Here is a 69868-nt window from a genome sequence, read left to right as displayed (position 1 = left end):
TTCCCTTGACCTGCTAGAGTTCCTCGCCAAGCGTCCGGTCAATCCCTTTGACCTACTTGGACTTTCCTCAACACCAGATGTCCGATCATCCTTGATCTATCTGAATTTTCCTTGCCGCTTCACTTACGGGACTTTCCACGGCTTCACTCACGAGATTTCCACCGCCTAACATCCCGTTAGGACTTTCTCATTCCTTCACTCACCAGAACTTTCCAACCGCCTAACATCCCAGTTAGGATTCCACTGCTCGGCTTCACTCACGGGACTTTCCAACCGCCTAACATCCCGATTAGGACTTTCCATTACTGGCTTCACTCACGGGACTTTCCACACGCCTAACATCCAGTTAGGACTTTCCCCGTCATCTCACGGACTTTCTGTTGCCTAACATCCCGTTAGGACTTTCCCTCGTGCCAAGCTCCTGCTTGGACTTCTCCGTCCAAGTCTCCATACTTGGACTTTTCCCAAGTCTCCATACTTGGACTTTTCCCGTGCCAAGTCTCCATACTTGGACTTTTCGCGTGCCAAGCTCCCTGCTTGGACTTTTCCAGTGCCAAGTCTCCACACTTGGACTTTTCCGTTGCCAAGTCTTCATACTTGGACTCTTTCCCGAATCAGGTCAACCAGGTCAACCTTGACCTAAGGTTGCACCTACAATCTCCCAAACACCTATTCTTGTCAAACATCAAGAATAGAACTCTCTCACGAGTGTCAAACATCAACATGCAACTCAACTAGGTCAACCCTGACCTAAGGTTGCACCGACAATCTTCCCAAGTCAAACATCAAAATACAACTCGAGTCAAGTCACCTCGAGTCGGGTCAACCAGGTCAACCTTGACCTAAGGTTGCACCAACACATTTGAGGTTGTTTCTTTTTATACTGACTGCATAAAAGAACAAAATTTCTATTATTATGGATGTGCGTACTCTTAATCCCAATATTATAACAAGCACATATAATTAGTATTTATTTCTTTAATTTATCAATGGGTGAGATTTAGTTTGTTAAATCAATAGACCCGATAAGTTGGAAAATGATATTATTTATATGGTGTGTTGTTGATTATAGAAGGAAACCATGCCCTAGTAATCTAGGTTGATGATGCCCCATTGAGGAGCTCATAAGGATTGTCATGTAAACCCTGCAGGTGGACTTAGTCCGACATGACAATGAAATTGAGTGGTACTACTTTTGGAGCTAGATATTAATTAAATGAGTTGTTAGTAACACATTTAATTAGTGGACATTCGATATCTTAAACACAGGGAGACTAACACACTCATGATAAAAATGATCCCATAATATAATTTGGGATTGATGTGGTAGTTCAATAATAACTCTTTAGTGGTATGAGTTATTATTGATGAATTTGAGTTGGGTGTTCAGGGCGAATACAGGAAGCTCAAACTCATCGGGAGACCAAAACTAATTTCTCCTCTCGGTCCCTGTTGTAGCCTCTATAAAGCCTTGTATCCATCCCAAAGCTCATCTTCTAGTCCACGACCAAGCACATCTTGGTGTCCAAGATGTGGCCGACCAAGTCCTTCATGGAGCCCAAGTGGGGCCGACCAAAGTAAAAGGAAAAGGAAGTTTTTGATTAAAAACAAAATTTTATTAAAATATTTCCTTATTTGTAGTTATCTACAATGGTTAAAAGAGATATTTTATTTTGTTAAAATCTTTCTTTTTTTTTAGTTATCTACAATGGTTAAAAGAAATTTTTTAATTTTGTTTAGAACTTTTCCTTTTATAGCCATCGACTAAGGGAATTTAAAAGAGAGATTTTAATCTTTCCTTTTATAGCCATCCATATGGTTTTAAAAGAGAGTTTTAAATTTTAAAATCTTTCCTTAAAAGAGAGATTTTATTTTTTGATAAAATTTTCCTTTTTGGTAACTATGATTTTAAAGAGAAGTTTTAATTTTAATCTTTCCTTTTTTGTAGATGTCTACATGATTTAAAAGAGAGAGATTAATTTTAAAACTTTCCTTTATTACCATGTACAATAGGAAATTTAGAAAAGAGAGATTTTAATTGTTGTTAAAATTCTTTTTTATAAAGAGAGGTCACAAATAAGGAAGTTTTAATTATGTTTAAAACTTTCCTTTTTTTGCCATGAGCAAGGGTTATAAAAGAAGAGGTGATGCCTTATGGTGTAACACATATTATTATTCTCCTCTTCTCCTTGCTTGTGGCTGGCCCTCTCCTCTCTTCCCTTAAGGCCGGCGGCATCTATATTCCCTTCTTCCTCCTTTTCTTCCTTCTAAGGCCGAAGCTTGAAGAAGAAGAAGGAGAAGACAAGAAGTACCTAGGTGGTCGATTGCTTGGAGGGGAAGAAGAAGAGAAGGAGTTTCTTATTTTGGCATCCCTTGGTGACTCGAGAGTCTTAGAGGATAAGAAGTGGTTCGGGTGAATTCCATCTTGGTAGATCGTTGCCCACACAACGTTCAAGAGGAGGAGAGGAATACAACAGAAGATCAAGAGGTATTTAGCTACAAAGAAATATATAACTAATTAATGATTTCCGCTTCGAATTAATTAGTTAGTTTTCTTTGCATGGATTCTGAAACATCAACATAAGAGGCTAGTGATTTTATGTTTCGATTTCGTGCTATTGATTTTGTGTTTCGATCTTGTGTTTCTATTGTGGTCTTTGTAGTTAAACCTAGGGTTACTGTAAGAAGTTAATGTAGGACCGTTGGGCTGGCTATAAGGATTGGTAAATAACCTGTCAATTAAAAACAGACAACCCTTCCTCGAACGATTAAGCTAACACTTGTAAAATGAATTAAGCAGATAAATAGAAACATAAAAGAAAAGACGAGGCACCAGATGTTTACTTGGTTACAACCGATGTGGTTGTTAATCCAAGGAAGATTAAGCTCAAAAACTCCTTCAGGCGGAGAAGCCTCTTACAACGTTTAGGCACAGAAAATAAAAGCTTAACAACTAAAGCATACAAGTGTTTGGAAATAGAATGATCGTGATAGTTGAAAAGCTTCTGGACCAAGGCTATATTTATAGCCTTGGTCGGGGCGCCTGGAAGGGTTCCAGGTGCCCTGGGGGGGATAAAATTTATCCCCCAACGGTTGGATCGAGTCAAAGCTCGATCCTGTGAAAAAGTCACTTCCGGGCGCTCGGAAGGGTCCCGGGCACCCCGGACAGCTCCGGGCGCCCCGGAGCCAAAAGTCAACCCAATTGACTTTTGGTCCGTGCTCTCTTCTCCGGTTCAGCTCGCCTTTGGTCCGGGTCTTTCTGCTCCGGCTCCGCTTGCTTGGGTGATCTCTGACATCCGGAATAGGGCTCACCCGAACCCATCTTCCGGTCTTCTCGAGCGTGCTTCCCTCCGGCTTCTCGTCCCTCGGAATTACCGCGTGTCCCTTCTCGTCCACCAGCGTACTCATCCGCAGACTTCGTCCCTCGGTCGCACCCCGTGCCGACCTTCGCGCTAGCTGCGTCTCTTGCTCCCCGAGTAATCTTCCGCTCCGGCTTTCGTACCTCGGAACCACCGCGCACACTTCCTTCTCGTCCGCCGGTGTACTCTTCCGCAGCACCTCATCCCTCGGACGCACAGCGTGCCGTCCTTCTCGCTAGCTGCGTCTTCCGCTCGAGTACCTGTGTTCCTAAGCTCCTGCACACTTAGACACAAGGTTAAATACACACAGGACCTAACTTAACTTGTTGATCACACCAAAATAACCTTGGGGTTCCAACAATCTCCCCCTTTTTGGTGTGATCAACACAAGTTAAGTTAGGGAAAAAAATAGACATAAAACATAAACTAACTTATATTGCAATTAAGTACAATAAGATAGAAAAAATTAAATTCCAACAGAAAATTTTAATTTTCAATTTTCTCTACCTCCCCCTAGACTTATACTTCTTCTTCTCCCCCTTTGATCACAATAAAAATGGGGTTTAAAATTCTAAGGGTTTAAAGACATAGAAAATTTTGAAAAGTTATCTGTTAAAATATTTCTAAGTCAACAATAGCTTTTTGAAAAGTTTCTAAGTTAAAAAAAAAAACTTTCTAAGCCCAAAAGACTTTTATGCAAGAAAATTTAAACATTTTAAAAAAATTTCTATGCATTTATTTATTTATTTATTTAGTTCTTAATTCTATTTATCAGAAAGTTTTAAATTTCCATTTTAACTTATCATAATTTCTTAAATCAATCTTTTTTAGATTTAATGTCACAAAGATTATACATGCAGAAATTTGTATCATGTTAATTTCTATTTGAATTTCAATTTCACAGAAATATTTAGATGGCATAGATTTTAACTTGATAAAATTTTTCGACAATATAAACAATTCTTTCGGCAATGTGCAAAATTCGTTTGAAGGAATATTTTGTAATTTGCAAGAATTTTTTAACAATAAGAGTTTGCAGGAATCTATTAATAATAGATTTCTTAATCTGAAAATTTTGTTTGATGAATCAATTTCTAATTCACAAAACTTTTTCAGTAAAGTAATTTGTAATTCGAAATTTTTAGATCCGGGAAAAGTTTTCGATAATATTTCTAAGTTGCATAATTCTTTCGTAAAAATATTTTGTAATTTGCAACAATTATTCGACCGAAGATTTTCTAATCCGAAAAGTTCTTTCGATAATTCAAATTTTAGTTCGCAAAAATCTTCAGGTAATTTGATTAATTGAATCAGTTGTTCAGAGGGTAGAGGCCATACCTTACTTACCTCGTCGGCCGTTGGTTCTCCCCCTGTTGACTTAATTTCTTCCAAAGATTCTTCCCCTTTATCGATCTCGGGATGTACTTCGGTTGTTGGGACTGTCTTGGTAATTTCTTCCGTCTCGGATTCTTCTGATGACGGCTCGATGTCTATTGAGGAGACGACTACAACCGGTTCTTCGTAGAGCATTAAGAACTTTTCCCAAAGTTCTTTCGCGCTTTTGTACTCTCCGACTCTGTCGAAATCTTTAGTTGGTATTGCACTTAGAATGTGAAACTCTGCCCGAGCATTCGCCATGGACTCTTCACGTTGCTTCTCGTTCCAGAGGCGTATGCCGATTTTCTCTCCGTTCGTGTCTTTCGGTGCTTCATAACCTGTTTTCATTATTAGAGAAATACCAATATCAGAGTTAAGAAATACCTTCATTTGTTGCTTCCATGAAGAAAGCTCCCCCTCGAATGTTGGTGGGTAGTCGCTAGCTCCGGCCATTGTTTTGTTGCTTCAGACGGCGTACTCGGCTCTGATACCACTTGTAGGACCGTTGGGCCGGCTATAAGGATTGGTAAATAACCTGTCAATTAAAAACAGACAACCCTTCCTCGAACGATTAAGCTAACACTTGTAAAATGAATTAAGCAGATAAATAGAAGCATAAAAGAAAAGACGAGGCACCAGATGTTTATTTGGTTACAACCGATGTGGTTGTTAATCCAAGGAAGATTAAGCTCAAAAACTCCTTCAGGCGGAGAAGCCTCTTACAACGTTTAGGCACAGAAAACAGAAGCTTAATAACTAAAGCATACAAGTGTTTGGAAATAGAATGATCGTGATAGTTGAAAAGCTTCTGGACCAAGGCTATATTTATAGCCTTGGTCGGGGTGCCTGGAAGGGTTTCGGGCGCCCTGGGGGGGTTAAAATTTATCCCCTAACGGTTGGATCGAGTCAAAGCTCGATCCTGTGAAAAAGTCACTTCCGGGCGCCCGGAAGGGTTCTGGGCGCCCCGGACAGCTCCGGGCGCCCCGGACAGTTCCGTGCGCCCCAGAGCCAAAAGTCAACCCAATTGACTTTTGGTCCGTGCTCTCTTCTCCGGTTCAGCTCGCCTCTGGTCCGGGTCTTTCTGCTCCGGCTCCGCTTGCTCGGGTGATCTCTGACATCCGAAATAGGGCTCACCCGAACCCATCTTCCGGTCTTCTCGAGCGTGCTTCCCTCCGGCTTCTCGTCCCTCGGAATTGCCGCGTGTCTCTTCTCGTCCACCAGTGTACTCATCCGCAGACTTCGTCCCTTGGTCGCACCCCGTGCCGACCTTCGCGCTAGCTGCGTCTCTTGCTCCCCGAGCAATCTTTCGCTCCGGCTTTCGTACCTCGGAACCACCGCGCGCACTTCCTTCTCGTCCGCCGGTGTACTCTTCCGCAGCACCTCGTCCCTCGGACGCACAGCGTGCCGTCCTTCTTGCTAGCTGCGTCTTCCGCTCGAGTACCTGTGTTCCTAAGCTCCTGCACACTTAGACACAAGGTTAAATACACACAGGACCTAACTTAACTTGTTGATCACACCAAAACTGTTGGGATCGTTCGTACTCGGCTAGAGAGGGGGGTGTGAATAGCCGACCCCAATCTTTCGCGTTTCTTCCTACGATTAGGTTAGTGCAGCGGAAATACAACGTAGAAAGAAAACAGGAGAAGAAAGAAAAACCATATAACGAGGTTCGGAGATGAACTCCTACTCCTCGGCGTGTCCATAAGGTGGACGAAGCCTACCAATCCGTCGGTGGATGAGTCCCCGGAAACCCGGCTAATAGATACTCCTTGTGGGTGGAGAAACCTCGCCACAATAACTCGCAACAGCAAGATAGAATACAAGGAATACAAGAAGTAAATACAATGAATGTAATAATACAAGCTTGCCTTCTTGTCGTCGAAGTCACGAAGCAACAACTTCACGGACAAATGCCAACAAGCAACTCGGTAGAAGAAGCTCACGCGAAGTGAGCTCAACAAAGCTCGATCAAAGCTGAAACAGCAGAACAGAAGTTCTAAGGAGGAAAAGAGAAGAGTTACGCACAGAAGATGCCTCGTCTCCTTATACTGCGAAGAAGTGAAGAAACTGGCGTTGCGTCTGGCGGCTAGAACCTGATCGATGCGTGGACCGATCGAGCCATCTGATCGATGCGGACCGATCGGGAAAAGCTCGCTTCGTTCCGTCCTGATCGGTCCATGGACCGATCGAAACTCTCGATCGGTCCACGGCCGATCGAATTCTCGATCGGTCCGTGAGCCGATCAGCCTCTCTTCTCGCTGGTTTGCCAGCGATCGATCTCCGGACCGATCGGATAACCATCGATAGCATCGATCGGTCACCGATCGGTCACCGGACCGATCGGGAATCATCATTGGATCATGCAGCCCGATCCAAACTTCGACCCTAAACCTAAGGCTTCCACACCAACATCCGGTCAACCTTGACTGTTGGTACATCATGCCTAGCATCCGGTCACTCCCTTGACTGCTAGCACTCCCCGCTAAGTGTCCGGTCAATCCCTTTGACCCACTTAGACTTTCCACACCGGATGTCCGATCATCCGATCCATCCGGATTTTCCTCTTCGTGCCAAGTATCAATCACTCCCTTGACCTATTTGGACTTTCCAACACCAGAACGATCATCCCCGATCCATCTGGATTTTCCCTTGCAGGGTTCACTCACGGGACTTTCACCTAGCTTCACTCACTAGGGTTTCACCGCCTAACATCCCGATTAGGACTTTCTCCTGCTTCACTCACCAGACTTTCCAATGCCTAACATCCAGTTAGGACTTTCCCCCGGCTTCACTCACGGGACTTTCCACCGCCTAACATCCAGTTAGGACTTTCCCTCGTGCCAAGCTCCTTGCTGGACTTCTCGTGCCAAGTCTCCATACTTGGACTTTTCGATGCAAGTCTCCATACTTGGACTTTTCCCGTGCCAAGTCTCCATACTTGGACTTTTCCCGTGCCAAGCTCCCTGCTTGGACTTTTCCAGTGCCAAGTTCCCTGCTTGGACTTTTCCGTTGCCAAGTCTCCGTACTTGGACTTTTCCAGTGCCAAGTCTCCATACTTGGACTTTTCGCGTGCCATCCCGAATCAGGTCAACCAGGTCAACCTTGACCTAAGGTTGCACCTACAATCTCCCAAACACCTATTCTTGTCAAACATCAAGAATACAACTCTCTTTTCGTCAAACATCGTCAAACATCAAAACACAACTCGAGTCAGGTCAACTCGAGTCAGGTCAACCAAGTCAACCTTGACCTAAGGTTGCACCAACAAAAATAACCTTGGGGTTCCAACAGTTAAATATCCAATTTCTTTGAAAGACTTTGTCTAGGAAGTGGTAGATGATCCCATAACCAAGAAGGCCTAGTACCTCGCCATGTTTAACCTGAAAGTCAATCTTTGAAATAAATATTTAATCAACTTCTGTAATATGGTTTAACTTAGAAAGATCACATCGGTTAAACTTGGAGTAAAAATGTTAAGTATCATTTCCAATCCAAGTTTAACTTCTAAAGAGCAACTTGGATTAATAATGTTAAGCATCGTTTGCAATCTAAGTTTAACTTCAGTAGAGTACATGGGTAGCTAGGTTAAGTTCTGTGCTTGTACAAATTTTTGTACAGGGGAAACAGAACGGTGTTCCGAGTAGCAACCAACACTAATCTCTTGCACACTTAGACACAAGGTTAAAACACCACAGGACCTAACTTAACTTGTTGATCACATCAAAACAACCTTGGGGTTCCAACAATCTCCCCCTTTTTGATATGAGCAACCTAAGTTAAGATAGGGTAAATAGACATAAAAGTAAAACAAATAATATTGCAATAAAATGAAAAAAAAAAAAATTGTAATCTACCTCCCCCTAGACTTAACTTTTTTTCCTCCCCCTTTGATCATATAAAAAAAATGGGGTACCAAGAGAAAATCTAAGGGTAATAATTTTGAAAACTTTGAAATTTTTAAAAATTATCGATATCATCAGGAATTTGTAATAACTTTAGGAAAAAAATGAGAACTTTTCTAAGTTAACAATTCTACGGTTAAAAGGAATTTTAAGTAATTTTAGAAAAAAATGTTTGAAAATACTTTTTAAAGTATTATTTAATTTCAATTTTAATACTTTATCAGTAAGTTAATTAAATATTTTATTTCAATATTTTAGCTTCCAGGTAGTGGTGAGGCACTAGGCCTTCTTGGTTATTGGAGCAACAATCACTTTCTTAGACAAAACCTCATAAAGAAATTTAACGTTTAATTTTCTGACTGAAAGTGCTATGTCTAATTTAGGTTAAACAAGACTTTGGAACCCAATATAGGTTCCAACCAAATGGATTAACTAAGAATCTCTTAGGGACATACTGTTTTGAAATATTCCTGATTTGTCCCTTGTGATATCTAAAATACCAATTTAGATTGTTGTATTTTCTAAAATTTGTATTATGTGAACATGCATGATTTTTTAAGTTATCTACTTGTATTTTTAAATCATTATTTACTAATTTTAATTTGTCTAATTCTTCTAATGGGCAAGATTTAGCTAGAATTACTTTTAAAATTTTAATCTCTTTTTCTAACTTACAGCAATCCTTAGTTAATAATTTAACAAACTTAAATAATTTATCGGGAGGAAGATCATCATACATGACTTACCTTGTCGATCTCGTTATCCGTGTCTCCTCTAGAACTGCTGCTTTCTTCCGACGTAGCTCTCCTTTTATCGATGCTCTCGATGCTCATTTCAGACGAGCTTCTTCCCTTTGTCCTTGTTTCTTAGCTTGGGGGCAGTTGTCCTTAACGTGCCATTCTTCGTTGTAGTGGTAGCTTCGGATTGCCCTTTTCTTTCTACCCTATGGATGATTAATTTTTCTAGATTTACATAATTTCTTAAAGCGCCTTACCATCATTACCAGTTCCTCATCGTTGAGAGAAGACTCTGACTCAGTTTCGTCTCTCGATGCTTTGAGGGCGACGTTGTGCTTCGTCTCCTTCATACCTGCACATCTCAATTCATGCACTTCAAATGTGGAAAATAATTCTTCTAAGGAAATAGTTTCTAAGTCCTTAGATATATAAAAAACATCTACTAGTGATGCCCATTTAATATTTCTAGGAAATGAATTGAGTGTGTACCATAGCGAATCTCGGTTACTTACATTTTCTCTGAGATTCGAGAGTCCGGTGATGAACTCCTTAATTCTCGAGTGTAGATGCGCAACTGTTTCATCTTCTTCAAGTCTCAGGCTGGTGAGCTGGTTGTGAAGTAAATCCCGTCTTGCGAGCTTGGCTTCGGATGTCCCTTCGTGCAGCTCAAGGAACTTTTCCCACAGTTCCTTTGCTGAGTCGTAGTTGCCGATCCGATTGACTTCTTGTGGCGGAAGAACGCTTAGCAGATGGAATTCTGCTTTGCCGTTTGCCACATAGTCGACCTACTCCTTTTTCGTCCACTGGTATTTTTCTTTGCCCTCCGGTACTATAAAACTGAATTCCATTATTAAAAGTAAATCAAAGTCAGTTTTGAAAAATACCTGCATTCGCTTTTTTCAGCTGGCGAACTCCCCCTCGAACTTCGGTGGGTATATGCTCGGTCCGACCATTTGTTTGGTGCTTTGATTGGCGATTAGTCCTCCTGAAGCGTCCTAGCTATGATACCACTTGTTGTACCGTGTTGGCCGGCTAGAAGGGGGGTTGAATAGCAAAAAAAAAAACACAAACACAAAGTACCCTCTTCGGACTTTTTAAAATAACACTTGTATACAATTAAAGAAATAAAGCAATTAACCAAAAGAAGAGGCTCACAAACTTGACTTGATTACAACCAGGGAGGTTGTTAATCCAAGGAATGAATCACACACTAAAAAGATTTCCTTCACGCGGAGAAGCCTCTTACAGTAGTGAAAGCACAAAAAGAGAAGCTAAACTAGAAATTAAAGCTCACAAGTGTTGTATTGCTAATTCTTGTTGTGATGAAAAGCTTCTGGACCAAGACTGTATTTATAACCTTGATCGAGGCGCCTGGAGGGTTCCAGGCGCCTGAGAGGGGGATAAAATTTTATCTCCTTCGTAACGGATCACGGTCAAACATGATTCGGTTAAAATCAGGTTCCGGGCGCCCGAAATCGCTCCGGGCGTCCGGAATGGGTCTGGGCGCCCGGACCACTAAAGTCAACTTAGTTGACTTTTGGTCCGAGCCCTCTACTCCGGTGCTGCTCGCATCGGTCCGGGTCTTCCGCTCCGGCTCTGCTCACTTGGGTGATTTCAGCCAATCGAAATAAGGCTCACTCGAACCCAATTTCAACCTTCTCGAGCAACCTTCTGCTCCCGCTTCTCGTCCCTTAGAAATGCCACGTGCTTCCTTCTCGTTCACCTGCGTACTCATCCGCAGCACCTCATCCTTCAGACGCACCGAGCCCGTCGACTCTCTCCCGTGTCGTCCTTCTCGCTAGCTGTGTCTTTTGCTCGACTCCTTGTGCTCCTAAGCTTCTGCACACTTAGACACAAGGTTAAAACACCACAGGATCTAACTTAACTTGTTGATCACATCAAAATAACCTTGGGGTTCCAACAGTGTTAACCCCTCCTTAACTTTGACTGCCACTTTAGTCGACTCTCTTGACTTCGGGATGCCCCACCTTATTTGTTGCATCATACTATATAGGTGTTTAAGAGTTAATTCCCAATGGGGTGTGAAAATACCTTACGGTGCCTAATTTTCCCCATGCAAAGGGCCGCTTCACTAAGGTAAAGGGCAAATGCCTCCTGTGATTTACCTCATTCTAGAGTGTGTGGTGTCATCTTGGAGGGGCTTCTAAGAAATTGCTTCACCTTTTTACTGCAATCAATCTATATAGCTTGCACCTATACATGCAATTGTGGAGTTTTTCATAGTTTTTCGGTAGAATGAAAAATTTAGGACATTGATTATTGGGTGAGGAGCCACTTGTGCTTCTGGATTTTTCTTGATGACTGGTAGAAAACTTAAGGGTCATAAGGGGCTCTATGAAATCCTAACAACATCGTGGCATGCTCAATTATCTCTTAGCCTCACTATGTTAGGTTCTTTAACTATTGTTCTAGCTCACCATACGTATTCCATGTCTCCCTATCCATACTTAGCTATTGACTATAGTACACAACTTTCGTTGTTCACCCATCATATGTGGATTAGTGGGTTTCTTATAGTTGGTGTTGCTGCACGTGCATCAATTTTTATGGTAAGAGATTATGATTCAATTGCTTGATAATACTTAAAAATCCATTGGACAAGCAGGTTCACATATCTTACAACCTCCACAATCATCGGTTCTTGATGTGGAAGTAATTTGCTTAAATTTACATCCGTCCCACGTTATCATTTCCAACACATTCGTAGGACAAGCTCGTACACATTAAGTACATCCTATATATGTATCAAAAATTTTATTGAATGTGACATTGAATTTATAACAACCAGAGTTTGAATACTAATGGATAGAGCCTCAATAATTTAGCCTAGCTATGCCAGGAAAAAGAATAGAATAAGCATTTGACTCTTTCATACATACTCCACTTGACTAGGGGATATAACTTAGTTGGTAGAGCTTCACTCTTACAATTGGGTCGTTGCAATTACGGGTTAGATGTCTAATTGTCCAAATGACAATGATAATATCTTGTATCTGAATCAGTGGCTCACTTTTTCTAAAGGAGATTTTTTTTGGATTCGATAATTATTCTTGAATTAAATATAAAAATAGAAAAAGGTAAGTGCAAGCATATTGATAATATGTTATTAGATTACTTGATTTGTTGATATTCTATGTAAATTCTTGATATTTTAAACATATAATTAATGAATACTATTTTTTGATTCATATTGGTGAGTTAAAAAAGCGATAGAGATGTAATAATTTCTTTATTGAAGTTCAGTTTCTACTAAAAGATAATATGAATGTTATACCATGCTCCAATATTAAAACACTCAAAAGATTACCCAAAATATCAGGTGTATAGATAGGCCAATAACTATATTGGCAAATAATAGGTTTATAAATTTATGCCTAAGTACTCTTACTACTTCTTGGATAGTAATTATTACCTTATTAGGTGCAGTCATTAGTACTCTCATTAATAATCCAGCTCGTTAAACAAAAAGAGATTGAATAGTTATTCTTCTCCCTTGTTTATAATGTTAAGAGGATAAACGAAACATTCTTTTTTATTAATCGAGATATTCTTGTTCGAATTAATCTTTTTAATCAATTAGTTACAAATAACATAATTAACATGCAAACCCCTTTCAATAATCATATGATTCAAGTCCTTATTTCCCTTTATGTGCAAGTAATTATTCCAAAGTTTAGTAATCGTCCGTGATTTACCTCCTCCGTGTTGGTCCTGAGACGAATTGACGGAGACGCTGAGGATAAACATATTCATCTTTTACCACCATGATTCAAATCCTGACGAAGTACCAAATTGACTACATAGCAGTATTTTTATGACAATAGTGTAGAGATCAATTATCGATGGATGTATATTTTTGGAGAAAAACTCCTCCAATTTTCTAATAATTTAGTGATTGATTATAAACTGACTTCATAATTTACCTACAAAATAAATATAAAAAATATATGAGATAAATATAATAATCTTTTATTACCATACACATATAATTAAGCATATCTCTTGAAACATGCCATAATAATAATAAAAACAAACAAACAACAACAACAAATGTACATTATATTTATGGCCCTACAAATCTTATCAAATCATATTGAAGATCTAGAAAAGATCTTAACCAAGTAGTTGTGAAAATGCATTAATGCAAATATAAACAACTTTAATTTTTTTAAAAAATCGAAAAACACGTATAATACACAATTTATTAGGAGTTAAAAATGAATTCTACCTGCCAACCCAATTTGACTCCATCCTAAAAATATCAAACTAAAATTGGAGATTTTTTTTTATTCGGATTGAGTTCGAATTAAGAGTTTTTAAATTAGGTTAAAATTGGATTGGATTTAGATTGACCGGGTTGGACTTGAATTTAAAATTTAAGATTCCTTTGATTAAATTAAATTTTATTTTTGAAATTATGATGCTTTAGATAAATAATAACATAAGATTAATATGGTAATAATAAAATATTAAAATAATAATAATAATAATAAAATTTTTAATCGGATGAGTCATGCTATTTGGATTGGTCGGACTATTCCCGTTCTGGTGTATAATTTTCAAATTGGAGTTGGATTCGGATTAAAATTTATTTATAATACTTTGATCCAATCCGAACCCGTCCACTCTATAAGTCATGTTTTATCATATTCATTAGCCCATGAGTTGTTACCATGGTCTGGAGTTTGAATTTCGGTAAAATCGAGATAAATACCTCCCTTATTTGTTAGTCATTATTCCAAAGACTAATAACCGGCTGTGATTTACTTTCTCCATGTTCACCTTGAGACGGATTGACGGGAACACTGAGGACGAACATATTTATCTTTTATACCACCATGTTTTTTCATATTCTTATTTTTTTCATGTTTACTTTATAGTTTGTTCTCATCTCGCCATCTCCTTCCTCTCTATTAATAATTCCTTCTGCCCTCTCATGACACTCCACAGTTCACACCCCCAAACATGGAGGCCCTCAGGCACTGCTGCTCCGCCGAGGAGACCTTGTCCTACCGATGGCTCATCACACACAACTCCTCCCTTGCCATTGCCGACGCCCACGCCGCCTGCTCCTTCATAGAAATGGACCCCGCCGTCGGCGCCTCCACGCGCTGGACCATCGACGTCAACGGCTTCCACTTCGCCACCTCCGCAGGAACAGAGCCTTCCTTCCCCTGCCCATCACCGCCGCCGCAAAATTCCAAGCTGACAAGTCTAGAGTCGAGCAATGATTCAAAGGCCAAGTCGACGGTGCTCGTCCAGGGCGCCGACTCCCTGAAGAGGATCCTGTGGAGGTACTACCTCTACCTCCTCGTGCCCCTCCGCAACAAGGCCAAAGGACTGACCTTGGTGATCCCCAAGAAGCCATCGCGTAAGCGACGCAGGAGCAGGTGCAGGAGCAGCGCAACCAGCAGCCGCAGCAGCAGCAGCTCCAGAACAGGAATCGAGTGGTGCCGGAGCAACGCTGACGTTTCTGTCTCCGACGCAATTCTTCACTGCAAGAAATCATACGGCAGCCTCTGAATCATGCACTGCATTATTCATATGAAACTCTATCTGTCATAAAATCCACTATCTGTTTTTTTTTATCTTCTTCCTTTCATGTAATTACCTGAAGTATGTCAGTCTGCAAAGCCACTTCCACAATCAGATATCTTCCATTTCAAATATCAAGTTTTGAGCTTTTTCGATTACAATGATCGAATCAAATCACTAATCCGGCATCAGAACTCATCACTCGATCAAAAACGGAGTAGAATCTCAATAACAATGATCGAATCAAATCACTAATCTGGCATCAGAACTCATCATTTGATAGCACAGGAAGGGAATTTATTTTTCCCATTTCAATCAAGCATTGGTTGCAATCAGAAGCTTCACTGCAGATCGCTGTAGATGAATCAGTATATTCTCTTAAGAAATGACATAAACGTAATGAGCAGGTGTCTTTAATTCTTAGCTTAATCAATTAAGATCCAATCAATGGATGTTCTAGCTCACCTGCTCTATCACCAAAGAATGGTCACGAGGGACCGGCACATCACCGTTCCTCATCACCAAGCACAAGTCTCGTTGACGAGGGGCAGAGACAAGCCATTGTTGGCCAAGCACTGTGTCCCCAGAAGAAGATGAGGAAAGGAGCTTCAAAAGGGGGACCAATGTGGTCTGGGCACATGAGAATGAAGGTGCAAGCAGGGAACAAGGAGAAAGACCTGCTTCATCATCTTCCCATGCGAGGCAACTGGGGTTGGGACCAGGCGTGGGATGGGGTGTCAATGTCAGCCAAGGAGGAAACAGGGGAGCTACTCAAGAAATTGTGAAGACAGATGAGATCAGTTTCAGGCATTGGCACCTCGCTCAATGAATCTAATAGCACATGTGGCCTTTGTGAGACATGTTCCAGTTGTTGGAAAGGCTTAATCACCAAAATATGCAACTTTTATTTCAGAAAATGCTAAGTAGTTAACTGTTATCCATCGTATTTTATACAGCTAGTACGTTCGACGGCGACTAGTGCAACTGAGCGCGACCAAGCCCGCTATGCATGCAAGAGATATTCTTGTTTAAAAGAATGGTCTATCCATCTTCCAGAATCTCTCTATGGACATGCATGCAAGAGGTGCTGCAGTACTTGTAATTATACCTGTGGAAAGGAATTTTGCCTTCCAAGGAAGCATTGCAGCATGAGCACATAAGGTCACTGGATCCACTACTAGGCTCCGGGAGGCTTGCCGATGCTACTTTGCTACTTGATAGACCGATATTAAGAGCTGCTATTCTCCTCTCTGCTGCAGCTGCTCTCTTTTCTCGTTCTTCGGCCAGGGCTCTTCTCTGTTCCTCCTGATCACAGGCAGACGAAACAACTCGATAACGCAATTGATTTAGTAGTTCATTATTGTAGAGAAAAAATAAATCATGGTCTGACCTCTTTAGATAAAAGAGGTTCTTTGATTTTCGGCTGCTGCTTATGGCCGGTAGGTGGTGCTTCTTGGGCTTTAGAGACAGTTGCTGAAGAAGTTTCAGATAGTGCAGCTTGAGCCTGCAGTTACAAATCATGTAGTGAACATTAACGAGTTTTTCTCATCCTCATGAGAGAAATCAAACAATTATTTGTCTTCAGAATTCACATCACTGAGATTTTTTCTCTCACAATCAATGAATTATTCGACGCCTCCAATAAACAAAGACAAGGTAAAACAAAAACAGGCCAAGACGGTTTATACTTTTCTTTTAGCCTTCACAACTATTACTATAAGGAACCTAACCTTTGCCTTTTCTTTTGCTTTCCGCAACTTCTTCAACTCTTTAGCCTTTGCCTTCCGCTTGGCATCCTTCTCTGCCTGTTTAACCATCCAATAGAAGTTAGTAAATCAGTAGGCCCAAGACACAAATATTACTGCTGATAATTTAGGGCAAGCAGAATGACAATAAAATAATCCCATTGGTTTTAAGTTTCCACTCAGCATCTAAGAAAACATATGCATCTGCATCAATACAAAGGGTACAATAAACATTGCAGGCTGTAGGACGGTTAATATTTTCAACATATATCAAAACAATGGGAAAGTAGAAACGAAAACAAGCTACTCTGAATGAACGTATTTTATAAAAAGAACATAAAAAATTGCATCATCAAAGAAAAGCAAGATGGATTACATATATCAAAACAATGGGAAAGTAGAAACGAAAACAAGCTACTCTGAATGAACATATTTTATAAAAAGAACATAAAAAATTGAATCATTAAAGAAAAGCAAGATGGATTACCTGCTTGGCTGTTTGCGCCTCTTCCAGCTCCTTTGTCAGTGGACTAGGAACATTGGCAGCATGCCAATCCCACTTATCAGGATATAGAGCCATAAATCTTCTAAAAGTGTTACGGACTTCCTTCTCGGATGCTAACATGTAAGGAGTCCGACCCCTACCATCTTTAATACAGGGATTGAGACCTTGTTCGAGAAGGTCAAGGGTTCGCTGAGGATCACCAGATTTTGCTGCTTCATGTAGGGGTGTTGTCTCATCCCTGTTAATTGTCACACTGACTGCTTCGCTGGCAATTGACAAACTTTCTAGTCCTGAACTTGATTCAGGATAGGATTCCTTGATTGCTGAGCACTCCGACAACATGGAAAGACTGGGTTCGGAAATGCTCTTTCCATCATGACCCACATATAGAGATGAATTTTCGTCTGGGACTCCACTCTCATCGGCTTCATAAGTTATGTTTGTCAACTGCTCATATATACGTTTGGCCTCCTTCAAAGTTGGCCTATGCACAGTTAAAGGAACATGTCTAATTACATAATCATGATCATTGAACTGAGGCTTATCAGCATCAAAAAGGATCTGATGACTCCTGGAAGGAGCATATATAAATATACACAAGGAAGACTTGATGAATGACTTCCATGATATAAGCAATTCTTGAACTTCCTGTATCAGTAAGATACAAAGATAAATTCACAAATATAGTATATGGATAAAATTAAACAAACAGGACTACATTTTACAATATGACGTATCCACAATTTGTTAATTATAATAGTACATATTAAGAATGGTCCATCATAATATCTGTGTAAGTCCAACAAAAGTATAAGAAATTATGCATTTGCAAAACAACAAAAACAATTTTTGGTAGTTCCAACAAACATTTTTTCTTCAGACAAGCAAAATGAAAAAAGAAATGCAGAAATAACTGACATACTACCTTCTTCAGTGCAGCTTCATTATATCTACGTAGAGCTGAACCAGCTGAATGTGCCACTTTTCCAGTTGCATCTTTAGCAGATTGCTGTTTACCAGCCTTTGCCCGGACAACATACCTATAAAATGAAAATCATTGCAACAACTACTAATGGAACATCTAAACTAAATCTCCCAACTTAAAATGCAAAATAGCATAACAAACAAATGTGGGAACATGGAAAGAAGAGACTTGAAACCAACAAGTACTTGTTAGTCACAACTGGTTACAAACTATAACATCAATAGTAACGCCCAATATCTGAAATGCTAAGAAGAGATCCATCGCTACTAGAAGACAAACCTAACTAGTACTAACCCAATTCAGAATGACAGATGGTAGTTAACACATTTTGGATAAATTCCATAAGATTGGAAAGCATCTTTCACACATTCATATGCACAGAATTAGGTGGATAGTGAGTGTAAACCACCATGGAATATGCCCATTTGTAACGAACTACTTTTCACATTCATAATTTTTGAGTTATTCAATGAGCAAACATCTGTACAAAGCAAATTGTAACTTCAAAGTGATTCTGATCAGGAAAAAATAGGTTACATGTTGAGACTACATGAAATGGGTTGTATCTAAAAGCATAGTAGAATTAAGAAATAAAAATCAAATCTACCAACCTGTGAAATGTCTTGTGTGCTATAACAATGTTCCCATCAAAAACACAGCCAACAAAATGACCACCACTTGCAAGAAAAACGATCCTTAAATGTGATTTATCTCTAGGCTCGCAGACAAGCGTTTTCAATCTGTTAATCAACTCATCCTCCTCTAGACATGCATCTCCATTGATAAGGTTTGGCTTACCATTCTTAAAAGATATATCTTCAGTTTCTTTCATAAGCAAACATTTCCATACAGAAATGATTTTGTCTGATTGGATATGAAAACATAGCTTTTGTTTATCACCTTTCTTCGAGAGGCTACTATTATGGATAGGATCATTTTCAAACTCAACTTCTGAGCCTGATATACTAGATACATCAAAGTCTTCAAACAGAGGATCACCACCCAAATAGTCAAAGTCATCTTCCTTGATAATACTCTTGCCGGCAATGCTCAGCTTGACCTATAAACAGAGTTAGAACAGGCATGTTATGCACTTGTGTATGAACCACAAAATTTATTAGTAGTGTTCTTTGGGTCCAAAGAAAAGAGTATTTGTAGTATAAATAAAATGGATGCAAAACATGAAAAAGGAGCAAAAGTCAAAGATATTCAGCCAAAGTAGTAACATCTAACAGTAAAGTAATTCTTTCAAACCAACAATGTTGTAATGGGGGCATCATGAACTCATGATTAAAAGAACCAACAACCTAAATATGATAAATCTTGTGAAACCTCAATTTTACAAAATTGGCAAATAGCTATATGTATCATATCATATACAAGTTTATATATTACAAACATAAGATCTCTCTAAGTTTACTGTAAACAAGATGCTAACTCATGCAGGGTTTCAGAGTCAATTTAGTTTCAGGATTTCGGAATCAATTTACTTTCACAAAATTTAGTGGTATTTTAAGTATGTGTGATTTGCCCATTTTGAAAGAAGGGGCATGATTTTGGAAAAATCAAACTTCAAATGTGGCCTATGACAAATTTGCTAACTAATAGCAAGAACAAGACAATTCATGCTATTTAAAATCAAAGCCCAAAATAAATATCAACCTAATAGATGCCCTATGGATGACATACCTTAAGAAATCCTACTTGTACACCATATAGGTACTAAATGGTAAGCTACAAAATTCTAGATTTACCTTCACCAGAACTACTTGCTGAGGCATACCGAAAATCCCATTGCCATCAAATATAACATATTATATGATAGGGTAATCTAAATTAAATAGACAGTTGAACTCGCCTTTTGTGCAGTTTTTCTAGATATTTATGCTCGGAACTCCATCAAAAAATGGTTACTCGGATTCCAAATCCATCAAAGATCATTTGTCCAAATCTTTGGTACACCTTCTTCCGGTAGCAAAGATTAAGGGCATTCTAAGACTGCATCAACCTTCATCGTGCAAGCACCTTTGGCTGTGTTCTTAACACATCCCTTGCAGAAGCTTGTTGAGTAGGGAGCTTAAAAGCCATCATAATTATATTAAGGTTTCTTGTTTAGGGTTATGAAATCATCCATGGAAACTATAGAACATGCTACTGCTTTTTGCAATTCGTCTTTTGGATCATCGATCTGATTTCAATAATGCATGCAACTCGATCGGCCAAAGGGTGATATGTTTGAAGCACTCGTTTAATGTTTCTCTATCATTGAATGTACATATTTAACTTGAATGCCCTCTTTTAAAATAAAAACTAGACAGACTTTTTCACTTCCGAATTCCAATGGAGGAAAAAAAAACAGACTGGAGAGAAAAATCGTTGCTAACATTGAGGCGGTGGAGGTCGGATTTGAAGTGGGAGCGCTGGTCCTGGAGGGAATCGAACTCCGCCTTGCAGGTATTGCACGTCCACCTCGATGACGACGAGGATTCCTTCCCTTTATCCCCGATGCGGAGGGTATCAATTGCCGGCTCCGCTCCCTCACCGTCGCTACCGGCGGCAACCGCCGCGGGAGGGGGATAAGGGGCTTCGGCTTGGCCGGGACGGAGACCGTGGAGCAAGTGGCAGGATTCGAAGAAACCAGAAGGTAGATCGAAGACGGAGCGGCGGTTCCGTTCCCCGCGGCTCTTCTCGCTGGTCGTCGTCGCCGCCGCCATAGATCGGCTCCGAACACTGGAATATCCTTTTATAGTTTATTTTAAAATTAGGGTAATTAATATAGTCAAATATTTGACATAAATATTAAAATATCGTATTTTAGTGGGCTTTACCGTGGACCCCTCTCGAAGCCCACGAGCCCACAACATAGCCGTCATAACGCATTCGTCTTCCTCGCTTCCTCTTCAGGCTGAACCCTCGCGTCCCGAGTTGCGCCGCCCACTCCACTCGCCGACGTTCCTGCCTCCTTTGATCGGGTAACTCCGTTACTAATAATTACCTTTCTGTCGTCTTCCGCGTCGCTAGTTTGAGAAGCTGATGCGTATGGGTTGCAGCTTTCAGGTTTCCTTCACAATGTTCGTATCCAGGATTGTCCGTCGAGCTTTTGGCGCCGCTGCCAGATCGAAGTCTTATTCAACTTCCTCCGAAGCTTCTGATTCCGCCGCCGCTGCGGTTTCTGCTAAGAGAACGCTGAATCCTCTTGAGGAGTTCTTCGAGCCGGACAGGAGCGCAGATGAAGAGAAGCCTGTTATCTACGGTATTATCTCGATCCCTTTAGACCCGTGCCACTCTTCTATAGCTATTACCTATCTTCTTCTCGGTAGAGATGACAGTTCTAAGCCGAGTTTCATTGGGAAAAAAACGATCTTCAAAGCGCTTCCGTGGGTTTTCTAGTCTCTGGTCTTGAACACGTGTATATGAGATCTTATAACTAGCGCAATACTGAAGATATCAAGAAGAAGTTTTCCTTTCCCATGGCTGCATCGCAATTTCTGGGATTTTCTTTTCCAACCAAAAGTTGGGTCTAGAGATATCGTGGGATTTACTGCCATAGTTACATGATTGCTGTCACACAAGAATTGTGTAGCATATACTCAGCGATAATGCCCTCAACCTCCTAGGGATTATTAATTTTGGCAACAGAAAACAAAGCAAAATAACATGAAGAAGTAACTGCTCATACAAATTATCAACTGAGAAACACTTTTTCGAATGAAAAAGAGAAGGCATTCCCGGTGATTTATGGTATTAGAAGGAAAAAAAGGAATTACAGTACCATGATTCAGTTTTTGGAGAATTATTATCATGCGGCATTTCTCTACTATTTAGTTTTTCATCTGTGTATCTCTCGGTGATATCTGGTTGCAAAATCTCTCATTAGAGGCTTCAAGTGTGTGTTCCATATAAAATACAGTGTCATTTTTTTTTCCTTTTTGTTTGTTAACTTTGATGCTTAATGAAGGTCGTGGTTGGAAGGCTTCTGAGTTACGTCTCAAATCATGGGATGATCTTCACAAGCTGTGGTATGTCTTTTTGAAGGAAAAGAACATGCTTATGACTCAACGGCAAATGCTTCATACTCAGAATCTTCGTTTCCCGCATCCAGAACGAATTCAAAAGGTTTTTGTTACCTTTACATAATTCTCATTTCGAGATTTAAAGATTTATCAATATTTATTTATGAATCAATGATTCTCCAATTTTTGTATTGGATCAAAACATAAACTGTGTAGCTCATTTAATGTGAATAATTAATCCTTGTTCTGCCCATTTGGATGAGCTTTTCTTTGCTCATGTGGTGACATCTGCAAGGCACATTTTTAATGTTCCTTCATCGAGTTTGGTTGTGTTAGTTTTTCCTTCAAAACACATGGTGGACTTAAGAGGGGGAGGAGGACAGGGAGGAACATCTTGAGGCAATTGAGGTGTTGCTCTGGAAAGACTTTATTATCGCTGCCACCAGCAAGTTCAACCCAAATGGAGGGTTGAATGAATGTTGTCTTGATCTTGTCTCCATGGTGATCAAGGGACTGAAGTGTATGAAGGCTTGATGTGAGGTCAAATTGGATCGAGACAATATCTGATGGTGCCATAAGTGCCTGGTTATCTGTCTTTTATTATGCTTTGCAGTTTCCAGCCAAGAAAATATAAGTAACAGACTAGATAATTTGAGGTTTACTGCTAGGCCTATGGGTTTTTATCTAATAAAACATTTTTCGAAAAGATATCAATCCTACTATGAGTATTTTGTTTGTTCGGTTATAGGTTAGTATTTCACAGAATGTCGGATTGCATTTTGCCAATTTCAAATGTCTGGAGTCAAGATATATGCCTGACTTGAGGAACTCAAAAGCTAGTGCAGTCTCTTACTAGAGTTCTTAATCTCAGTTTGCCTCAGTAATGAATGCAATCAATTTGTTACTCTGATTCGCTTATTGTGATTTTCTCCTATGCGCTGTTCTTACTTGAAGAAAGATGATGAACGCTAAATATGACTTTCTTGTGGACCTCGAAAGCAAGTATGCCTTTCTTGGATAACCATCTTGGGCATATTGTGGAATATATGCTCTTATGCCCATCAAATTCTTAGAGATTGTTCCATGTTTTTAACTTCTACAGTTATGAACAAGATTCTTTAGATGTCTGACACTCCCTATGTCTGTCAAGTGTAGGTAAGGAAGTCAATGTGTCGTCTAAAGCATGTGCTGACCGAAAGAGCAATCGCTGAACCTGATCCAAGGAGATCTGCAGAAATGAAGAGAATGATCAATGCTATGTGATGCTGGCCAATTTCCTTCCAAGCTCACGTATCCTACTCTTGCATGAGATGAAATGCACCTCTAACATTTCGATCTGGATGCTCAGAGAATTACATTCTGTATAGCCTCTTGTTGGCTAAGACTTATGTTTGGATTTTTGTGTTTTGTTTATCCCTAATTTACAGTGGCAGACTGTGGGAATGTGTTGTGGTTGTTGAATAATTGCTGATATATTAGGAAGACTTTCCATCTGCCTGCTCAAGTGATTCTATCTTTTGGGTTGTCAGGTCGTTTTGTTCTTAAAAATCTGTGTTTCATTTAATCAATATCTATATATATATATGTGTCTGTGTGTCTGTTTAGTTAAGTTATTCATCTATGATTAATATAGCAACTTGTCTATTGTCAAGGATTAATATGGAACTTAGCTATAATTTGTTTATTTAGTCATTGAGCTTGACCACGAGAGCTTGAGTAAATTATATTAAATATTTATATAAAACAGGAAATTTATATTATTTTTATTTTAAATATATTATAAATTAGTAAATAAAAATCATAGGAGCATCTCTCATTTTCTAAATATCAAAGTAACGTTTCATTTTGATTTTTTTTAATCAAAAAAGGAAAATGATAAAGATGTCTTTTGATGCATGCATGCATTTGATACGTGCAATATTGTTTTTTTCTCGTCTAAATTTCGTCATGTTGGAGTAACTATGGAAATATAACTGTTATAATTATAACAATAATTGTAATAACTATGAATCCGTAGTTGCTATAATTTTATAACAACAGTTGCAATCTATGAATCTATAGCTGTTATAATTTTGTAACAACAGTTGGAGCAACTATAAATCCGTAGTTACTACAACTACAAAATTATAACAGCTATGAACCAACAGTTGCTATAATTGTAATTCATGCACAAGAGGAATCAGAAATTAAATTTTAATTAGGAGAAGAGTTACAATTTCATTGATAAGTTTCTTGCTTAGAAATCATAAAGTATAAACCTTTGAACTCTAAAACAAACTAGTCAACTTTTGTTATGTGTATGTTATATGTTTCAAGTGATTCGATCATTAATTGAATAGTTAGTATATATCATTCTCTAATTTGATGAGATAATTAAGATATGAATTCCATATTTTGGATCTATCTTTTATATCAAACGTCTCTTAACACTACTAAAAAGAAGGAAAAATATTAAAAAGAAAGTTACATGTTCCAAGTGATTCGACGATCAATTGAATAATTATAATATATTAAATTCACCATTCTCAATTATAATAGATATGAAATCATAGCTCAACATAGTTTTACTGCTTAGTTGTAGCAGCCATAGTTTCATAGCTACTATACACATAGTTTGTTACTCAATTGTAGCAGCTATGATTTGGTAGTTGCTATAACATGATCAGATTTAGATGGAAAAATAGGTGAGAGTGCACATGCAACTCATCGGAGGACAACTATGTCATTTTACAAGGATAGGGCGCCCTTTTAATAAAAAATTACTTTGGCTATTATAAAAAAATGGGGCACTCCTATGATTTTTGCCTTATTTTATTTATGAATTATTTATTAATTTTATTAACCCCGGGCTTATTAATAGCAACATCCTTGCATGAACCAACTGCGCCTGTCCATGGGACAAAAAGATTTCATTAATTTTGTTGGGATAAAATCAAAGTCCTATATTAGAAAGATATGAAAAAAAATTTATGGGTTTAAAAAGATATAAGATATTTCCATTGACATAAGGCCTTTTAGGAAGAGTCTACAAGGAAAGCCATGAGATTTTAGGCCTAAAGTGGACAATATCATATCATGGAGATATATGAATTCCTTTTGTACACAACAATTGGTATCAAAGCGAGATTTTGACAAATTTCTTCAACATGTTGGGGATGACTTATGTGAAGTTTGATATGGTGAAGTTTGACAGAATCGAGAACTTCAGATTATGAGAGAGAAGAGTCAAGAACTTGTTGATACAACAAGACATGGTGAAGGCGTTAGGAGAAAGGAAACTGGAGAGCATGGAGAGATTGGATTAGGAAGAACTTTAGGTGAAGCCAATGGCAATAATCAGACTCTATCTTACAGATAATGTGATGTACCATGTCATGGATGAGGAGTCACCAGTAACAGTTTGACAAAAGATGGAAAGTTGATACATGTCAAAGTCATTGACAAACAAGCTGTATTTTAAGTAGAAATTATTCGGATTGAAGATGATAGAAGGAACCGATCTGAGCTAGTATATCAATGTATTCAACTAGATTATGAACAAACTAAAGCGGATTGAGGTGAAGATCAAAGATGAAGACAAGGCATTGATGTTGCTGAATTCTCTACCTTCATCTCCTATGTACGAGAATTTGATTACTACTTTAATGTGGGATAAGGAAACTCTTAAATTGGAGGAGATTACAGGTGTATTGATAGATTTTCACCAAAGGAAGAAAATAAGTGATGAGATTTCTCAAGAAGAAAGACTTGTGATAAATAACAATCAAGAGCGTGGTAGGAGCATAACTTGATATAGATTGGGTACTAACAACAAGACTCATTCTAAGTCAAGAAGAAAGAAAGTAATCACGTACTACAAGTGTGGAGACAAAGGTCATATGAAGAGAAATTGCCCAGAGATAAAAAAACATATTACAGAGAACAAAGGTAGTTCAGTAAAGTCTATAAATATAGTTTGAAAAAGAAAATTCATAGAATGGTGATAGAGATATGTTATCAGTTATGTCGAGTTCTGAGCAGTTGATGGATACATGGATCTTAGACTCTTTATGTTCTTATTACATGACTCCAAATAATTAGTGATTTGACACTTTTAGGGTAGTGGATTTTGGTTCAGTGTTGATGGGAAATAATACGTCTTGCAGAGTCATCGATATAAGGAACATCAAAATTATAATGTTTGATGATGTGATCGGAACTTTATGTGATATCAAACACATACCAGATCTAAGGAAGAATTTGATCTCACTTGGCATATTGGATGATATTAGTTGTAATTACAAATCAGTGAGCAGGATAATGAAGATCAGCAAGGGAGTTCTGGCGATAATGAAAGGACAAAACTCAACATGGAGCATCTATAAGTTGATAGGAATTACAGTTGTAGGTGGAGTTATCTTGGTAGAGTCTGAATTAGACAGTACAATCTTATGACATATGTGGCTAGGGCATATGGGTGAACGTGGGATGTGTTGACGATCGGTGGTCGGTTAGAAGGGGGTTGAATAGCTAGGCCACCTCCAAATTTTCTTCTTTCTACAAGATGTTAGTTTGTGAAAGCGGAAATGAAACTAAAATAAGAAAGCAATCAAATGAACACAAACTCTAACATGTTCGATGTAATGTGGTTCAGAAATTGCTTGTTCTTAAAGTGGACGATCCCTATCCATTGGTGGATTATCCCCCGACAAACTCCGGCTATCTCAAGTCTCCTTGTGGGTGGAGAAACCTCACTATAATACTAACCAAGACCTCTTGGATTACAATGAGCACTAGAGAACTTGTTGACTACTAATTAGGGTTACCCACCACTAATTTTGTCAACATTAACCAAGCTCCAAAGCTTTGGTTATATAGGCCACGGGTTGAAAAATCCCGCCTACCAGTCGATTGCCCTTTGTATAATTTGACTGGTGAAAGTAACAGTCGACTGATGAAAGTACCAGTCAATTGATCTACACTGTCTGAGTGAACAAAGGCATTCTATTCGCTACCAATCGACTGATGAAAATACCAATTGACTGCTGCAGTAATTGCTATATAACAACTATAGCACAACCTAAACCTAGGATTTTATCTTGAGTACAATCTCTCATGCACTTGTCATCTCACAACTCACTTGACTCTTCTTTATAGCCTTGACCTCTTGCCTTCAAGTTTACTTCCTTTGGCTCTCGTCCCTTGGATACATCCAAGCCCGCAGCTTGTCCCAATGTCATCCTTCGTGTATGCCTCGAAGTCGCTTCCCTCGACTCTTGTCCTTGCTGCCTTGTCCATGATCCCTCGGATGCTCCATTCTTCACCGGACTCGAAGCCATCAAGCTGAGTCATATGTATATCCTGCAAACCTGCACACTCACATACACATATCAAATACAAAAGGTAAACATAACTTAAACTCTTTGCCCAAACATCAAAACTCATGGTCACACCGGACCCGAAGATTGCTTCCAACAATCTCTCTCTTTTTAATTTTTGACAATACGTTTAAGTTAGGGAAATAAATAGCAATAACACATGCTAATAACACATTTGGACTTACGTTGCCAAGGATACACACTTGGACTTACACCACCAAGGAAATATGCAACATTCATTGGAACCTATTACAAGACTCCCCCTACACTTAAGTTCCCCATTGAGCTAGGATTTCAAATAAAAGTATTTAGATTTCCCACTTAAATCTAAACTTCTCTCCTTTTGACAATCATCAAAAAGAGCTCCAAAAATATCCCAATTAGTGGACTCTTTAGCCTCTAATGACCACAATTATCATGTATTAATCTCTCATAAAATTATATACATGTATACCATCCTTTTGGTCAACTTCTAATGCTGAAAACAGTTTCAGGCTGTATCAGTCGACTGTCATATGCCCCAATTGATTGACCCCTGTCAACATGAGTATACAAAACCATTATGTACTCGAAAAATGTTGTTACCAGTCGACTAGTATCTATACAAGTCGACTGATACTCTATTTCAGCAAAAATCAACCTTTTGACCCACTTTCAGAAATGCATCAGAAATTCTAAGGACCTCCAAAATTTTCCAAATTTTATGGAGAGTTATATTTTACCATTATCTATTTAGGAAAAATATATATGAAAATATATTTATCACAGATCCCAAGATTGACCCAAAACTCAAAACTATCTAAATAGTTCAATTGAACCTTGACCTAAAGTCCGAGTTTTGACTTTCTCTTGATGTTCCCTGTTGAGGGAATAATATGAGTCGATCCAACCTAGGATTTCAGTGCCAAAATCAGGACCGGATAGTCCTATGACTATCAAAATGTTTATCTTTTCATATTATGCTTGTTATGCTAATTCTGTGGTGCAGAAAAGTGAAAGATAGAAAAAGGGCTTCTAAGCACTTAGGTAGGGTTTAGGTACTCGGAGGTTCGGGTGCCCCGAGTGGGTCTAGGCACATGAATTAAACCGAACCCAGGCACTCGATCAGATGAGTTGGCACACATGATTGGCAGGTACATGTCTGCGTCCAGGCGCCAAGAGGTGGTCCAAGTGCCTAGGAGTGGATATAAGCTATTGGATAGAGCTTCTTCGTGGCATTCCATGCTCTAGGGAGTGGTCCAAGTGCTCGAAGGTGGATAAATCACCATCAAAGTAGGATTAGATAGGTCTCAATTCAGATGCCCGGGGATGGTCTTGGAGCCTGGAAAGGCCTATATAATAGGTTTCGACCAGCAACTGCACATCAACTTTTCAACGTGCATTCTTGACCGTCCGGCTGCTCCGACTTAGTGCTACCACTCTGCTGCGATGCTACTACACCTGACTGCTATGACGCTACTACTCTCTGGCACGTGGATTGAACCAAATCTAGGCACTTGATCAGATAAGTTGGCGCACACCAACTGGCCGGTACATGTCAACGTCCAAGTGCCTGAAGGTGGTCCAAGCACCCAAGAATGGATAGAAGCTATTGGATAGAGCTTCGCCATGACATTCCAGACTCCAAGGGGTGGTCCAGACACTCAGAGGTGGATAAATCACCATCAAAGCAGGATCAGATAGGTCTCAATCCAGACGCCCGGGGGTGGTCTAGGCGCTTGGAAAGGCTTATATAATAGGCTTCGACCAACAGCTGCACATTAACTTTTCAATATGCATTCTTAGCCGTCTGGCTGCTCTGACTTCGTGCTACCACTCTGCTGCGACGCTACTACACTTAACTGCTACAGTTAGATCGACTCCAACACCAGAGATCAATCCAGATCTTCATCTTTACATGTTGGGTAACATTTTAATTAAGTTATTATTGATTAAGAAAGTGTAGGGTTGTTATACTTTCTTTAATCTATATTGATTTTACGATTGATAGTGGATTATCCATTCGAAAGGTCCAAAGGACATGAGTCTTGAAGTAGGAGTTATTGCAGGTTCCGAATCAAGTAAAACTGTTTGTGTTCTATTTTTGTTCATATCTTTCTTACTTAATCGGTTTAATTTCTATTGCACACTGATTCTTAAGTTTGAAAAATAACGAGTTTTAAAAATCACATAATTCACTTCCCCTCTCACGTGCACATTGATCTTACAGTAGGCATGTCATTGAATCACGATAACTCTTCTTCTTCTGCTTCTCTTTCTTCTTTCTCGTGTTTGCTCTTTCTTGTGCATCTTTGTCTCATTGTTCCACGTGATCTCTTTCTCTCTTCCTCTTCTTTCGCGTTAGAGGTTTTTGAGGTGTTGTCCTCTTCTTGCGGGAAGCTCAGAGAAGGTCAAGGTGACCAGATGCTCATGGGAAGGCCCAAAGTAGGTCAAGAGTGACCAGATACTCGTGAGGAAACCTAGATCATGAGAGTAATGGTGATCCTTCATTTGAGTAGAGGATTGTTGGGAAAATAATCAAAATCCCATATTGAAAAGATAAGAAAAATATCATAGGTTTAAAAGGATGTAAGATATTTCCATTGGCATAAAACTTTTTGAGTAAAGTCCAAAAACAAAGTCATGAGGGCCTAGGGTCAAAGTGGACAATATTATATTATTGTGGAGATAAATGAATCCATTTTGGACACAACTAATGGTATTAGAGCAATGGTCCAGACCAGCTACTATATGGGGTGACCTTAAACAAAATTGCGAGAAAGCTCGGAGCAAATCAAGTTGACAGGGAGGCCCAGAGTAGGTCAAGAATGATCGGATGCTTGCGAAGAAGGCCTTGAATAGGTCAAGGTAACTAAATGCTTGTAGGGAGGCCCGAAGCAAGTCAAGGTGACCGGATACTTGCAGAGAGGTCCAGAGCAGGTCAGAATGATCAGATGCTCGCTAGGAGGCCTAGAGCAGGCCAAGAGTGACCAGATGCTTACGGGGAGACTTGGAGCAGGTCAAGAATGACCAGATGCTTACGGGGAGGCTCGAAGTAGGTCAAAATTGACCGGATGCTTACGAGAAAGGTCCAGAGCAGATTATGGTGACCGGATACTTACGGGAGGCCCGAAGTAGGCTAGGATGACCGGATGCTTGCGGGGAAAGTCCGAAGCATGTCAGGATGATTGGATACTCACAGGAGGCCTGAAGTAGGTAAAGAACAATCAAATGCTTGCGGAGAAGGTCTAGAGCAAGTCAGGGTGACCGCACGAGGAGCTCCGAAGTAGGTCAAGAGTGACTAGATGCTCGTGAGGAGGCTCAGAACATAAGAGTAATGGTTGTCATTAGTTTAAGTAGAGGATTATTGGGATATAATTAAAGTTTCACATTAGAAAGATATGAAAAAGATCATAAATTTAAAAAGATCTAAGATTGACATAAATTTTTTTTTTAAGGAAGAGTTGAAAAATAAAATCTAACTTAGATCTTACATAAATAATATTATGTTATTATAGAAATAATGTGAATCACTTGTATACACCGTCAATTTTATTTAGGACCATTAATAAGTTAAGTTTATTAGTGTTTAATTGATTATTATTATTAATTGAATATAAATAAATTTTAACATCCAAGCATAGTTTGCAAAATCGCGATCCGGATCGTAGGATCGTACGATCCTACGATCCTAAGACCCAAAATCGATCCAGGATCGTGCAGAATCGAGTTTTGCAGCAGGATCGCAGCAGGATCGGTAGGATCGGTAGGATCGGAACAGGATCGGAGCAGGATCGGTGGAAGCTTTGAGAGGTCATAACTTTTGACTCGGATTGAACCACGGGGCCTATAATATATCAAATCAAAGCTCGTTCAGAGATCTTTAATAAATTTCAAAGTTTATCCTTAACCACCCTATTTCAAACCCAAAAAATATTATTTAAATCCTTTTCGGATGCCTAGAAGATTTTATTTTTTATTATTATATTTTTTCATCTTGTTAGGGTTTTAAATTATTTAAACATATATTTAATTATTTTTGAGTTAGTTTTATATCAATAATATTCTGTCATTTTCCCCCCAAAATGATGAATTTTTGGATGTCTATTGTCTAGTATTGTGTGACATCAACCAATCTTTAGAAGATTATTTTCGACGTTCATATTTGAATCAAAGGATCCAATAACTTTTGTTATGTACGTTATGTGCTTTATTGGCCTTTAAATTGGATCATCTTATAAATCAAGGAAATATTTTTGACGTTGAATGTGTTATTATTATTGTGTTAATAGAAATTTTATATTCTTTCATTTTATGATATGAAAATATAAATATTATTACTATGTGAGAATAATAGTTAAATTACTAGTTAATTTAAATTTGTACATGTAGTAATGTAATATAAGGTGTTGAGTGTAAATGATTGCATATATATGCAAAATTAGTTATCTATTTATATGTAAATGAGTTTTTTAAGTATTTTTTCTAATTATTAATCATGTATGATAAGATTTTAAGGGTTTTTGGTAGGATCGTACGATTCTACGATCCGATCCTGACCGATCCGATCCTGACCCTAAATCGATTCTACGTAGGATCGCGATTCTACAAACTATGCATCCAAGGGTGTTTTATGGAAAAAAAAACGTGCGGAACCTTTAAACAAATTTTTTTTTTTATGACAATTGACTTAATAAGTTTTATAAAATAAAATATTTCTGGAAAGGCAGATTTTTTTGGTGATTGCCCAGCCCTATATATACATGCACTTTCTCCCCGAAGTGGTATCGATAAAGCCTATTCTCTCGCCCCTGTTTCTAGCTGCGGCGGCGTCGCGAGAAGCTTCGTCCTCATCTCGATCTCGGGGTTCGCCGGAGTGGTGGAAATAATAGGAGCTCAGATGGCCCATCCGAGTGCCTTTCGTGGAGACGAGACCGATCGGTCCCAAGATTCGAGCGGGCGGCGTCTTTATAATCCCTACCAGGACCTGCAGATTCCCTACCGCACCCTCTACGAGATCCCGACCTCGCCGGAGTTCCTCTTCCAGGAGGAGTCCCACGCGCAGCGCCGCTCCTGGGGAGAGAACCTCACCTACTACACCGGCATAGGGTACCTCGCTGGATCCGGCGCCGGCGCCTCCATCGGCCTCCGTCGCGCCGTCCTCTCCGCCGAGCCAGGGGATACCCTCAAGATCCGGGCCAACCGCATCCTGAACTCCTGTGGTCAGGACGGCCGTCGGATTGGCAACCGCGTAGGCGTCATCTGCCTCATGTACGCGGGGTTGGAGAGCGGGATGGTGGCTGCGAGGGATACGGACGACTGGGTCAACAGCGTAGTAGCCGGGCTCGGTACCGGTGCCCTATTCAAGGCTGCTAATGGTCCCCGATCGGCAGCAGTTGCTGGTGCCATCGGAGGCTTGATGGTTGGAGCTGCTTTCGCTGGCAAACAGGTTTTGAAAAGATATGTTCCTATCTAAGGTTCTATCTCTTCCTTCCTCTCGCTTTTAGATATTTGAGCCCTGAATTATGGATGAATCTGCGATATTTTTCCTCAATTTTGACCCAAACACATAACGTAAATGGCCGGAGGGTCGTAGACATTTTTCCCCCAATAGTCTTTGGTAAAACAGTCCAGTCATATGATCTGGAGTAACTTTGGAATTTGTAAAGTTTGTCATCTGGTTTCTGTATCATGAATTAGGAGCTTGATCAGTCTATGCTTGCCTTTTGTTTATAGTAAATTAGAATGGGAGAATAGCATCTGATATTCTGCATCCAAGTCTGTATCCTTCAATATGTTCAATTCCTATGAATTTGCAATAACAATGTTTCAAATAGTTGATATGTGAGCCATTAAAAATATAAATTGTTTAGGTCGAAGATGCTGCTTAATATATGTAGAACAAAGTAATATTGTGAGCCATAGAGTATGAAACACATAGTATTAGCAATCTATATGAATCAACAATTTAGAACATATCACATATATAACATGCATTTAACTGAATGCATACAAAGCAAGTATTTAATTAACACTTATAAGTTAACCATCCTTCTAAATATTTCACAATCGCGAGAACTAATTCTCTGAGAAGAAAAACAATACAAATATGTTATTTGAAAAAGTTTTAAAGTAAGTATGAATTGGTTTTAAATGGTTAAGAAGAAGTATAATTCCAATTTTAATGGCATCAATGGCTGCTTGGCCCTGCATATTGAAATCAACTGCATATATAGGTGATTACATATGCTATATGTGATATTTGCTGCCTTGCCAAACACCTAGGCGGTCGTCTAATCTTACATTTAAAACAATCATCTAAAAGACACCACATATGATATGTGTGATGTGTTCCCTGGTACAAATGTTTAGGCTGCTCATATAATGCATTCTAAAACCATGCTGACTTATATTTTGTTATGGTTCATGCATTGTTTTGTTCCATCTTTAATGTCAGTTATTTTGGAGCTGGGAGGTACCAGTTCACATTGTTCTTCATTTGTCATGAAGAACCATCACCTTCTGCTAAACTGCAGAAGATCATTTTTGGAGCAGTTTGAGACTAGTTTTCAGTCAGTATCTTCTACGATACATGTTGATAATTTTATCTTAGCATTTTTAAATTTTAACAAACAATTACTAGTTTTATTCTTGTGCTTAAAGTTCCATGTAACTTGTAATGACACATCTTATTTGTGGATTTTGTGACATGTAGTGCTTTATTAGACGACCTAACTGCATTATTTATCTTTCTGAAATTGATCTTTACTAATCGAATGAGTCTTCTCCATTTTTGCTTGCATTTTTCTGTCTTCCCATCCAATGTTCCTCATTGAAGCTTCTACTATGTGGCGTTCTGTTTTGATTTTCTATTTTATGAAGTTGTGATTCATGGGACAATTTCATTCTTCAACTATATTCGGCAAGTACTAGATGATTATCCAGTTGTTTGTCCTTCAAATTTTAGGATTATATTTAATTGTCCCATTTTTGTTCATTTGTTGGGATGGCAAATTAAATTATTTTTTGAGTGATGCTTTGTTTAATCAATTTGACAAATGAGAGAGATGGATTATGTGGAATTTGATTGTTTTGTAGTTTGTTATAAGACAAGGGAATTCATTCGCTCAGCTTCGTGGAAACTTTCCTTCCACTTCCCCAAAGGAAAGAAGTTTCGTCATTCATCTCTTAGGTTTTGCTTACTTGTGAGGATAAAGAGTGGGCTATAGGATGGAAGATTTTCTTAGGTCATGCTAATACTTTCATGTGTGCTCACAGAACCAGCCGCCAATAGTTTATAACGTATTTATTTGTTTCTATTTCATATATCAGATCAATATGTATATAACATAAATTTAGCAAAGAATTCTCAAAATTGAAAAATAAAATTAAAATACAAAACATATATAACAAAACATACCCAACAACCTATTGATCGTGCATACATAGGCTAGTCAATACAGAGAACAAAAGATTTGAGGGAAGAAGAATTATTTTATATAAAATAATTTTAATTTTTACGTACTGTTTCTACTTTAATTTTTTTTTTTTTTTTAGTATACTTTAATATTTTTATAATTTTATACACCTCTAAGAATATTTATAAAAAAATTAAGGTAGGACAACTGCTATCAAAGTTATATATGGCTTCGCTCTTGGTTACGTGCATAATATAATATATAAATGTGTACAGGTAATAGACTTTTTTATAAAAAAAATTAATTTAATATCATATATTTTAGCTAAAAAAATATCATATATTTTAGCTAAAAAAAATTAAAAATTACAGTGTTACAATTCTAAGATGTGAGATTTAAAAGAATTTTAGATACATGTGAGATTAAAAAGAATTTTAGATTTTTAATTAATTAATGAGAAATTTTTTTAATAATATATGAAACAGCTAAGTTTCAAATTTTAAATTTTCATCATATATGATGTATTGTAGATGTTCTTATATGATTTTATTTTCGTTACATTAACGACCCTCTAGTATCGTCCACATGGATATGGAGAAAGGTATATACAGGTACACAGATGTCAAACGCATGATAATTAGCATATTAAGTGTTTCCTTCATCTTTTTAGTTTTAGTCTTTGTAATTAGGTCTTCATTGATGTATAATAGATTATCATTAATATTTAGAGTGAGTTGAATATCATAAGTTTGTTGTATAACCTATTGTTCTTTTTTTTTTTACACTATCATTTAGATTTTATCAAAGTTAATTAGTAGATATTTCTAATAAAATAGTAAAATTCTAAAATATAATTTAATTATTAATAGCTATATTTCAAAGTACAATATTTTATCGAACTACGAAATTGCGTCTTCAAGTTTAAGTTTATTTATACTATCGATACATTACAAGGTATGGAAGGGTACATTTGAAGAAATTGATTGACCGATTTAAAGAATTTTGAATCGTGGAAGTGATTGATGGATTTAAAGAGTTCAATTATTTTAAATTTAAATTAATGTAATCATGGAAGCATTTATCATATTTGAATTTTAAAATTAATGTAATTTTGTTTATGGATCTAAATTTTTTTTTAAAGCACTCTAAATCAATTAATATATTTTTATAAGTCTTCTTAATATAATTATACATGCAGTCCCTTCTCTTAATATATTTTTTAAGTCTTCTTAATGTAATTAGTAAACATGAATAGGGATGTAAACGAGTCGAATCGAGCCGAACAATATTAAGTTCGAGCTCGGCTTGTTTAAGTTATATTCGGGTTCGAGCTCGGCTCGAGCTCGAATCGAGCTTTTATCACAAGGCTCAAGCTCGGTTCGTTTTAGAATTATCAAGCTCGCGAACCGTTCGAGCTCGGCTTGTTATTAGCTCGATTGTCAAAGTTAATGAGTCTAACTCGTTAAGCAAGCTCAAGCTCGTTTTCGGGCTCATTTAGAGCTCGTTTAGAGCTCGTTTTTTTGTTCGTTTTAGAGCTCGTTTTTTGGCTCATTTTAAAGTTCATTTTAAGACTCGTTTTATAACTCGTTTTTTTGGTTCGTTTTAGAGTTCGTTTTTGGCTCGGTTTAGGGCTCGTTTTAAGGTTCGTTTTTTTGGCTCGCGAGCTTATAAACGAACATGTTCACGAGCTCACGAGCCGAATATCCTTAAGCTCGAGCTCGGCTCGATAAAATTATCAAGCTCGAGCTAAGTTCGATAAAATAAATGAACGAACTCGAATAAACTTTTTACTGAATCGAACTCCGAATAGTTTACAAATAGTTTGATTTAAGAATAATCGTGTGCATTTTTAAGGGTCAAACCAATCGTGGCAGTGAGTCATCCACCCCATTCATGGCGGTAAGTGTCGTAGACGAATGGGAACAGGAACGCCGCGTTCGTTGACCAGATTGGTCCCGACTCTGACTTCTGCTCCATCTGGACCGCCGGACGGATCTTGTGAAGACACCGAGGCGCACGGCCGAATGCCAAACCACATGTCGTCTAGATCCTTCCCCACCCTCTTAGATTTCCGTACGCGCTTAATCTGCACGTTTTAAATAGGCCCCCTCCCTCTCCGCCCTCGCCCTCACCCCACCCCACCCATTTCCAGTATTACGACACAATCGCTGAGGCGGCGGCGGCGGGTAGTGTGATCATGCCTCACAGAGCGGCGCCGGCGAAGGGGCGGGTGACGGTGAGGGTGGGAGAGGAGCAGCAGCGGTTCGCGGTGCCGGTGGAGCACCTGAGCCACCCGCTGTTCGCCGCGCTGCTGGAGGAGGCCGCGGAACAGTACGGGTTCACCCAGCCGGGGGCCATCGCCATCCCCTGCCCCGTCGACCACTTCCGCCGCATCGAGGAGATGATCGAACGCCGCTACGGCGGCGCCGACCACCACCACCACCACCCCCACGTTCCCTTCAATTTACCCATTTGGAAATAAGTGTCCGTCTACAAAGACAACACTGTACGAGCTGTTATGGCAAATCAATTTCCTATCTAATTTTAATTCTGTGTATTGATTTTCCCCATTTTTTAGGGGTAATTTTGCATCTAATCCTATTAGTAAATAAATTTTTGCATGTAGTTCTCATCTATGAAAATTTATATTTTCACTCTCCAATTAAACATCTTTACCTAATTGTTCATGATATTTTTAGATACAAAAAATTTAAAAATCAGTATAAATCATCTTAAATTGAGTATATTAACTTAGAATCTAATATATTTTTTTTTATCAAATTGAGTACGATTCTTTTTTCATTTCAAAATATACTCGATTTTAATTTAATGTATTGAATTTAATAGGAATTATATTTATTTTTAGATTATTTATATCGAAAAATATGACGATTAATTTTGATAGAAAATATATTCAATTCTAATATTGAGTGTTGAATTCTAATGTAAAGTGCTGAATTTAATAGAAATTATACTTGTTTTTAGATTTTTTATACCTAAAAAATAAGAGAGACAATTTTAATAGAAAATATACTCAATTTTAATATAAAGTGCTGAAAAATTTGAGGGGCAATTTAGGTAACAATATTTATATGAGAGAGTTGAAATAAGTAATATTTTACATGCAGAGAGTGGAAAAAAAAAATTTTAGATATGAGATTACATGTAAAATTAACATTATGATTAGAGATTTTTCTCTAATTTATCATTTTATATATATATATATATATATATATATATTTTTTTTTTTTTGTAAGTGTACAAAAATTTAAAATATAATAACAAATATTATCCCTTCACGCAATTGCACAGAAACATCAACGAAATTGCAGATCCGATTAATATTCACTAACCTAAAAATAATAATAATAATTTAAGACTCATTCTTAATCCGTATATATTTCTTTATTTATTCATTAATTTTCTATCCAAATCCTAAATTATATTCACATTGAAATAGTCCTATTTTTTAATATATATATATATATATATATATATATATATATATATTTATATTCTGTGAAAGTATCTTATTAGGAAAGGAATTAAGTTCACTTATATTAAATCAACTAGAACTACTCACTTTTCTAGTTCTTTTGAATTTGACAAGTGAGATTAAAATGATAATTAATGGATTTTTTTTTAATAAAAATAGAAAATTATCTAAAATTATTGATTTTAGTAACTAAGAGACGCTTTCTAATAATAATTTTTTTTAATTTTTAGTAGGGTTTTAATAAGCATATTCTAGGGTTTTTGCCTCTGTTTTTTTTCCTTTTTCTTTTTCTTTTGGGGATTTATTTTCCTATTCTTCTACCCTTTCGGTATTTTAACTCTCATGCCTCTCTCCGGCTGCCGCCCCCCTCTCCGACGGCCGAGGCCTTCACCAGAGTGATGGCGTCGCCCTCCGAATCCGAGACAAGCGTCGCCCTCTTCCTCCGCAAGACTCTTCGCGCCGTGCTCTCTTCCCGCATACCCCGCCTCCGGCCCGGCCCCCGCCCTTCCGCCGACCGACGCTTTCTCCTCGACCTAGGCGACCTCCCCGCCCCGATCGAGCACCATGGAACCTTCTCGGACCCCTTGGTCGTTGACATCCTCCTCACCCCGCGCGGGGAGGACGCCGAGGCCGGCGCCTGCGAGAGCGTCGTCGAGCGCTGGACCGCGCAGTGCGTGCCCTGGAACGCCGCCGTCCCGCACCAAAGTCGATATAGCTCGTTCCAACCCTGGACCTATAGCGGTTCGGTGATTCTGCTTAGATCCATCATCGCGCTTCTGCGGCTCCTCCCTGCTCATCGGATCTTCCGCCTTTTGTGCTCCGTCGGCCAGCGTTGCAACTACGATCTCGGATATCGAGTCTCCTCCTTTGCGGCACCAATTTCCAGGGCGGAAGAGGCGAACTTGAAGAAGTATGGCTTCGCACCGGTCGACACCCTCGCCGGCCAGCTGACCGTTGCGGTGCAGTACCGACCTAGCCTCTCTGGTTTCGGCCTCGTGAACTCCTCCCATACGCCGCCGATGATCATATCCGATTATATCGGCAGTCCGGCCGCCGATCCCATTAGGCCTTTCCCTGCTACGCTGCCTGATTGGGCGTCTCTCCCCAATACGTCCCAGCATTCATCGAGGGTCATCCGGCCATTGGCGGCGGTGACTCCATGCGATCGCCCACATACCTGGAACACTGCGCCGATGGCACATCACCCTCTCAATCCCACGCAGGATCGGATTGGTGAAGTAGGACCGTCGCCGTCCGAGCATTACTTCCGCCCGGTGCCGAACCGGCGGCAGCTAAGCGATATGAAGGGAAATTTCAATTTTGATGATGTTCGTGTCTCCCTGCCGTCTTCTTCGCCTCCAACACTAGGTGGCCATTGCCTACAATCCAGATTGCACATGGAAACAACACCGAGGAGCATACCTTCAGATACTGTCAAGAACCTTTTGCCACCTCTATCTCCTAGAAGCGCAAGGCCTGAATCTTCGAGCCAGGAGTCTCCTTCGAAAAGTACTTCTTTGAGGAAGTCAGAAGGGAAGAGTGCAAGAGATATCTACTCAAACTTGCATATGCACGCCGCAAATAAGGTAACATGGAGTCCTCGTTTTTCTTGACATTTTTAATGGATTGAAAGGCGATACTCTTATTTCATATTTGATACTGATCATTCTTGCTATTTTTTGAGATCGTTTGCAACCCCAATAATCTCTGTAGAAACAGTATAAGATCATAGTGTAGTACCAGATAATCTCGTTTCTAGTAATTTTTCTACTAATATAGAAGATGTGCATCTTCGTTGGGGACAAATCCTGCGTTTCAGTTTTTTTTGCGTATCACAAGATTTTATCATCTTGAATCCTCTGACTCATCTTGCATACTATATGCACATCAAAAACTATATTAGTTGTTTTTGAACATATCCATACTATCTTGATCCATTTTCTCTCATTTTAATATCATTTGATGGAACAACCCTAATTGCTCTCTGTTAATGTTTTTTGCTACATCTTTCTAACTTAACATTCTTGTTTTTTCTATAGGAAATTTTTGTGTGTTGTTTCCTTATTCAGATAATTGCATTCCAGGCAGTAGCAACTTGAATGAATACTCAATATTCCTATCTAAATCACATCTAGTATTTTTGTAAGTAGCCCTATCGAACAAATGGTCCAGACTTGTGTGGCTTACTTATACCCAAGTCTCAGTATAATAAAAGTAGAAAACCGATAGATTTTATTGGCATGGTTTGGTTGTAAACAAGGATATAGATAATTTTGTATCACTTTTTAAATTGATACGGTCGGTATATTCAAAAGAGACCTATAGATTCAATGGGTAGAATAGTTGAAATGATTCGAGTGAAGAGTGTGGTGAGTAGAGAGAGACTAAAGATTGCAAGTCGATATAGCAAAAAGTGGTTTAACTAATCTGATCATTTCTAATGACATTGATGTTGTGCAGATCAATGTGAAGACATAAGATTCATGTAATCAATCTCAAATAGTTTGGATAATCATAGCTTGATAACAAGAACGACGCAGGCAACTTTCTATAATTGTTGTACTCATAGAATAGGGACCTGCAGCAATGCAGGGAACTTAGTGTATCACAATATGTGAGATGTCTCTTACAGCAATACAGTGTAATATGATCTAAAGTATCTCTAACTTGGATGCAATCCTCCTTCCTTCATTTCAAAATAAAAGTTTAACAATCATGGATTGTTTTTCTGTTTTCAGTATTGATTTACTTTTTAGTGCTCCAGTAGCATGCTGACATGTTCGGTCCCTTGACTTTGTGAGAAAATGATCTGCATACTGTTTCAGCATGAATATTCTCATTATACATTCGTTGGCTACTATCTTTTAATTTACTAAACCTAGAAGTTATTCTATGATAATGTGTGAAGTTAGAATAAAAATTGCTAAAGGTAATTCTTATCTACTTTTAGGGTCTTAAGGATGGTCGGGGTGATTCGGGAAGATATTCAACTTTGCCTTATGGTGGTTCAAATAGGCATGGGTTTTCAAGAAGCTCAAGACGATTCTCAATGCAGGATTATCCTGACGATACTGATTTCTCTTGCCCATTTGCTGTAAATGATGATGCCACATCAGATTCTCATACAAGGTGATTCTCAATTTTTTTTTTCTTATGATAGTAGTATGGTTATTTGGGTTATCTTAGTGAATTGTTTAACAATCTTATTTTCCTTTTCAAACTTTTAATCCCTGATACTAATGAGGATGCTGTCTTGTTCTCAGTGTGTTTGTGATACTTTTCTGATTCAAATTCCTTTGTGTCTTGATTAGAGTTTTCTTTGTATGCTTTGGCTACCACGTACTTTTTTTATTGGTTAATGTAGTGAAATCTTGATGGATTGATGCCTTGTGATTAGTTTAATACGTAATATACTGGCTGGTAAATTGGAAATGATATTTGCTTGCAATATCAGATTGATTGCAATACTGAAAAAGGTTAACCCAGAATTTGGCCTGGTAGACTTGTAATAGTTGGTGAGTACTGTAAGGGATTATAAGTCCTCTTTGGTACTATTCCATCATTTATCATAAGAACAAACCTTGATGTAAAACCTGTATTGATCTAAATTACAAACTGCAACACCAATTGCTCTATGTGGTCTACTTCATGAAAACTCCACAAACAGATGAGTTTACGGGATTTTATGCATTATTTTCATTGCTATAATTGTGGATTATGAGGTTATTTGATAGTTAAACTAGAATTCTAGTTATGTGTGAAGACATTATGGTTTTCAGCTGATAATTCTGCGTTTGTTTCTTCTAAGTTGTGAATTCCAATCTGATGGAACGTTGCCAAAAGTTATGGAATACAGAATTCTAAGTTGTGAATTCTGTCATGTGCTCAAATTCAATCAGTTTGCGGGAACGAAAGTCATGTTGATGCTTGATCTTCGGTATAGAAGGTGTTTTGAAGGAATCAAGGCAAGTATTTAAGATATCAACATAAGCAATTATGCGAGCCAAACTAGCAGGTGTGGGAGAAAGTAGAGAGAAAAATATAGCTGGGGTTTAAAAGGATTTGGCTAGGGACTTAGTGTTATCTCAACATGATTTAACTCGGTTGTGTTTCGGTTTAGGTAAGTTAATTTTGAAAAACCTCTTGAAAATTGTGGAATCTTGACTGTAGGAATCAACCGTTAACATAATCCTTGTGAACTAATGCATATTCTCGTTATCTTCTAATGGGCAGGAGCTCTGATGTGAAGGAAGCAGAGTGTTCTTCGTCGCATAAATCACAGCAGGCGTCTGTTGGAGTTCTTGTCCGCATGTTAAAGACCGCACCTCCACTTCGCCAGGATCAGAGTTATGCGCGGCAATCTTCGCATTTAGCTGGAGAAGTTAGTTCGAGCAGTTCTGTCTTAACTAGGAAAACATCTGATGCACTGGAGGAACTCCAAAGCTACAAGCACATAAAGAACTCTCTTCTTTCAAAGAGCGGGGCTACGACGAAGTTACAAGACTCTCTCGTAGAGAAGTGCTAATTTATACGAAGATAGGTAGGCGCGAAAGTCAGTGATATCAGAGCTGCCCCTAGGAGTCGTTCTTATGCATATAGTGGTTCATTTCTAGGGAACTTGAAACTTCAACCAATTGTTTCAAACTCTCTACTTTTCAGAGTGTTCCGGCAAGCGAATCTTTCTCATGTAAATAAATACTTAGTCATAGCAAACTCTAGGGTTCTTTATTTTTATGTCAAATTTCTTTCTTGTGAAAAATGAATGAAAATGGAAGAAAGAGGACGCGAGTAGAGTCCCTCGTCGATGGGCTTGAAGATTCATTCTCGTGTTGTAAATCTATCACATGGTTACCGGCTCGGCTATGCCCTAGGGGTTTGAAGTATATTCTCGATCAATCATAAGGTGAGTAGTTATGCTCCTATGGAAAGAGTTTTGGGGTAAAATTTTTTAGAAAGATCTAAAAAAATGAAATAGATTCATGAATCGAATGGGCACATTTAGTTAGAAGGGTCCTAAAACCTAATCAACAAACCAACCCTGGAACCTCTGATCCTTCTTTAAGTTAAGATCTAGTTATCCTCGACCTAAATCCCTGAAGACTCGGGAACGTGGTCCTATTGTCTTATTTTTATTTTATTTTATTTTTTGTTTCTTTTGTTCTTCCCCGTGAAGATTCAAAACGTCAAAATCGCACTAAATTTCTCAATTAGCAGACAGACAAATGGAGCACAGCCACAGTGACGTGAACCAAGAACGAAGACAAAATACAGAAGAAAACAAGAGGCAAGATAACAGAATTCGTATGGCCGTCGGAAGAAAAAAGGCGAGACTTTTACTGCGCCACCTTTCTCGTCGCCGCCTACCACCAGTAAGTGCAGTGGAGTGCAGGGCAGGGCAGGGCGGTGAAGGCTGAGCTTTCTTGGGTTGAAAAGGTTGGATTTTTATGGAGGAAATGAAGGGAAAATTTTTTGGAGTTTCAGATCTTGTAGATGATTAGGAAGCAGGGGAGCACCGCCCGGGGATCCAACACCACGAGCTCGTCGTTGCCCAGGCTCACCGAGTCGGACTCGGAAGAGTTTGGGGGGTCCGCCTCGCCCCTCACCCGCCCGGCGATGACTCGGCACAGCAGCATCGCGCTGCGGCCGGAGACAGCGGCGCCGCCGCTTCCGCACGCGTGCGCGCCGCCGCTGCCGGAGAAGGTCCGGACGCCCTTCAGCTTCCCCTGCGCCGACCATGATACCGTGGCGTCGTACACGCCGCCGCAGCGTCCGGAGGGGCCGTAGTGGAACCGCATCATCTCGTTGCCGTCGGCGGCACAGCGCGCGTCGGCGGACAGGGCGCGGGCCGCCGTGCGGCGATCCTCGAAGCGGGCCAGCGTGCGGGCCGGGTTGTGGACCCGGAAGAGCATCTCTATCTCGCCCGGGAACGCCGCGGCGGCGTCGGAGGAGGACCAACTGGTGAGGAAGATGAGCTCCACCACCCGCCGGGACGAGTGGCCCGCCGGAAGCTCCGAGAGCGTCGGGAAGCCTACGGTGCGGCGCGTAGCGGGCTCCACTGCCCGGCCCCCCGCCGGCGACGAAGAGGGAGAAAGGTAGGAGCTCGGCTTGGGCTTTTGGCGGGGCCTCGTAGGCTTCTTGGGGAGCGAGGAAGAAGAGGAATGGTATTTGGGGAAGAGAAAGACGGCGTCTTTGACCGCGCGGGAGGAATCGGCGCAGGAGGCTGCGGAGAGAAGCTGCTTCCTGGACGACGACGAAGATGGCGGTGGCGGCGTAGGGTAGACGACGTCGTCGAGGGCCTTAGACTTGCAGCGGAGCGATTTAAACCAGGCCCCCCTCGTCATTTGACGGCGGCGGCGGCGGCGAGAATTGGGAGAAGAGAAGAGAAGATTTGGGAAGGGTGGAGAGAAAGGCGGCTTTAATGGTGGTTTTTGGTTGAGCACTCGCAGATGATTCTCCTTATAGTGAAGATTAATTAAGGATGAAATAGGAGAATATTCAAATTTGGCATGGGTTAAGTGTGTATCGTGGTCAGCTTTAGAAAGAATTGATGATTATTGAGGAAGATAGTGATATTGCCTGATTTGTTGTAGTTATTTCCTTAAATATTTTGTACAATTTAGTAATAACTTCTAGTTAATTCTATTAAAACTAGCGTGTACTATTGCGTAGGTAATATATATAATACATAAATAGAAGTAAATTTTATAAAAGTAAATATTTTTATCAAATAATTAAATAATATTATTTAATGATATTATGATTTATTCTCATATTTGATCTTATCTTTAATCATATTTGATTTATTCTCATATTTTTATCAAACCAATGTATTTATAGAAATTTTTACGCTATCATGTTGTTAATTTTAAAATGTGGGACTAGAGAGAATAAGAGAAAATTATTGATAAAAAAATTCTATATTCTTGATTAATGTGGGACTAGAAAATTTTCCAATAATATACCGCAACTAAGTCTTAAACTCTATATTCTTGATTAATGTGTCTATAGAAATTACTAGTAATTCTTACAATTATTTTCATTGTGAAAAAGAAAAAGACATTAACATAATTTAATTTTGAGTTTCACCAAATTAATTAAGAGTTAGTTAGTAAAGGATCCAGATTTTTCATAAAATAGTAAGATAATTGTAGTACAAAGTCGATTACGCTTATTCCAGATGTTTCTCACAGTCCGTCCCCAGATTATATGAATGAAAATAAATCGGTTAGCTTATAATCGACCATCAAATTGACTAGAGGTAAAAGAGGTTTTTTTCACAAGGGCATGCGCCCATCGAAAATTAATTCCTTGTCCCATTGTAAAAAGTATGTCACCCTCTATACACTTAGGCATCCTATGAGAACAATTTTATTATAATAATATATGCATGAATGATTGCTCAATAGATTTTGGGATCAATTTTTAGCGGATATAAAATATCTCGTTGGATGCCTAACCTTCCCATGCAAATGACAACTATGCTAAACCAAATATCTTCCATAATTTATCCTCTTTTAGAAAATGTGGGGCCATCCTTTATAGGTCTTAACTATTATAATCTCATGTGCCAGAGTGATTGTTTCAATAGATATTGAGATCAATTACTAACGGATGCTAGATGCTTTATTGTGTGTTTGATCTTACTCGTATAAAGGATCATTGTGCTAGAGTAAATGTTTTTCATAATTTATCCTATAATGTGAGGCCGTTATGAAAACACCCTCTGAGTGATGGCTTCATATTTTTCTCTAATATTATAATATATATAATCTATTGCATGTGTCTTTTGATACACATGATTTAATATAAGTAGATCCTAAACTTGATTGTACTACTAATGGAGAAAAAACTCCATCTATTATCCAAAGGTGAATCTTTAAAATGAACTATACTCCTCGTGACCTATTCCACTAGGGCACCGATGAAGTTGTTCGAGTCCATGTGGAATTGATCTAGCTCATCATAAATAGAATAGAAGATAAATTTTTTAATAGTAGCATAATCTAATGGTCTCGACTACTCTTGGCTCTATTGTCTTTCAACCTCAATCTCTAATATTCGATATATGTAGGTAGACATAAATATATTTCATATCAATAATGAAATACAATCATAGAGCTGGTAATCGTACAGCAATCAATGAGGAGAGCTTCAAGACCCGTACAGTGTTTGTTAAAGAGTCTAGTAAGAACAGCAATCAATCAGAAGAGCTTCAAGACCTCTACAGTACGTTTGTTAAAGAATCCAGTAAGAGCCTTTTAAAGTTGTTAAAATCATGCGTTCTTCAAATATCATCAAGCATGCACTTCCCCATTGGCTTTACCATCATGATCAATACGCATTTCCCCGAGCCTTGAGGTTTTTCGGCATGATGAATCATGAACAGAGGAATTAAGAGGGTTGTGATTTGAATGTGACTTCGAAGGAGGTGAAAAAGGACACAAAAGGGTGGGTTATTTGTGCCAGGCTTTGTCCCCTCACGCCTACTACAAACAAATATGTTACATTGCCAAATCCATCAATAAACCCCAGTTTCTTTCTTCGACGCGTGCCCCTCGGAAATGCAGCTCCAAAGGCTCTTTTCTCACTCTCACATCACTTGCTTGCTGAGAGCCATCATTCCTATCCTCGTTACATTCTCGACACGTTCAAGCTAAATACTTGTGTAATTAGTATGCAACTGTAGGCCTAAGCTAAATACTTGTGTCATTAGTATGAAACTGTGGGTCTATTGCTGGAAGCATAGTTTGTAAAATTATGATCTTATCCGGATCAGTACCTGATCATTCTTGGATCATGCAGGATTAATTTTTATAGTAGAATCACAACAGGTTCGATAGGATCTTAACATAGAATTGGTACAATCCTACGTTGTTTTTGTTAAGGATTGCTAATACGAAAATTTTAAGAGGTTATAACTTTTGATTTGGATTAAACCACTGAGACCTATAATATACTAAATTGAATCTCATCCGGAAAACTACAATTAGTTACCGGGTTTATTTGTAACCGTCCAATTTTAGATCCAAAAAATATCGTTTAAACCTTTTCGGGAGTCCAAAAGATTTTGTCTTTTTAAATTATTGACTATTTTATAATTTAGGTTATTTTAATTTTTGGCATAGTTAGAATTAGGATGTTAAAACTATTTAAACATCTATTTAGTTATTTTTAAATTAGTTTTTTATCAATAATATTTTATTATTTCTTTTTAAAAATGATAAGTTTTTGAATGCTTATTGTTTGGTATTTTGCAAAATCAACATGTCTAGAAGATTGTATGTGACATTCGTGTTCAAATCAAAGAATTAAATAGTTTTCACTATGTCTTTAAATTGGGTCGTCTTGTGAACCAAGAAAACAGTCCTGAGGTTGAATGCGATTATTGTTATTGTGTTAGTAAAATTTTATACTCTTTTATTTTGTGTTATGAAAATATAAATATTATTAAATGTTACTGTATAAAAATGATAGTTAAATTTCTAGTAAATTTAAATTTATACATGCAATAATATTTGTAATATTGAGTGTTAACAATTGCATGTATATATAAAATTATTAATCTATTTATATGAAAATGATTTTTTTAAAGATTTTATCTACTGATTAATCATGTATCATAAAAATTCAAAGGATTTTAATAGGATCATGTGATTCTACAATCCAATCCTACGTAAGATCATAATTTTGCAAATTAGGGTCGTATGATTCTACAATACAATCCTGTGTAGGATCATAATTCTGCAAACTATGGCCGTAAGACCCTAGTCTATATCTTAATGGCACATCTCTAGTTAGCATTGATCTAGTCTTGTGTGTTTTTTCTAGCTCACACCTTGGCTTGAACTCTTGTGCCTCTTTCACGTTTCTTGGTTGTAACTAAGTTTGTTTCTCACTGCAAGGAACTACTTCCTGTAGAGGATCATCAACATTCTGCATTTTGAATCTTGAGTTAATTTCCCCTTGAAGAAAATTTATGACAAGAGACATTCTGCAATATTTCTTGTGTTTGTGATGAGGCCATTGGAATCTTACACTAGATGAAATTGGTCGCATGGTCATTTTCTTCCATGGTACGGAAATCTTATCACCAAATTATCATCTAATACATTATTGTGTCAAGAAAGAGTGCAGTTATTGTAATATCATTGATGGCCTGACCAAAGAGATGTGAGGATCTACTATGTGTTTATGTCCTGCTAGAGGGGATGAATAGGCGATGCATCTAAATTCATCAATTCCTCACACAAAAACACAATTAAATTCAATAATAATTAGTGGTACAAGTGTGCTCGTGTAGGTTCGATTGATGATGTTAAGAATATGTGCAACGAAAATAAATACTAATACACCTTAACCCAACCAATGAAATGTCAGAAGCTAGCACTAAGTTAACCCTTGAGAGAGATTTCACTGGCAATTTTATCACCTTTCCATAAAGATGAAAAATCAAAGGCTAGGATTACTAAGAGATTGAGGATTGAATCCTTTCAATCCTTTCCAATATCCTATGAAAAGGTCAATTTTTGAAATCTCAAATCCCTAATTAACCTATGAAAAAGTCAATTTTTGACTTTACAATTTGGTGCACATGGTCAAACATTCACATTACCTCATACTTTCACAAGTGTAGCAATCCTATAGAGCTACGGTGTTGCAAGCAAAGAGCTAGTGATGGATACTTCATTATTTGGGGCAAGTATTTACAGATGCAAACCCTTTTTACTTGGATAAACTTTGCAGCATTCACCAGTTGTTCTAGAGAGAATTCAACAAATTCACCTTAAGCTGGCATCTGGAATTCTAGTTCAAAGTCATCCAACTTAACACTCTTGAAAATTTCTTTTTCAACTAGATGATAACAATACATTTAGCTTTAGTTTGTTCCTTTTTTTTTTTTCCAATCTCTGGCAACCTCATAAGTATGTGAGTGGAGAATGTGGCCACAAGGAAAGAAAGAATAAGAGCAATGAAGATAAACAAGGTGCACATAACTAACATTGTTCTATTGAAACTTCATTATTTAGTTTGATAACTGAGTTTTGAAAGTAGAACCACCATAGACAAAATGCACATAAGCTTTGGAGATGAATCGAAACTAAGTGAAGACAAAGAAGATATAAGATTTGTGTTAACTGTGAAGCATGTAGCAGCACAATCTGAGCAGGGTGAAGAAATATGTATTTTTTTCGATTACCTTACAAAAAACCAGTAGCCTGAAAAAACACTGGCACATGAATGATCAATATAAGTGCATTCCACTTAAACAATTCCACTTCCAGGGCTTGTTTTCTTGGAAGAAAAGGCAAGGAATAGATTGAGAATGAGAGATAAATCAAAAGGATAGATTGAGAATGAGAGATTATTAGAAAAAAACAAAATTTAAACATCCATCCTTCTTCCAACACCTCCTCTCAAAATAGGATGGAAATCTAACTAATCAGCTTTCTTAATTCACATGTATTCAAGAAGACAACTCAAAATGATAATTCTTTTTCTATATCAATTTGCTAGAGGAAACCCGGCTACAAGCGCCCATGAACAGATGTGAAATTGGCACAATTTTGTTAAAGCAAGAAATTGTATACCAGCAAGCAATGGCATGGTTACAGTAAAGGCAACAAATAGAACACAATGAGAGCTTCTAAGACACCCAAGCATGCTCCAGCAATAACATCAAGAATAAAATGCCTACCAAGAAGGACGCGAGAGGCCGATGTTGCCGCTGACCAGATCGACACAATCCATGCCAAAAGCTCGACGAGATCTCCCCCATAGTACTGCTCAATCCAGCGGCGAGCGGGAGTGATAGGACCGTCCAGAGGAAGGACGCGTCGGAGTGAAGAAGAGGAGAGGCGGAGGAAAGTGGAGATAAAGAAGACGCGGGAGGAGTGACCGCTAGGGAAGGACCAGTGATCGACAGCGAAGGTGAGGCCCATGCCCTTGTTGTAGACGGGGCGGGGGCGGCGGACGAGGTGCTTGATGAGGCCGACGAGGAGGAGGTCAAGAAGTGATCCGAGAAGGAGGCCGAGGAGGAGCGGGTAGGCGACGTCGAATCCATAGGCGGAGGAGAGCGGGAGAAGGGAAACGGGGACGGGGAACCAGAAGCGTCCGTCGCCGGAGATCTCGAGGGCTTTGAGAAGGAGGCGGGGGACGGGTAGGCAGAAGGTGTGGATTCGGAGGGAGGCGGCGGTATCGAGCGCGACGACTCGGCGGAGGACGGAAGGCTGGGCCGACACGGCGGCGGCCTTGGGATCGTCGGCGACGGCCATTTAAGGCTCCCTGACTCGACTCGACTCGACCTGAGAATCACTGAAATCCCAATTCGACCATTTTTCTCCCACTTTGTCATTATCGGGGCAATATGTCAAAACAGTCCCTCCATTTTCTGAATTTATAGAAAAGTCCATTTTCATTTCTTAGTCTACCAATTTTCTGAATTTGCAGTACCTCACCACCCCTCCCTCGCTAATCGAGTTAAGTAGATATTATTAGAGTGCCATTTTCTCAAAAAAAACGGACTTTAAAAGAAAATAATTTCATATTTAAAAATAATTAATTAAAAAAGTATTTGCTAATCATTTATGCAAATCCACCCCAAGTCCATCCCTTCGAACTATTTGTTTAAACACCATTACAAAAGTAACCCTAAAAAATGTGTATACTTAGCAAAAAAAAAAAAAGCCAATTAAAATCGTTGATGCTGAATATCCAAAATCAATTGGAGTAAAAAGTAATATCCCCACGACAAGATACAAATATATAAATCACGGTGAATATGCTAGAATCAATGAACAGTTGTGTTGTGAGTTTTTTTGCTTTCAATAGGGTACAGCAATCAGCCTTTTCCTTGAATATTAACTCAAATCGATAAATAAGTGGGGAAAAAATAATTTCGCAGTCGAATTCACCTTCTACGAACCGGCTTGTAAAGAACAACCGTAACATATTTCGATAGGAAACGGTGAGTGATCCCCATGGCAACTACAGATCTTGGAGCTTCTCGGTTCTCGATGTATAGGTGATTGAGGATCACATTTTCAGGCACAGAGAGGCAGGTTGGATCGTCTTGGCTGGGTAGGCTGTTCAGTAATGTCTGATGCAAATGGGGAGGGACGAGAGGTGGTTCTCGAGCTTCGTCTTCATTTCCTGGCATAGGGTTATTGTAGCTCGACTCGGGTGATCCTGGAACTTCAAATCCTACAACGCTGACACCTTCCTGCAGTCGATGACATTTTGGAATGAAATCGTGTCACAGGAGTAGTTGAGCTACGAAGAAGCACTTACATGATCATTTTCGTTCAGGCGGCGATCCATGATTTGCGAGGATAAGCAAGCCTGTGTCCTAACCAGGTAGCCATGCTTATTGAGGTAAGTAAGAATCAAGTTAAAAATCACAATCTCGTAAGTAGAGTAGACATTCAGTAAGTTGGACTTTGATCTGGTGATGATCAAACTAGTATCATTTGAAACCCAGTCAAAAAATAAGGTGTGGTTACTAAAGTAGAAAAAAAAAAAAATTACACAATTTAGGGTGAACATAAAAACGGCATTATGTGCTACCAGAAAAGAGAAATCTAATGAAAAAATCCTACATCTTTGACTATGTGAGCTTAGGCATCAAGGTAATGACAGAAAAATAATTAGTGTATTTGAGATGATGAATATTGTATGTAAAAGTTCAACTAATATGTTGGACAAGTATCGTGATTCATGGAATCAATAAGCAGAACACCAATATCCACTCTAGGTTCCAAGAAACTAAACTCAAAAGCATATGTATAATGCAACATCAGTCTCCTATTCAACAAACATATCACACATAGAGAAATAAAAGCAAAGAATGGAATATGAAAGACAAGTTTAGGTGATACAATTAAATGCATTTCTAAGATATCAGAATTTTTTAAATAATCCCAGCTGGGCAATGGAATAACATAGAAGCAATTCTAACTGGTGTAGGACAACAAGAAGTTAATGCTTCTTTTCTTTTCTCAGAAGAGAGTACTAGAATTACTAATTCACTAACTTGGGTTTTTTCTAGGACTTTAAAAAGTGCGTTGCCTTTACAGTTTAGTTCATCCAGTTGTTTATCATTAACAAACATCACATATAGTAAAAAAATACTTAATCAAACACTAACTTCTAACACTGAAATAATAGCCATTGGACTCTTGATATGAACCTGTATAGGTGTCACTAGTGGAATTATTTCAATCTCCATTACTTCTAACAGGCAATTCATTTTATTCACTATGTTGATTCCACTTACTAGCAATTGAAGCTTAAGCGCCTTGGTTAGATAAAAGGATGCTCAGATCAGATAGTATAAGTTTTGTGCATTTTCTTTAAGATTGACCATCTGATGCACTTAAACTACAAAAATATGCTAGGTGGTGATTCAATCCCGATGTTTGTAGCAAGAGAATCATAGGTCCATAGCCACTACCACTAAGCTTTGGCGGGCCTTCATTCAAATGGTATGGTTACTTATGGTATTCCTCTTTACTTCAAGCATTTTAATGTTCTACCAAACCAAAATTTTCCTTAACAAGGGGTTTTAATTAGCTTATCCCACATTTTGAGTATTACATTCTCTACCCCGTTAGCAATCACACATCTTATGGTGCGCCTTTTTTCACATAATACAATGTTTCAGAAGCATGTGCACTTTATAACTCATCCGTAAATTATGTTTTCAAGATGAGAATGATGTGACTTCTCCGAGTGAAATACATTACATGAGCAACCCTTGTATGTATATTCATATTGTATATGTTTGATCCCAACAAATGGTACACAGCTCAAGTCCTCTTTGATCACAGCCATGGCATCATTATCGGTTTTTTTTTTCCAGTAGCTCCTAAAGCATTGCGTCTATATGGGCCATTTGGCATATAATTTTGATGATAAGCATCATTTATATATATATATGACTTTGTTCCCAGTACTATTCAAGACAATGAATTCAATTTTCAAATTAAATAATTACATTATATATCATCATTCTTGTATGCATTTTAACACTAATGTATAACCACTCCTTAATCCTTTATATTAATTTTCTTTTCAACTTGATCTTTTTGAGTTAAATTGCAACTAGTTTAGAAAGGTGATAAGGTTGAAAAGCAAAGCAATTGCAGTCAAAACAGAGACTAAAGCATACTGTATGGGGAAAATACTAGAAGAAAAGCTGCAAGTTGTTTACATAGTCAGAACATTCACTTTAATATTTGCATAATGAAAGATGGATGTCATAGCAAAAGCAAACTGTGCTGAGAAAACATACTTGAAATTAAAAGATGAAATGGCCTTTAGTCAAGGGATGTTTAAAACTAAACCTATTAATATTATTGAGCAACCCGTAAACACATGAGCAGACAAAATGAAAAATAGATACTCCTATGACCACTTTTGTTAGAAAACGAGTAATAAATCAAATATGGTTGATTTGTTGAAACTTTTCCAATTGTTATTTTCCCTTCAAAATGAAAGAAATTGAAATTAATATTTGTGTGTGTGTGGCATCTCCCTGAAATGAGAAATAACATTATGATGAAAAATGTTTCAAAAACTTGTAAAAAAAATAGAAAGTTAAAACACAAAAATATTAGATTGTTGCCATAACAAGATCTTACAGTCAAATTTCACAAACATAAAATAAGATGCAATAACAGCATTCCTAAAACCAATACAGAGCAACCCCAGGAAAAAATATATATGCCAAATAAAAGGAGCATGCAACTCTAACAAATTCACAAAGATCATCATAAGATAAACAAAAAAAAAACATAACACTCAGATAGCTCCATGTAAGGTTAATCTGTCAAAGACAAATTTTTTTTTTGAACGACTGCAAATTGATATAAGGAATTTTATCAGCGAAAAGAAGGTTATTAAAAAAAGCACATTTCTCCACCTATAATTTGCTAAAAAATCTCAATTGAATCCTTAACCGCAATCAGATAGCACGAGAATGCATATACGAACAATCTAAGAGTCAATCAAGACTCTCCCGTTCCTCCTACCATCGTTCCCCGTCAAAATTCGCCCTGATCTGAAAGGATAAGTAGAATATTGCAAGGGCGAAGCGGGCGGAGACACCGAGAGAGCGGAACCAGCGGCAGAGAAGACAAGGAGAGGAAACAAATACGTACCGCCTTAAGCACGAGCTGACGGGCGGCAGGCGTCGGGCGGAGAAAACGTGGAATCTTCGACGTCGGAGAGAACGCAGGGTACCGTCTCGCTCCCCCTTTCCGCCTTGGTGTTTAGGGCACGGAGGAAGCAGTGAATAAAAAAGTGGCGATGAGAGAGAGAGAGAGAGAGAGAGAGCAACGCCCGTTTCGTGGTCGCCTACTTGGTCGATCGGTACGGTCGGATCAACAAAAAGCCCCTGCGGTTGGCTGGCTCAAACTATTTAATTTTAGTTGGGTAAAAGTAAATTATTTATTTTAGTTTAAATTAATCAAAGATATTTTTTTAAAAAAAATATTAATTTAATTAAAATTGCTTGACTTTAATTTAAGTAAAATTATTTTAAAATGGTTTAAGTAACTAGTTTCTCTAACTATTCGATTTTAGAATGATTTTAACTAAATAAAAATAATTCTGATTAAGTTAGATTCTGTGGCGGTTCAGCAAAAATCTCTCCCCTTAATCTACTAATTCACAATGTGATTTGAAAATAAAATTATAAAATATGAACTTATTTAAGTTATCTATAGATCCACTTAAGTACGAGAAAATTAAATTCACGTAGTCAGATAATTTATTCTGCATCAAAATAAATATTCTATTTAGATCAGGAGTTATATATATATATATATATATATAGTGTGTGTGTGAAACTTAAGGAAAAATTATTCACTCAAATTTATTATAACCTAACTCCTAAATTTTAAAATTTTAAATCTTTTATATATATATATATATATATATATATATATAAAAGCCCTGAGCCCTGAGCCATTGAAATAAAGACATGTGTAATACTATAGCTGACACACTACTCTTTAAGCCTCCATTCCTAAAACTGTATTTCATTGTCAGAGACTAGCTTATGAGGGACGCTGAATCGGCATATGATATTTTGTCATAAAAACTTGATAATTATCTGCTCGGTTATCTTGGCGAGCGATTTGGCTTCTACCTATTTGGAAAAATAGTCTACTACCACAGGCAGAAATCTTCTCTGACCAGTTGCTATGGGGAAAAGGCTTACAATATTCATACCCCACTGGCCGAACGGACATGATACGATGGATGATTTCAGTTCTTCGGTCAATCAGTGTGGTATGTTCTGGTACTTTTTTTTTAGATGAAAGGTAAATTATCATATATGGAGTGAAAGAAATGTACAGCAACTTATGGCGCATAGGTCCTCGTCCGTCATATTCGGACCAATGCCAGATCGGAACGACAAATCCATAAGGCCGCCTAGAGATACAATGTCGCACAAGGCTAGGCATTAGTATCACAATAGTAGGTTGGCGCACGCAGACACCAACCGTCATCACATGTACACAAGATCTCGGGCACAAGCTCAACCAGACAACCACACAAATAAGCAATACTCTCACTACTGATTGTATCAACATAGCCTCCACTGTGACCTCCGTGACTCTCCATCTCCACAAGCTGATGCCGGCCAACCTCCACGCCTGCAAGAGAGCAAGTGGACACTGTTTGGGCGGCATTTGCCTGCAAGGTAGACTAGAAGTACCCCGTTAGTAGGATTTTTCTCGCCAACGAGCAACTGCCTGAATGACTGCTACAAGAGCCTTGGTGAACTTCTTGTAAGATGTACTGGATGTCTTCCGCTCTAACATACTTGAGTAGTGGCCTCGAGAGTAGTGGCCTCGAGAAGGCCCTTTTATAGAGGTCATCCCCGATTAGTGTGAATTGTCTGACCTTCTTCTTGATTAACCGAGCCTGCTCCCGATCGGTCGACGTATTGCCCGACTGAAGGAATTCGATCAAAGGTGTCGTCCAATCATTCAAGGTCCCTCCTTTAGTCGACCTCTTGATATGAGCCACCGACAATACCTGCTCGATTGACCTATCCAGCACTATGGGAGTTAAGGAACTTGCTAATTTTACTAGCTCGTCCGCGTACTGATTCTCCGCTCAAGGGATCTTTTTTATGATTACTTATTGAAATTCGACCTTCAACTTTTTAAATGCCTCAGCGTATAACTATAGCCTTGCATTATTTATTTCAAAAGTCCCCGACAGTTGCTGTGCTGCTAATTGAGAGTCCGAGTGGATAACGACTCAGGCGACTCCTACGTGCCGAGCCGCTTGTAGCCTAGTGATCAACGCATCATATTCTACTTTATTATTCGTGGCTCAATAGTCCAACCAAACGGACAGCTGTATTCGATCTTCACATGGTGATATCAAAAGTATGCCCACGCCACTGCCCTACTTGGTAGATGATCCATCTATATATATTTTCCAGGTTGCCTCTGGCTCAGCATTTTGTACCTCCGTCACAAAATCAACCAAGGCTTGTATCTTGATCGTCGATCTGGGATGGTACTATATGTCAAATTCACTCAGCTTTGTGGTCCACTTGATGAGTTGACCGGATGCTTCAAGGTTGAGGAGAATCTTCCCTAGAGCGTTGTTGGTTAGTATGATTATAGGATGCGACAAGAAGTATAGACATAACCTCCGAGCGGCGAGGACTAGCTCGTACGTTAGCTTTTCGAGATAGGTATAGAGGAATTTGCCATCTTTCAATATATGGCTCAAAAAGTACACCGACTGTTATTCAGTGTTGTTCTATCGTACCAACGCTAAGCCAACCACCCGTCCTATGGATAATAGGTAGATCCAGAGCGGTTCGTGGGCGATGGGCTTTACCAATACAAGTAAGGAGGTTAGATAACTCTTAAGCTCCTCCAGCGTTTTATCACACTCGACATCCCATTGAAATTTTATAGCTTGGGGCAAAACCTTGAAGAACGGGTGGCTCCAATCGGATGATTTGGAGATGAACCTTGATAACGCTATGATCCCCCCCCCGGGTCAGCCGCTAAGCTTTCTTGAGATTGCGAGGAGAGAGCATGTCTTAGAGCACCTTCACTTTACTTAGATTCACCTTGATCCCTCGCTCGATCATGATGTAACTGAGAAAGAGTCCGCTCCTCACTCCGAACAGGCACTTGTTTGGATTGAGATTGATTCTATACCTCCTCAGCATGCAGCAAGTCTCCTCGATATCAGCATAGAGCTCAATGGCTCGGAGGGATTTTATCAAAATGTTGTCAACATATATCTCTATGTTCCCGTCGATCTGTCCTCAGAACACCTTATTCATCAGCCTCTGATAAGTGGCTCTTGCATTCTTCAATCCGAACAAGATCACATTGTAGCAACAAGTCCCATCAGCCATGATAAAACTAACCTTCTTCTTATCTTCTTTGGCGAGTGGGACTTGGTGGTAGCCCTGATATCCATCTAACATGCAGATCAGCTAACAACCCGCATCACCATCTGATCAATGCCAGGCAGTGGATAATAGTCTTTGGGGCAGACTTTGTTCAAGTATCGAAAGTCAATACAGACCTACCATTTATTGTCTGACTTAGATACTAGCACCACATTAGCCAGCCAACTCAAAAATTATACTTCGCATATGTGGCCGCCTCCAGCATCTTTTCTACTTCCGCTCAGATTATCTGATTTTGTTTTGAGCTGAAGTCTCTTTCCTTCTATTTCATCGGCCTTGCATCCGGCCGAACATGCAGCTCATGCTGGGAGATGGCTAGTGAGATGCCTGGGAGCTCATGTATCGCCCATGCGAACATATCATGATTTTGCCTTAGATAGACAACGAGCTCCTTCTTTTGTTCTGCACTCAGGTTGGATGCAATGAAAGTCGTGGCTTCCAACCGGCTGGGGTGCACCTGGACTTCTTTCTCGTCATATACCAGGGTGGGAGGCTCTTCTAGAATTGTGTTTACCTGGAGCTATGGAGCCTTCTGCGTAGACGGTGACTCGACTTTTACCATCTCGACGTAGCACCACCGAGCCCCCAGCTGGTCGTCCTTGGCTTCCTTGACCAAGTTATTCACATGGAACTTGATCTTCTGGCAAAATGTGGACACGACCGTTCGAAACTCGTTGAGAGCAGATCAGCCCAAAATAACATTGTAGGCGAACGGGGCGTCCACCACGATGAAGTTCATTGTCCTCGTCCTTTTAAGTGGCTCCTCTCTGAGGGATATGGTCAGTCGAGTCTGGCTAATCGACAATACTTTGTTGCCCGTGAACCCATATAAGAGAGTTATCATGAGCTGCAATTCGCTCCGATCGATTTGCACTTGATCGAAAATTTTCTTGAAAATGATATTCACCGAACTACTTGTATCCACAAAAGTACGATGAATATTGTAATTAGCTATTATTGCTTTGAAGATCAAGGCATGATCTCCACTCCCTCTAAGGCTTGAGGACCAAAACTGATTTCTGGTCCTTCTGCTGCTGCTTTGCTGTATTTGATGGCATGAATTTCTAACCGTCAGACGTGTGACTTCCGAGCCCGATTAGAGTCACCACCAGTCAATCATCCTGCAATCATCTCGATGTCGCCCCGAGTGGTGTTGTTACGATTTTCTTCTTCTCAAGTCGACAGGCACTCCCATTCGGTAGACGCTTGGGCCGGCCTTTGATAGTCTTCACGGTGATGGTGCTGTTGGTGCTCTTTGGTCGCCGACCTCCTCTCTTCATGCCACCCTCCCACTCATTGGTGAAGGTGTCTATCAAGCAAGGAGATTGGCGGCGGAATCTTGATGAAGTCGGTCGGTGGGGCTTCTATTTGTAACTGTAGCAATCTCTGGTGTCGTGCATTGCTGTCAGGTGATATGAGCGGAAGAGCAGGGCCCACGGCCGAGGCTTGGTGGGCCTTCCCCTCTCGGCCTTCACATGTTGGACTGCATGGGTCCGGGGCTCTTGGTGCTGCTGCGTTGTTCCCCCTCGGGGCCCCTTTGGTGCTGATGTCATGGGCTGCTCTGCGCTCCGAGGTAGCGGTTGGCTCGGGGATCACTTTCTTTCTCCAAGTCACCTCGGCTTCTTCAACATTGATGTACTCAGTAGTTCGCCCAAGTAGGTGATTGAAGTCTCTAGGAGGCCTCCAGATGAGTGACTAAAAGAACTCTCCCTCTACAAGTCCTTGGGAGAAGGATCTTATCAAGATCTTAGGTGTGTGGCTAATGGAACTTCCATGGCCACTTGATTAAACCTCTTGATATAGGCCCGTAGTGCTTCCTTGGGCCCTTGCTTGATTGTAAATAGGTTGACATTTGTCTTCTAATGGCGGCAACTGCTGGCAAAGTGTTGTAAGACGCCGATTACAAATCTTTAAAGTTATGGATGGATCCAATCGGCAACCTCTTGAATCATCTTTGCGCTGATCCAGAGAGCGTGGTGAGGAATACACGACACTTGACTCCGTCAGTGTACTAGTGGAGCGTTGCCATATTATCAAATTTGATCAAATAATCTTCGGGGTCGGTTGCCCTTGTGTATTCCCCGATCGTCAAAGGCCTATAATGGCACGACAACTGGTTGTCGAGGTTCTCCTGGGAGAATTGTCGGTTAATCTATTCGGGAGAGGTATTGATCTGAGGTGCTTTGCCTTTTCGCTCATTCTAGACGGGTGTGTCATCTGATGAGGAGCTGGGTGTTCGCTCCGCTTGGCCTGCTCTTCTGAAGGTGTGCAGAACAACGCACGATGGTAGGGGATGGGCGCGTTCGGCGCATGTCGGGAGACGTTGGTCGGCTAGTTGCTTTTCTTCCGGCCGGCTTGATCTTTCGTTCGAGCTCTGGGTTCAACATACCGACCTATTCTTGATGCGGCAGGGTCGTCCGCTTGGCAGCCGACCGCTATCTGCTGCTGCTCCATCATCTTCGCCGCTAGGGTTTGTATCAACAACTCCCAAGTCTTCTTGCGTTAGTGTTACCATAGTAAGTCATCCAGCGTCCTCCATCTTCACACTTTGGATTCAGGTAAAGATTTCCACAGGCAATGCCAAATATGATTCTGTCTGAAAACAGAGATGGCGGCAAACTGGGGATGTGGCTGGAAAGTTGATGAAGTGAAGATTCCATGCAAGCCTGCAATGTAAAGTCGATGAGAGAGAGAGAGAGCAACGCCCGTTTCGTGGTCGCCTACTTGGTCGATCGGTACAGTCGGATCAACAAAAAGCCCCTGCGGTTGGCTAGCTCAAACTATTTAATTTTAGTTGGGTAAAAGTAAATTATTTATTTTAGTTTAAATTAATCAAAGATATATTTTTTTTAAAAAAAATATTAATTTAATTAAAATTGCTTGACTTTAATTTAAGTAAAATTATTTTAAAATGGTTTAAGTAACTAGTTTCTCTAACTATTCGATTTTAGAATGATTTTAACTAAATAAAAATAATTCTGATTAAGTTAGATTCTGTACGAAAACGGAGGTTCAGCAAAAATCTCTCCCCTTAATCTACTGATTCACAATGTGATATGAAAATAAAATTATAAAATATGAACTTATTTAAGTTATCTATAGATCCATCTAAGTACGAGAAAATTAAATTCAGTAGTCAGATAATTTATTCTGCATCAAAATAAATATTCAATTTAGATCATGAGTTTTATATATATATATATATATATATAATTTTAAATTTTGAATATTATGACTCAAGAGAGAAGAGAGAAGAGAGAAGAGAGAAGTGTGAAACTTAAGAAAAAATTATTTGCTCAAATTTATTATAACCTAACTCTTAAATTTTAAAATTTTAAATCTTTTATATATATATAAAATTTAAAATTTTAAAATTTAGAAATTTGTTATCCTGCGCGACGTCACAGTGCGCGACTGTGCGCGTCGCGCAGGATAACAACTATTTTTTCCTTTTTTTTTTTTAATTTATGAATTAAAAAATAATTAAAAAAATAAAAAATAAAATATTTTTTTAAGAGTTTATTTATAGGGTTCAAGCTTTGGTTATAGTGTTAAAGCTATTTTTTTTTTAGATTTTACCTCTAGGGTTTAGGTTTCCAAATTAGGTTATAGTGTTTGATTTTAAAAAAAAATTAAAATAAAATTAATTTAAGCATTTATTGAGTATTGTAATATGTTGAGGGGATATATTAAAGTATTAAAAATTTATATAAGGAAATGTTAAATTTTTTAATTGATTTTTTAAATTTAAAATATTAAAAAAATCAAAAAAAAAACGAGCGATCTCCTGCGCGCGCGCACAGTCGTGCACTGTGCGAGCGCGCAGGAGATCACTCCTCTCTCTCTCTCTCTCTCTCTATATATATATATATATATAAAAGCCCTGAGCCCTATGAGAATTTCTATGATTTCTGTTTGACCATTATTTTGAGGGTAAGCCACTGAAGTGAAGACATGTGTAATACTATAGCTGGCACACTACTCTTTAAGCCTCCATTCCTAAAATTGTATTTCATTGTCAGAGACTAGTTTATGAGGGACGCTGAATCGGCATATGATATTTTGTCATAAAAACTTGATAATTATCTGCTCGGTTATCTTGGTGAGCGATTTGGCTTCTACCTATTTGGAAAAATAGTCTACCACCACAGGCAGAAATCTTCTCTGACCAATTGCCATGGGGAAAAGTCTTACAATATTCATACCCCACTGATCGAACGGACATGATACGATGGATGATTTCAGTTCTTCAGTCAATCAGTGTGGTATGTTCTGGTACTTTTTTTTTTAGATGAAAGATAAATTATCATATATGGAGCGAAAGAAATGTACAGCAACCTATGGCGCATAGGTCCTTGTCCGTCATATTCGGACCAATACCATATCGGAATGAGAAATTCATAAGGTCGCCTAGAGATACAATGCCGCACAAGGCTAGGTATTAGTATCACAATAGTAGGTTGGCACACGCAGACACCAACCGTCATCACATGTACACAAGATCTCGGGCACAAGCTCAACCAGACAACCACACAAATAAGCAATACTCTCACTACTGACTGTATCAACATAGCCTCCACTGTGACCTCCGTGACTCTCCATCTCCGCAAGCTGATGCCGGCCAACCTCCACACCTGCAAGAGAGCAAGTGGACATTGTTTGGACGGCATTTGCCTGCAAGGTGGACATTGTTTGGACCGGGGCCTCTGACCACTTTAACTTTGACCTTCACTTCCACTGCTTATTTTGATAGAGCCTTCTTTTATCGCCGCATCACATGTCTTTCCTGTTAGAACCAAAAGTAGCTAGAGGGGGGGGGGGGGGGGGGGGGAATAGCTCGTCGCGTGCCCGGTGTTCGGTGTTGCTTGTTTCTTCAAAGATATGGTAGCGAAAAATACAGAAACAAACCACACAACGCTAACACGGTTGGTTTACTTGGTATCCACCTCACAAGAGGTGACTAGTCCAAGGATCCACACCAACACACACACCCTCCACTAATAAAATTCTCCTTTATGGTAACTACCAAAGGCGGAGAAGCCCTACAAGACTCAATACAAGAAGAGAGGAAAGGGATACAAGAAATACAAGCTTACAATGAGTGCAAAACCCTAACCCTAGTTTCTTTTCTTGCTTTGATCCGCCTCTTGACTTGGAAAACTTCCAAGATGCTTCAAGAACTGGCGATCTGAGCTTTTTATCTTTTTGAGAGCGCTGTGGAGAAGCTGGTAAGAAAATTGGAGATGAATCTGCGAAGAAGAAGACACATAAACTAGCCGTTGTGTCGCAACGGCTAGGGCCTGGACCGATCAGGCATACTCCTGATCGGTCCAGACCTTCTCTGATCGGTCTTGGGGACCGATCAGGACCTATGTTGATCGGTCCCCAGACCGATCAACATGCTTCACAGAGAGTTGCGCAACTCTCTGATCGGTCTGTGGACCGATCAGGACTCAGGTGGATCGGTCCACAGACCGATCCCCTCTCTTTCTTCTCCCGATCTTCTTCTCTTCTGATCGGTCACCAGACCGATCAGGTAATTCACAGAAACACACTGTTTGGTTACTGATCGGTCACCAGACCGATCAGTCAACCAGCGTATCACTGGATCGGTCACCAGACCGATCCAGGTTTATAGCTCCCAACCCTAAACCCTACCTGGTCCTGAGAACGAGCTACCGAGCCCTCTCTGACCTAGTCCGGAGAACGAGCTGCCGAGCCCTCTCCGACTTCGCATGCCAAGCATCCATACTTGGACTTCTCCCGTGCCAAGCTCCCTGCTTGGACTTTTCCGTGCCAAGTCTCCATACTTGGACTTTTCCGTGCCAAGTCTCTATACTTGGACTTTTCCCGTGCCAAGCTCCCTGCTTGGACTTTTCACCAGATGTCTGGTCAACCTTGACCTATCTGGATTTCCCTTGCCTGGCTTCACTCACCAGGACTTTCACCTGGCTTCACTCACCAGGATTTTCCCTTGCCTGGCTTCACTCACCAGGATTTTCACCTGGCTTCACTTACCAGGATTTCCCGAATCAGGTCGACTCACCTCGGGTCAACCAGGTCAACCTTGACCAAAGATTGCACCCACAATCTCCCAAGTTTGTATTATGTCAAATATTAGAATACAACTTTTCTATTCTCGTCAAACATCAGAATAGAACTTTTCTATTCTCGTCAAACATCAAAATACAACTCGAGTCAGGTCAACTCGAGTCAGGTCAACCAGGTCAACCTTGACCTAAGGTTGCACCAACAATCTCCCCCTTTTTGATGTTTGACAAAAAATCATAATCAAGTTAGGTTAACCCGATAACCTAACTTAGGTTTTCCAATGTTCTTCCTTGAACATTCTCCCCAAACTCTAATGTTCTTCCTTGAACATTCTTTGGACATTCTCCCATTCTTCCCCTTTTTGACACACATCAAAAAGAGTGATTCAAGGTCAAGAGTTTCTTCCTAATGAAAGTCCCATACCTTTCATTGAAACCCTTAATTTCCCCCTTGATACTAAAGTCAACAATCAACTTAGTGATAATCCCCATATCACTAATCATGACGAGTAAAAACTCCCCCTAAAGGTCAACTCCCCCTTGACCAATAGTAAAACTCCCCCTAAAGGTCAACTCCCCCTTGACCATTGCACCAACAATGTCTTGGAGAGTTTCAAACCTTTAGAAATCTAAACCACCAACTTCCATAGCTGAAATTTCAGTCAACAGTTGAAAAATCAGCATTTGGCACGCTCTGATCGGTCACCAGACTGATCAGCCTTCACTGGATCGGTCACCAGACCGATCCACACTCTCCTGGATCGGTCCTAGTGACTGATCCACACTTTCCTGGACCGATCAGATTCCTCTCTGATCGGTCCACAAGACTGATATCAGAATTTCTGAATTTCTTCTCGAAATTCAGAAACTCCTAGAAAATTCCAGAAAATTCAAAAAATTATAAAATTTTGAGGATACATTCCTCATAACATATATTATCATGGAAAAATAGTTTTCTATGAAAATAACTTAATATTTTCAAAGATTGACACAAACTTGAAAACTTGCTAAAACTTTAGTGTTTTCTTCAAGTTTATGTCTAACTATTCAATGGTGAGTACTATCAAAAGATAGCCTTCACCAAGGTTTTCCAAAATCATTTTGAAAATATTTTCAAAACCAATTTCCCACCATGTTCCTTGGGCTTAATGCACATGACTTGTACATTAGCTTTCCCAATGATGGGAAAACACATAACTATGTGTTTTGATGAACTTAAAACTCAAAAGAATGCACTAAATCAAGATATTGAGTTTTGTTCATCATCCTAACATCTCACTTGTATCTAATGTGCACTAAAACACATACAAGTCATCTTATAGGTCTTTGTGAGATGCGAGATTTTGGTTTTGCCCTATTCTAGGGATCATGCATATCTATCTAGGCATTTTGAGTGGTAAACATCCACCAAGGATGTTACTTGTTGATTCACTTGTTAAACAAATGCCACTTGTTTAACTAATGCCATTTGTCCTTAAATTTAGGAAATAAAACATAATGCATGATTGATGTTATGACATACATCAAAATGCAATAGCTTTCAAAAGAAAGTTCCTATACTACATGATGTATGTATGACATGACATGGTATTTTTGTATTTTTCATGATAAGTCATGAATGCAAAATACAAATAAAATATTATGTCATGACATATTATGGGCAAACAATCATGGCAAGGTTTAGCATAAATAAAATATACCTAGATTACCTACCTAAGTATCCTTAACCACTTAGCTAAACTCTAAATATACTACTTGTTTTAACTTAAAGAAGTTAACCTAGATTGCCCTAAATGTTTCACAGAAATGCCAAAACCTAAATTGACATTTCTATTTCTCTTGATTTGTTTATGCCACTTAAAAATTAAGCATGTCCTCAAATGTTGGCATATTTCATTTTTCCTCAAGAGTAATCACATAAACCAAGGCCCGGATTGCCTTAAATTTCCAAGAGAATACCAAAATCCCAACTTGGTATTTCTCAAGGTTTTCCCAATTTATGCCATTTTAGATAGAATCAATCTTTCCACCATTAGGCACATTTTACTCTTTCAAGGAGTAAATAATCATTTCATTTCATTTTCAAAGGTTAACAAAAACCTTGAAAATGCTCCTTGAGTGTCAATTTCCTCAAAGTTGGGTTAACTACCCTTCTAATCGGAGTTGACACTCTCTAACCCATCTATGGGGTAGAGAAGATGCTCCTAGGAATCCAACACCTATTGGTGCTCCTTGGATGCTCTAGGTACTCACTAGGGATTACTTCCCTAGATACCTTCCTAGTGACCTTGTTGGGCTTCTTAGAATCCTTGGTCACATTTTCTAGGTCAACTCTAGGGATAGCCTCCCTTGTGACCTTGTTAGTGACTTTCTTAGACTTTTTAGAAGTCTTAGTCACATTTATCGCAAAAATACTCTTAGGGATGACTTCCCTAGTATTTTTGGCTTGATCACTGGACCTAGGGTTTGTTCCATAACTATATGGAACTCTATGGTAAGAGGGCACATCCTTCTTAGCCTTTGGTTTGTATCCCAACCCTCTATGGCCATTGGATGACTTTGATTTTCCTAGCCCTAGGTATTGCTCATTTTGCCCTTGTAGGATATTTTTCATCCTTTTTAGGGTCTTTTCCATTTTATCAAGTCTTGACCTCAAGACTTGATTTTCTATCATTAAATCCTTAGGTTTTGGTCCATGAGCATTTTTGTTCTTGGGCATGTATCTATTATCCTTAGTGTTCCTGCCCAAGTGTCTATCTACCTTCCTAACCTTAGGTTGGGTAGTTTTGGCATGTAGAGCCACATGCTTTTCCTTAAAGCCCTCATGCTTTCTATTCTTATGGTAAATTGCATTAAAATGATAAAAATTAGAACTATCATGCTTTTTACCATAATGTAAAGGGTTAGGCTCAAGAAAAGATACCTTCTTCTTTACCTTGGAGGCTCTACCTTGACTAGTGCCTCCTTGAGCCTTGACCATCTTCTTTCCCTTGGGGCATTGACTTCGGTAATGCCCCTTTTGATTGCAAGAGAAGCATATAATATGCTCCTTGCTCTTCTTTGTGTTGGGGATAGTCTCCTTGGGCTTTACCTTGCCCTTTTGTGCCACTTGGCCCTTCTTCTTGGCCAATTTAGGACACTTGCTCTTGTAGTGCCCATGTTCCCTACATTCAAAGCATATAATATGATTTTTATTATTAATTGAAATATTTATACCTTTGCTTGTAGGGGTGGCATCTTTTCCTTTGGATCCGGAGGTAGAAGCTTCCTCTTGATCGGACCTTGATTCTCCTCCATTTGATTTTTCTTGACTTGTGGAGGTAGAATCTTCTTCCTCCTCTTCGTCTCTTGACCCGGATGTAGAGGCTTCTCCTTCTTCTTGATCCGGCGTCACCAAGGATTGCTCCCCCTCAATCCTAGAAGTGGAGGCTTCATCATCTTGAATATGAAACAAGGAGTATGCTCCCTCCTTGTTCCCTTCGATGCATTCCCTTGAGGATGAAGCTTCTTCTTGGACTTCTTCTTCGGAGGTTGAGCATCTCTCAACCTCGGAGTCCTCCTCTTGGTCTTGCTCCAAAGAGTCACCCTCTCTGGATACTTCTTGCTCTTGTACATTGGAGGGGATCTCTTCATGAAGCTTGGCCAATTTGCTCCATAATTCCTTTGCATCTTCAAATTCTCCAATTTTGCAAAGGATGGTGCTTGGCAATAAATTGACCAAAAGCTTGGTCACTTTGTCATTGGCCTCGCACCTTTGGACTTGCTCCGAGCTCCATTTGCTTTTCTTGAGAAGCTTGCCCTTGGAGTTTGTTGGAGCTTTGAATCCTTCCATTAGAGCAAACCATTGCTCTATCTCCATCATAAGGAAATTTTCGATTCTTGATTTCCAAGAATCGAAGCTTTTAGATGAATATGATGGAGCCACCCTTGTGTCAAATCCAAGTCCATCTTGGAAATGCATCTTGAAGTTGAGCTTGATAAAATCTTGAACTTGAAGAATTTTCTCCAACTTCTTCACCCTCTAGCTCTTCTTGTTATGCTTGACCCTTCTGGCGATGATTCCGGTGAAGAGCGACCTTTCTCTGATACCACTTGTTATGACCAAAAGTAGCTAGAGGGGGGGGGGGGGGGGAATAGCTCGTCGCGTGCCTGGTGTTCGGTGTTGCTTGTTTCTTCAAAGATATGGCAGCGGAAAATACAGAAACAAACCACACAACGCTAACACGGTTGGTTTACTTGGTATCCACCTCACAAGAGGTGACTAGTCCAAGGATCCACACCAACACACACACCCTCCACTAATAAAACTCTCCTTTATGGTAACTACCAAAGGCGGAGAAGCCCTACAAGACTCAATACAAGAAGAGAGGAAAGGGATACAAGAAATACAAGCTTACAAGCTTACAATGAGTGCAAACCCCTAACCCTAGTTTCTTTTCTTGCTTTGATCCGCCTCTTGACTTGGAAAACTTCCAAGATGCTTCAAGAACTGGCGATCTGAGCTTTTTAGCTTTTTGAGAGCGCTGTGGAGAAGCTGGTAAGAAAATTGGAGATGAATCTGCGAAGAAGAAGACACATAAACTAGCCGTTGTGTCGCAACGGCTAGGGCCTGGACCGATCAGGCATACTCCTGATCGGTCCAGACCTTCTCTGATCGGTCTTGGGGACCGATCAGGACCTATGTTGATCGGTCCCCAGACCGATCAACATGCTTCACAGAGAGTTGCGCAACTCTCTGATTGGTCTGTGGACCAATCAGGACTCAGGTGGATCGGTCCACAGACCGATCCCCTCTCTTTCTTCTCCCGATCTTCTTCTCTTCTGATCGGTCACCAGACCGATCAGGTAATTCACAGAAACACACTGTTTGGTTACTGATCGGTCACCAGACCGATCAGTCAACCAGCGTATTACTGGATCGGTCACCAGACCGATCCAGGTTTAACCCTCTCCGACTACCTACGGTCACGAGAACGAGCTACCGAGCCCTCTCTGACCTAGTCCGGAGAACGAGCTGCCGAGCCCTCTCCGACTTCGCATGCCAAGCATCCATACTTGGACTTCTCTCGTGCCAAGCTCCCTGCTTGAACTTTTCCGTGCCAAGTCTCCATACTTGGACTTTTCCGTGCCAAGTCTCCATACTTGGACTTTTCCCGTGCCAAGCTCCCTGCTTGGACTTTTCACCAGATGCCTGGTCAACCTTGACCTATCTGGATTTCCCTTGCCTGGCTTTACTCACCAGGACTTTCCAACTGCCTGGCTTCACTCACCAGGACTTTCCAACTGCCTGGCTTCACTCACCAGGACTTTCCCTTGCTTGGCTTCACTCACCAGGACTTTCACCTGGCTTCACTCACCAGGATTTTCCCTTGCCTGGCTTCACTCACCAGGACTTTCACCTGGCTTCACTTACCAGGATTTCCCGAATCAGGTCGACTCACCTCGGGTCAACCAGGTCAACCTTGACCAAAGATTGCACCCACAATCTCCCAAGTTTGTATTCTGTCAAACATCAGAATACAACTTTTCTATTCTCGTCAAACATCAGAATAGAACTTTTCTATTCTCGTCAAACATCAAAATACAACTCGAGTCAGGTCAACTCGAGTCAGGTCAACCTTGACCTAAGGTTGCACCAACATTTCCGAATTCTTTAATTCCATTAATCAATTTTTTCAAATTCTTTAATTCCATTTGTCGATTTTAGTTAAAATATACTCTCAAATATTAATTTGTTATAGTAAATTTTTTATTATAATTTTTTTAATCTTTAAAAAAAATTATGTCATACGGTAGCAATAGATTCAAAGAATAAACGAAGAGGTAAAATGGGAATTAAATAGACAATGTTATAATTTTGAAATTAAATGAAGCGATGTGATTTGGGTATTTTAAAAGCTTTAGTATACGGTTCGAAAAAATAATTTGAACCG

The 69868-nt window shown here is 39.3% G+C and overlaps 8 protein-coding genes across 11 annotated transcripts; 4 read left to right on the top strand and 4 right to left on the bottom strand.

Moving 5' to 3' along the window:
* Window positions 1-15812: 15812 nt before the first annotated feature.
* LOC122045076 (ankyrin repeat and zinc finger domain-containing protein 1-like) lies at window positions 15813-20928 on the bottom strand. The gene is made up of 7 exons (XM_042605134.1): window positions 20551-20928; window positions 18778-19226; window positions 18107-18221; window positions 17164-17829; window positions 16662-16736; window positions 16322-16435; window positions 15813-16236 (listed from the first exon to the last, which is right to left on the bottom strand). Exons 1-7 carry the CDS (start codon window positions 20878-20880, stop codon window positions 15973-15975), a joined length of 2013 nt encoding a protein of 670 aa, XP_042461068.1. The 5' UTR covers window positions 20881-20928; the 3' UTR covers window positions 15813-15972.
* A 101-nt stretch (window positions 20929-21029) lies between these two features.
* LOC122045074 (39S ribosomal protein L47, mitochondrial-like) lies at window positions 21030-23683 on the top strand. 2 transcript variants are annotated; one of them, XM_042605132.1, is made up of 4 exons: window positions 21030-21138; window positions 21217-21419; window positions 22125-22282; window positions 23335-23683. In XM_042605132.1, exons 2-4 carry the CDS (start codon window positions 21236-21238, stop codon window positions 23440-23442), a joined length of 450 nt encoding a protein of 149 aa, XP_042461066.1. In that variant the 5' UTR covers window positions 21030-21138; window positions 21217-21235; the 3' UTR covers window positions 23443-23683. The 2 variants fall into 2 exon arrangements, with proteins under 2 accessions (XP_042461066.1, XP_042461067.1); XM_042605133.1 differs by having other exon boundaries at window positions 21046-21138; window positions 21224-21419.
* An 8612-nt stretch (window positions 23684-32295) lies between these two features.
* Window positions 32296-34242, top strand: LOC122045073 (mitochondrial import inner membrane translocase subunit TIM23-2-like). The gene has a single exon (XM_042605131.1). It carries the CDS (start codon window positions 32416-32418, stop codon window positions 32989-32991), a length of 576 nt encoding a protein of 191 aa, XP_042461065.1. The 5' UTR covers window positions 32296-32415; the 3' UTR covers window positions 32992-34242.
* Window positions 34243-35518: 1276 nt separating this feature from the next.
* Window positions 35519-37558, top strand: LOC122048085 (auxin-responsive protein SAUR32-like). Its single transcript, XM_042609690.1, has 2 exons — window positions 35519-35544; window positions 37037-37558. Exons 1-2 carry the CDS (start codon window positions 35519-35521, stop codon window positions 37413-37415), a joined length of 405 nt encoding a protein of 134 aa, XP_042465624.1. The 3' UTR covers window positions 37416-37558.
* Window positions 37559-38643: 1085 nt separating this feature from the next.
* LOC122045069 (autophagy-related protein 13a-like) lies at window positions 38644-43231 on the top strand. Of its 2 annotated transcripts, XM_042605126.1 has the most exons (4): window positions 38644-40015; window positions 41380-41558; window positions 42238-42394; window positions 42663-42806. In XM_042605126.1, the coding sequence occupies exons 1-4, from the start codon at window positions 38828-38830 to the stop codon at window positions 42669-42671; spliced, it is 1533 nt and encodes a 510-aa protein (XP_042461060.1). In that variant the 5' UTR covers window positions 38644-38827; the 3' UTR covers window positions 42672-42806. The 2 variants fall into 2 exon arrangements, with proteins under 2 accessions (XP_042461060.1, XP_042461058.1); XM_042605124.1 differs by lacking the exon at window positions 42238-42394 and having other exon boundaries at window positions 38655-40015; window positions 42663-43231.
* Window positions 43232-43603: 372 nt separating this feature from the next.
* Window positions 43604-44932, bottom strand: LOC122045070. The gene has a single exon (XM_042605127.1). The coding sequence runs from the start codon at window positions 44768-44770 to the stop codon at window positions 43907-43909; it is 864 nt and encodes a 287-aa protein (XP_042461061.1). The 5' UTR covers window positions 44771-44932; the 3' UTR covers window positions 43604-43906.
* Window positions 44933-48260: 3328 nt separating this feature from the next.
* Window positions 48261-50766, bottom strand: LOC122045071 (probable lipid phosphate phosphatase beta). Of its 2 annotated transcripts, XM_042605129.1 has the most exons (2): window positions 50125-50766; window positions 48261-48362 (listed from the first exon to the last, which is right to left on the bottom strand). In XM_042605129.1, exons 1-2 carry the CDS (start codon window positions 50699-50701, stop codon window positions 48355-48357), a joined length of 585 nt encoding a protein of 194 aa, XP_042461063.1. In that variant the 5' UTR covers window positions 50702-50766; the 3' UTR covers window positions 48261-48354. The 2 variants fall into 2 exon arrangements, with proteins under 2 accessions (XP_042461063.1, XP_042461062.1); XM_042605128.1 differs by lacking the exon at window positions 48261-48362 and having other exon boundaries at window positions 49913-50766.
* A 360-nt stretch (window positions 50767-51126) lies between these two features.
* Window positions 51127-54750, bottom strand: LOC122045072 (SNF1-related protein kinase regulatory subunit beta-3-like). The gene is made up of 3 exons (XM_042605130.1): window positions 54587-54750; window positions 51717-51774; window positions 51127-51648 (listed from the first exon to the last, which is right to left on the bottom strand). The coding sequence occupies exons 2-3, from the start codon at window positions 51744-51746 to the stop codon at window positions 51337-51339; spliced, it is 342 nt and encodes a 113-aa protein (XP_042461064.1). The 5' UTR covers window positions 51747-51774; window positions 54587-54750; the 3' UTR covers window positions 51127-51336.
* Between the last annotated feature and the right edge of the window lie 15118 nt (window positions 54751-69868).

This window comes from Zingiber officinale, chromosome 2B (assembly GCF_018446385.1).
Source record: "Zingiber officinale cultivar Zhangliang chromosome 2B, Zo_v1.1, whole genome shotgun sequence".
NCBI classification, from domain to species: domain Eukaryota; kingdom Viridiplantae; phylum Streptophyta; class Magnoliopsida; order Zingiberales; family Zingiberaceae; genus Zingiber; species Zingiber officinale.
This window is presented reverse-complemented; position numbering and strand designations above follow the sequence as displayed.

Coding starts and splice junctions, on each gene's coding strand:
- LOC122045076 (XM_042605134.1), bottom strand. CDS start 20,880: ATGGCGGCGGCGACGACGACCAGCGAGAAGAGCCGCGGGGAACGGAAC. Junction 17,830..18,106: donor ATGAAGCTGCACTGAAGAAG/GTAGTATGTCAG, acceptor TTACTGATACAG/GAAGTTCAAGAATTGCTTAT. Junction 16,237..16,321: donor AACCTCTTTTATCTAAAGAG/GTCAGACCATGA, acceptor GCCTGTGATCAG/GAGGAACAGAGAAGAGCCCT.
- LOC122045073 (XM_042605131.1), top strand. CDS start 32,416: ATGGCCCATCCGAGTGCCTTTCGTGGAGACGAGACCGATCGGTCCCAA.
- LOC122048085 (XM_042609690.1), top strand. CDS start 35,519: ATGGATATGGAGAAAGGTATATACAG. Junction 35,545..37,036: donor ATGGAGAAAGGTATATACAG/GTACACAGATGT, acceptor CGTTTTAAATAG/GCCCCCTCCCTCTCCGCCCT.
- LOC122045069 (XM_042605124.1), top strand. CDS start 38,828: ATGGCGTCGCCCTCCGAATCCGAGACAAGCGTCGCCCTCTTCCTCCGC. Junction 40,016..41,379: donor ATATGCACGCCGCAAATAAG/GTAACATGGAGT, acceptor ATCTACTTTTAG/GGTCTTAAGGATGGTCGGGG. Junction 41,559..42,662: donor ACATCAGATTCTCATACAAG/GTGATTCTCAAT, acceptor TCTAATGGGCAG/GAGCTCTGATGTGAAGGAAG.
- LOC122045070 (XM_042605127.1), bottom strand. CDS start 44,770: ATGACGAGGGGGGCCTGGTTTAAATCGCTCCGCTGCAAGTCTAAGGCC.
- LOC122045074 (XM_042605132.1), top strand. CDS start 21,236: ATGTTCGTATCCAGGATTGTCCGTCGAGCTTTTGGCGCCGCTGCCAGA. Junction 21,420..22,124: donor AGAGAAGCCTGTTATCTACG/GTATTATCTCGA, acceptor TGCTTAATGAAG/GTCGTGGTTGGAAGGCTTCT. Junction 22,283..23,334: donor ATCCAGAACGAATTCAAAAG/GTTTTTGTTACC, acceptor TGTCAAGTGTAG/GTAAGGAAGTCAATGTGTCG.
- LOC122045072 (XM_042605130.1), bottom strand. CDS start 51,746: ATGGATCGCCGCCTGAACGAAAATGATCAT. Junction 51,649..51,716: donor GCCTGAACGAAAATGATCAT/GTAAGTGCTTCT, acceptor CATCGACTGCAG/GAAGGTGTCAGCGTTGTAGG.
- LOC122045071 (XM_042605128.1), bottom strand. CDS start 50,701: ATGGCCGTCGCCGACGATCCCAAGGCCGCCGCCGTGTCGGCCCAGCCT.